This window comes from Nuphar pumila, chromosome 12, assembly GCF_984573655.1.
Source record: "Nuphar pumila chromosome 12, dmNupPumi1.hap1.1, whole genome shotgun sequence".
NCBI classification, from domain to species: Eukaryota; Viridiplantae; Streptophyta; class Magnoliopsida; order Nymphaeales; family Nymphaeaceae; genus Nuphar; species Nuphar pumila.
Genome location: NC_143260.1, coordinates 81,452,259 through 81,524,347, shown reverse-complemented (window position 1 = coordinate 81,524,347; position 72,089 = coordinate 81,452,259). Strand labels below are relative to the sequence as shown.

The following is a 72,089-nucleotide window of genomic DNA, read 5'->3' as shown; positions in this document are numbered from 1 at the left end:
ATAGGAGGGTCCTAAGGGAAATCATTTGGAGGAATCAAAGAATGAGTAAGTGCATGCTCTGAGGAAGAGGTCGCAACAACAAACAAAGTTAAATGTTAATGGATAAATACTTTCTTGCAGCAAATTATCATATATACATATATGTGTGAGGGGGGCATGAAACATGTTTTTAAGATAACTAGTTTGATTCTTTTAGCCGAATGTTTAAAATACTACATATCAATCTGAATTTGAAGTATGTTTGTAAGATAACTATGTTTAGTATTGTAATCCATTGATTAATTTGTTATATATATTTGAAGTATATTTTTAGGATAACTAGTTTATATGTATATATTAATTAAATTGTCATATACATATATGTGTGTGTATGAAACATGTTTTTAGAATAGCTAGATTGATTATTGCAATTGATTGATTAATTTGTCATGTATGTGTGAAGCATGTTTTTAGGATAACTAGAATGATTCTTACAATTCAATCTTTAAAATGTTATATGTGCATGTGTAAGCATATTTATAAAATAAGTTCTTTAAATATTATAATGTAATAATTAATTTGTCATATATGGTTATAATTTAAATTTGTCTTATATTCAATAATTAAACTGTGATATTTGACTGATTCCAACAAAAATAATTATGATTATAGGATCCGCAGTCACAGGATTTAGAAGACCCGACATCCCACATGCATGTTTTACTGGTTCCAAGCACACTCATAGTTACTAACACTAATCACGGAAGTAAAGGACTAGCTGAATCAGATATATTTTTAAAAAAAAATTGAAGTCACACTATAGAATATTAGTCATAGTCTCTTAGAATTTGTTGTGCAGTTCTAGAATTTGGCAACTAATACGTTCCAGTTCGAAGATATTGAGATAACCATTATGTTGGAAGATGTGGCATAAATCACTAGATTTAAGTGTCATGGAGATCCAGTAAGGGTATATCAGTGGAGAGATTTCAAACACGTGTGATTTTTATTTAAGAGCCACTTTGACCCCAGAAGGGCAAGGAGAATGAAAAGGAAGCTACCATGTATTAGAGGAAAGGTTGGTATTATGGTGGATAAGGAGGTGAGAACTTTCTTTCTCTGCTTCTTTGGAACATGTATATTCATTGACATTGGTGGGAAGATGATCCATGGATTGTACATGAAACTATTGCAATACCTAGATCACATTGATGAATATGCATGGAGAACAACCTCACTTGCACACCTATATGCAAGTTTGAGTAACATGTGGATTGAAAGAAAAAACATTACCGGCATGTTGGTTGTGTTGGCGGTATTTATTCCTTCATTATACCTTAATTTTTTACTTAACATTGTTGATGTACTATATTGCGTATTAATGTATATTGATCCTTGAAGGTTTGGATATGGGAGCACATATCCATTGAAAGGTTCCTAGAATGTGATTGTGTCTCTGCATTTTCATGTGTTGCAATGTGGAGTCAGTCGCACAATGAAGAGAAACAAAATAATTGAAAAGCATTAGATCCATAGATGTGAATGGTCATATGCAGTGCAAAGTTACTCGGGATGACCCAAGCACATATAAGTATGCATGAAAAATAATTTTTTATGTTGTTATTAATATATATGACTAACTATGAATGAAACTTTATTTTATAGGTAACTTGATGCTCATACAAAGATGTAGACATGAAGGAGAAGGTGGAAGATGTGGTTGTGTGAGCCACAAATATCGCATGGAGGGAGATTTGGTTGTCCAACATCAATAAAGTTGAGTATCAAATAGCCAACTGAGAGGTCTAACAATTTGGGTTTGTTCAACAACCACCCTATTGCCCTTGCGCAATTAGCAAAATTGTCTCTTTTTGTGTAAATGATCAGACCAAGAATTACCCTGCAATGTTCTCCTCTGAACTTAAAGACTTGTGTAAAGTCAACGATAGCATCGGCTTGTCATCCATAGTACGTGCCAACGAGGATGATGATGTAGCTGCTGACAACCTGCAATTTACAAGCAGACCCTCTGCAAAGAGGGGCATTAAGGAGGAGGAAGAACTTGGGGCGATGAGTTTGAAACACAGGACTGCAAGTGGAGCGGATGTAGAGTTGGCCCTTGTACTAGCTGAAAAACCACATGTTAAAGGATTTGCTTCAAGAAAAAGAGTCCATTATACGAACTCAAGTTTACCTAATCGTTAACAAGGGTCAGATTAATAAAGAGCTAATAGCACACCTAATGAATCCACAACAATGACTTATGAATATATTTGTATTTACATACTTGCAACTTTTATAATTGAATACTTTTATAAATTTGAATAGATATACAGCTTGTGTAAAGTTATAATGTTTGAATTCAAATTTCATTTCTGAATATATATGATTTGTATGAACGTTTGAATTTAAATTTATATACAACTAGTGAATTTATGAATGTATATGATTTGAATATACAAGTGAATATTTGAATTGAATGTATACATAACATGAATTTCTTAGGCTATGAATTTTTCAATGTATATGATTTGAATATACAATAAGTGATTCTTTGAATGTTATATATACAATGACTTCTAGATGACACATACATCATAATATGAAAAATTGAGGACATTCGCACACTGTGATGCAAGCATAGGGAGGTTTGCACATTGTGATGCAAATATACTCTATCATTTGCAAACTGAAGAACATTCTCACATTGTGATACAAAGATAAGAATGCATGCATGATATTTATGCAAATGTACTCCATTATTTGTGAAATTGAGTACATTTGTATGATGTTTTTGCCATTATTTAAGAACTTGAGGACATTCACATGACAATTATGCAAATATAGTTCATTATTTGCCAGTGCATGCCACCTTGTGTTAGGACATTGCAAGTTCAAATTCCAATGGTATCGTTGTATAACTAGTAGGGGTCCACCTAACCCCAGCTTGTCTTTAAAAAAAATAAAAGTGGTCCAAAAATGGTATAAAACATAATATTTCTGTCAACTTTAACACATGAAAATAGCAAATAGAACATGTTAAAAATGAATTAGATGTTGCATTTGGAGCTTAGATCTATGTAAATCAAGTGTGTATGGAGTACATATAAGGTTAAAATTTGGTGCTACTGAATGGCAAAACTACTGAGCTAGAAAACATATGTTCAAGCTTTATCAACTTAATCTAACCACATAAATATATCAAAACACATATCATTCATCTAGTAAAAATAACATGTGACAAAAAGGTCATCCATATATCATTCAATTAATAAAAGACATAAGAATTGTAACCCCTAGAAGATTTTGCTAAGAGTTTTTCATTTTAAATGTTATTATTAAAATGTCTATATTCTTTGAAACACAACAGACAACATTCAATTTTCATAATTAGAAAATTTGTGTACCAAGTGGATTAGGTCCCACAAATCCAAATCCAAAGCAGGTAAATTGTGCACATTTGTAAAATATAGTTTTATTTACAATTTAATAAAAGTCCAGTTATTACCACTAAGGCAATTCATTTACAACAAAATTTAAGAATTTATATGACAGAAATGTTTCGAACATTTACAAACAAAATCCAAAAATTAGACAACAGAAGTGTCTCTGATCAGTCCATGAAGGTCCCCGAGTCTCGCATGTCTACCTACCACTTTGTTCCTAAAAGATAATTAATATAGCAGGGTGAGATGACAGCAGTCTCCGCAGGACTATCCACTCAACATATCCCAAGGGTAGTATGATAGAGTAGTAGGAACAAGCAAACAAGGTTCAAGAAATCTAGAGTCATCACGTGAACTCGTCTACAATAAATAGGGTAACAACCTAACTATACAAGGCCCCAAATACTCAAGTAAAACCCCCACAAGGGTACCAATGAAAATATATACAAACCAAACATATACGACTCTTCTCATTGCATGAATGTCTTATTTCTTTAATTTAGTTAGTGTTGCATTACATGAGACATATACACAAATATTATGTCTGTCACGGGAATAGAATTTTTTGCAAACCCGCGACACGCCAGACTGCCCAGTCTGGACAGCCTAACGACCAAAGGCCGCTCACCAACACTTTTCCATGTGATGAATCATTTCATTGGCCCTGCACACCACCTTGTGCACAACTGCCTAGCGAAAGCTGATCAAGCACATCTTTAAATGTGAATTCCATCTAGTCCATGTCGTCTAATGCATAGCCGTCTTATACCAGCTATCACTTCTGAAAGGGGCACGAACTTACCTTAACCTTGTGTGCCATAAAGTGTATTGCATCTTCATGCGCATGACACAACAAAACCTCACCACTGAAGGAACAAGACCTTGTGGTTTCCAGTCTGAAGACTAGTTGATGATTGAATATCTTAGCGAAGAGTATCACTCAGACTCATTTATCGACGCCTAGGCATTCACTCGCCTAGCCTCGAGTCACCATACTCGATTGGAACCACCTAAGGTGATCCCTGGGAGAATTTTTCCTAACCCACACACACACACATGTATCCAACCGCTACGCTTGGGAATCTCTTGCAAGCCGAGAAGTCCTTAACCAAATCTCCAATGGCAACATCCTCTTATTCGCTGGCATTGCTTAATCAAACAATGCTCCATGTCTGTTCTGCCACACAACGATGCACTAACGTTGATATCATTGCTTATTGCGTGTGGTGCTATCACCGCGCGTCACCAATCAAGCCAACGCATACCGCACTCCTACACTCGATGCGTTTTTCACTCAATAGAGGTCTGCACTGCACATGCCCCATTCCAAAGGCTCGGTCCAAGACAATGTCGATCTTGTCATTTAATCGAAGGTACAACTCTTCAATATCGCTATATGCTCTCCATCTATAAGGGGTTGTATATTCAACCAGATATTTTAAACTCCTAAAAGACATGGAGTCACAACTACCAGTGTCTCTCATCACTACAAATAACACAATTCCCTAATCCATGTGGTAGGGAAAAATGGTTCCTCTTAGACCATATGATGAGTTTTTCTAGCACCTCCATCATCTTGGACCCACATGATTATCTCTTATACTCTCGTTGTGGGAGACATGACCCTTTAGATTATATGGCCGCTTCAAGGGCTTGTCATCATTTTGGATCCATGGGGATAGTGCAAATTTAGTGTGGCATTGTAATTAAATTTTAATTATCAAGAAAACATATTAGCTCACTGGGTATTCAGCATGGTTCAGGGACCATTGCCTACAAAAAGCTCATATAAAGCCACACAATTCATATTTCAATAAATCCAATGACTACATATTGCCAAACTCAATTTCTGAACCATAGTTCATACATTCAAATCTATGTAACCTTGTACCTCAGGCATGCAATTATAATATCTTAATTGCAGCCATAGACAACATAAAGAAAAATTTAGGTATGCATTATGTTACACATTGATAACTAAATGGCCATATTACACAAATCATTTACTTTAATAAGCATGGATTTTAACAACATAAATCCTAATAGAAATTCACACAAACTAGTAGGGATTTAACAACATAAATCTATGCAAAATTTAACATAAAACTTGAATCAACAGAATATATTTTTCAGTGTATAACGTGAATCAACAAAATATATTTCTAAGCATAAAACATGAATAAAAAATTTTCAACAGAAAATTGAATTTACAGCAAGGTTTTTATCATCAACATTTTCAGCATAAGTTAATTTTGATAGCAGGTTTCTCAAGAAAAATTTTAAACATAAAATTTATATTGATAGCCTGAATTTCTCAATCAAAATCTAAATAGCAAATTTTCTCTTAAAAACATAGGTTTCTTAATAAAAATCTAAACAACTCTAAAACTAATCTTGATCTACATGTTATATCAAAATCCACTATTAAACTTGGATTTCTTAGAATAAACTTTTCATGTATGTGTAATAAAGTCAATAGAAATGAGTTGATGCATGCGTGTTTCTAAGATTTCCAACGCTTTCTCACTAAGATACCTACCTAACCAGATTAGCATGGCCATCCTCTTTGAGAAGAATTCTAAATGGATATCAACTACTCAAGCTTTAAATTATTTCAAGAATGGTAATGTTTGTTGTAGGTTCATTAATGCTAAAAGTTCAAGTATTTAAGCCTGAACTTGAAACATATGTGAAGGAACCAACATTGCCCAAAAGGTTAAATTAATTGTTTATGACAACCCATAATTTTAATCTAAAGAGATTTTTATGTCATATACATAAAAAGATGCTTGATAATAGCCATCTAAGTTGTTTCATTGGTCCATTAATGTTGTAGATAATTCATGTATAAGCATAGAACTTATTTCAAGTCTCTATAAACAAAAGTTACTCGTATAGTAACTCAAGAACAATGACTAACATTTTACATTCTACATTTATTGGAATTCATAAAGGAGTCAGACAAACACAACCAGACAACAGAAAAGTAGATATTGGGTGTCTTCAAGCTCATTTAAACAAGGAAAACAACTCAAATCATTTCTAAATTTGTTTCAATCATTAAAGTGGAACATATCCTTTTATATCTGTAGAGAGAAAGCACTTAAATGGTAAACATGCACAACTCATCCCTCCTGGAACTAATTTTCATAAAAAAAAAGAAATCAGACATCTTCCATGATAGTGGTGCCTCTAGCCTTGATGGAGTTCCTGGATTGTTTATCAAACTTATTGGGAGAGCTGGAAATTTTGAAGATGAACCACACAAATTTTTTACCAAAATTTCAATTTTTATGAAGATGAATTGCACAAGATGGTTTTAGGCAGACTGGATGTTCTAACTCAGCTCACAACTTTTAGACAAATAATATATATGGTTTCTGGACATTCTTTCTAGCCATATATGTCTACATACAAACTTGGTGATAATAACGGTGACTGACATTGAGACCGACAGTTCTTTGTAAACTTTATATTTTTTTGTATAAATCAACAACAACAAGGTAATACTAAAACCGAATTTCAACCATATTTGTGATGCCCTGAAATTTCTAACTCGAAAATTTTACCAAAGATTTTGAAATTTTTCTTTTTAACCTTTAAGCAACGAAAAACGATTATTTTAATCTTAGAGTCAAGTAAACTCTGGGCGGTCACAAGTGAGAATCATTCTTAAAAAGTATGATAAGTCAAAGTGTCCAAACAATTATATTTACATCAAAGTTCATTATACAAAAATGCATGGTCAAAACAATATATGAACAAGACGCTCTGAGCTAGCTCGTGATCCTCTCAAAGTTTAGTTCAGAATGTTGTCACTGTCTCGCGTCATCCACTGTCTATGAGTTAATCACCTGAAAATTCTCTTTAAAGGGTCAGACTGGTGAAAGTTTAATATGTCATTATACAAATTTCAAGTAAAATGCATATAAATTCAGCGAAAGCTTAATTTTAGTGAAAGCAAAAGCATGAGTACAATTAAAGCATAAGTACATTTAAAATATTAATATAATGCAAATCAGGAATCATATTTCATTAAGCATGTATTCACAATAATAATTAGTATAAGCATGAAAGTGTTTGTTTCGATATTTAACCTCCTATGGGTACTCACAGGGGCAACTCTAAGTCATGATCGAAAGCTATAGTGGATGGTATAATAACCGAGAGAGATTTCCCTAGGGTGTGCCCTAACCTTCTGCAGAAGTACGAAAACTACCAACCTAGAATTATACTTATGGTAGATCATGTCCCCAACCTTTGATGACCAAGGACATCCAATTATTGTCACTCGAAGAGCATGATTTCATTGACAACAATGTCGATCGAAGTTGTACCACTTATTCGCTCTAAGGTAAGCACAAAGTTGAATAGGTAACAAAGTTTTCTCTTTATAATAGGACTTATCATTACGTATGCCTCTTATAGGCATTCCAGGGCTCAATAGTCTGCATACCCCTTCTAGGTAGCCAGATGTTTATGATATATACCCACTCATTCAATAATTTCTTTGGTATTTACAAGTATTGTGCCTGTGAAGGTGGATCATTTTAAGTGTATGTGTGTGTATGCATGCCTTATTCATCATTCAAAATTTCTCTTAAGTCATTATTCCTTTTTGAGCACTTTGCCTATGAAGGTAGATCTAAGTATCACATATACCACGCATTCAAGTGAACATAAAATTTAGGTCACATGTCTCACAAACATAATATGATATTTAATTTACATTATTGTGGTTCCTTTGAACCTTGGCTTTCTCTTAAGTCGAACATATGTTTTCACATCAGAACTTATCGGCTTGACATATATATATGTATCCATATAGCCTTTAGGGTTTCAGGAACCCTAGTTCCATAGTTGATCTTAATCTTTTATTCAAGCATGAAATGATAAGTGTGAAACTTGTAAATGATTGCATGCAAGCACGAAAGATTACATGGGAATTTATAATTTTATGTAAGCTATTGCATGTGTGCATGAAGTAAAACATGCAAGCCATTATACTTAATTTTCAAAAAAGGGCATGTTGTATAAACATTTCAATCAAATGGATAAAGAGTAATTTGAGTATGAGTCGACTCTTACCAAACATGAGTTGATCCTTGCTAAACAAAGTGATTGCCAAAGTCATGAGTGAACTTGTACGATGTAGGAGTCGACCCTGAAGTCTCAAGGGTCGACCCTGCATAGCATGAATCCATCCTGATCATATACCAACTTAACCAAAGCATGGTTGACTCACCTGGCCAAGAGTCAACTCTTGCTAGGCATTTGCTTGGGTAGGGGTTGACTCATCTCTACAAGAGTTGACCCTTGCATGGGTCAAAAACTAATCAAGGGTTGACTCTTTCTTCAAGGGTCGACACTTGCTGTAATCAAAATAGGCTGGGGATCGACTCTTTAGGTAGGAGTTGACCCTCCAAAATATAGAAAAAATGTAGGGGTCAACTCTTTCCTCAAGGGTCGACCCTTGCTTAAATAAACATAGGTTGGGGGTTGACGCTCCTTACAGGAGTTGACCCTTTAGAATGCAAAATAAAAATAGGAGTCGAGACTTTTTTCAAAGGGTCGACCGTTGCAGCAAATTACACTAGCTGGGTGTCGACTCTTTCTACAAGAGTCGACCCTTCATAATGCAAAGAAATGCAAGAGTCGACCCTTGTGGCAAATGAATATAAGCATGGGTTGACTCCTTTCTTTGAGGGTCGACCCTTGTTGTCAAAACACTGGTTGGGGGTTGACTCTCTCTACAGGAGTCTATCCTCCAAAATGTAAAGACTGTAACGATTGACTCTCTGTAGAGTAAGGGTTGACTCTGCTAGATCAATATATAGGGATGCAGGGGTTGACCCTTGCTGCAATTAGAGAATTGACTCTATGCATGGCATGAGTTGACCCTTGAGCAAGGCAAATTTAGTATTTTTGCAAAAATATACATTTAAAACATAGTTTATGAAGTAATATGCAATTTACAAACATTCGATATAAAAATCTACTTTGTACGAGCATAAACGAAGGTGAATGTTGCAGTTTCCTCCAGTCCCGTGTTCAAACTTGGGTTTGTGCACTAAGTGGCAGCAATGGTGGAGATACAATGCAACAAGGTGGTGTGTGGAGGTGAAGCTAGAGAAACACCAATACAAGAGGAAAATAGGAGAAGAGTAGGTGAGAGAGTGAGAGAGATAGAGAGTGAGAGAGAGGATCTCGTAGAGCTGAATGAGGATGAAAGGCGGGGTTGGGTGATATTTATAGAGGTGAGAGTAAAGGGAGTGAGGTGCCAAGTGTTGCAAGGTATGCATCACTTGGTAAGTCACTTTTACCAAGTGGCTAATGAAAGCCACCACTTGGTAAAAGTGAGATACATGGTATATCTTTGATCATGTGGGTCTTGGGTCTGGGTTGGGTCCTATGTGAACCACTTAAAATCCAAACTATATTTGATTTAGTTAGGTTACTTAGTTACTTTAACTAGATCCTAATCTAGTTAAGGTAACTAAGACTCATCTAATACTTAGGATTTAGTTGATTGCTAACCAAAATAATAATTTACTAACATGTCCTAAAGTCAAATGTAATGAAATGTATGACCCCAAGTTGATCAACCCTGTTTAGGACTGTCATGATCCTCAGGTTGTAAATGACTATGAACTTTTTTGAAATTATCATTTTACCCTTAAAATTTGTTGGGCGTGTAAATCTGTTTCAACTTTGTTTTTAATGAAATAAAATTTGTCTTTCTCGGGTTTTTTCGATATAAATGCAACCACGTGTTTAAAAATTATAAAATATACTTTTGAATTTATGATTTTTCCCTTAACCCTCTCTTATTCATCGTAACTGAACATAGTTTATAGAAAAATCATATCAAACATGTTATATATATAAATAAGAAAGTTTTTTTTTATTTAATTTATCACAAAAAGGGTACAAAATTTATGATTGTTACAATATTGGTGTAAATTTTATAAAATAGATTTTTAAAAGATATTTTTGATAAAAACGATTTTGTGAAAGCCAAATACCAAATAATAAAAATCGGCTCACACTAGGGTGGAGTTCGGGTCAAACTCAGGGAATGGAAGAAAACTTTGCATTCCACAGAAATCTACTCTTTATTGCCTTGAAAAAAAAATAATTAATTAACTAATCAACAGAGAGTATGATCCTCTGCGGAGGGCTTAAACAAATAATAAGTAGTTACATGCCTTTTACAAATTCAATTTAATAAAATAAACAACCCTAATATAAAATAAAAGAAAAATAGGGTCTTCAGTGCTTGAGCTTCTAGTCCCTTAATTTGCTATTGCTTTAGATGAACTCAGAGCTATAAGTGTATGTCAACAACCTGAATTTGTAGGCTCATATACTCCTCCCTCACGTGATAAGGGCTATATTAAGGGGCTCTTTGAAGGCTAAAAGGGCTCTTTTCAGGGGCTTGTTTGAGAGCTCACCGCACGTCTAACTACTTCCATGCAAAACAAGAACACAAAACACAAAAACAAACAAAGAAAACTAGACAAAAAATTAATGTTAGTTTAATGAAAAATCATGAAACAAGATTTTAACAAACTATTCTAACAAACTCTAACAAACTAACTAATCATGTAATAAACTAAAACAACCTAATAACAAACTATCTAATATTTGTAACAAACTAATTACTTGAAACAATCAAATGACAAACTAATTATGAAGTAAAGAAAACGTGAACAACACTACTAAATAAAATATAACTAAACATACAATAAACTAAAACTAATTAACAATCTTATCTCAATAAAGCGTGAACTAACCTAACTGACTATGAAATATTAGACCAACAAATTAACCATAACATGTTCAAAATACATTAACTTTAAAAATTAATACATTGTTAACCTAATGCAAATTTGTTGAATAAACTAATAAACTACAAAAAATGTGAATTAATGTATGACAGATTAATTAGAACGTAAAAGAGAAAAAATCCACTACAAACTGATGAAATAAATAAGCAAATAATGAATCAGCACTTATCTAACGATGCCTAAAAAGAAAACTCTAATTAGATCGTGTCTATGACGATTAACTATACAAGGTTAATGAGATGCTCACGTTATAATGCAACAAGAAAGAAAACTGAGAGACTGTGTAATCAGAGGATCATGCAGGTAATTTTCTTGTTGTCGCTCGATAAAGAACTTATGAACACACGAATGCATGCTTGTTGATGCTATCACGTTGGGCGTGATCTAAAAAAAACCATAAAAACAATGTGACAAAAAATAACTATAATCTATGATCAAACTATTGATGAGAATCAAATTTTTAATGTATGCTAAATAAACCAATCAAACAATAATTGATTTATGATAGAGAACTCACTAAACTAATGTTTACGATGCATAAGCTCTAATCTAATATGTAAAACCAAGAGAATATAAAAATTAGATTGTTCTATGTACAATAATGATGATGAATTAAAGTATGAAACATGCAATGAACCTAAAATATATAAGAGGGGAGGGAGAAGAAGCAAACCTCATGATTCTCCTCCAATGGAGGGGTTGAGAAGAAGAACATGCTCTTACCTCTGAGTTGCACGTGCCTCCGTCGATGGGGGTAAGAAGAATCAGTGTCAGAAAAAGGTTAGAAGCAAGAGAAAAATGGGAAAGAAAGGAAGAGACCAAGGGAGAACCTGTTGAGAACGAAAAGGAGGAATAAGAGAAGAGAAGAGAGAGAAGAGACCTGTGTTTTCTCAAGAGGAAAAGACACCCGCTATGGCTGGAAATTGGGTTTTTATACTAAAAAAATTAGGTCAAAATAGATTTTCTAAAAACCTTAATTAATTTTCAGAAATTCTAAAACACACTAAAAAATGTATTTCATAAAAATGATACTTATACATAAAATATTATTTGAAAACTCCTAAACTAATTAGACTAATAATTAAAAGGTCTTAAACTAATCAAAATACTGAAAAACACAGGAAAAGGTTTAAAAATGCAATTTTACCTTTATTTTTAATTCTGAAGCAGTTTCTCAAAAATACCAATAAGAATGAGTTTTTAATGTAATTTTTTGATGGATCAGGCATTAAAATATATGTATAAGATGCAAAATATATGCATGATCAAATATCAACCATGAATAGAAAGACAAAAGAAAAAAACACCTTAATAAATCACAATACATATACCATTAACCAAAACTAGTCAAACAAAGATAAGTCTCAACTAGCTCACCTCTGAAACCCTAACCTACACGTGATACTACCTAAGGGGATGGAGAGAAAGTGCTTGTATGCAAAATAGTCTCAGCAATATTGAGAGAACAAAGAAGGAATGTTGTAGTTAAAGCAAGGCAGTGTGGTTGTGCTCGGTTCTGCTTCCTCTTCGCCTACCATCTTCTTTCTTCTATTTTTTCTCTTCTCCTTACTCCTTCACACAAAAACAGAAAAGGGGAGAAAGGGAGTTCGAGAAGGATGAGAGAAAATAGAGAGAGAGACGAGAGCGAGAGAAAGAAGCCTATTCGAAAAAGGAAGAAAACAAGAATGAGAGATCAAAAAAATGAGGAGGTTTTTCAGTAGGCTGTACCCAAAACAATAAAGGTGGGGACTGAGTTGGGCATAAAATTGATAGTTGTTCCTACCAAAAGACCAAAAGACCCTTATAATAAATTAAATTGTCCACCCTATCCTTTTCCTTCTTATTTTTCCCTTAATTATTAACATAACTACTAAAATGTCATTCACCATAACACTAAACTCTTTTAACAATACTCCTGCTATCTCCCTAGGTAAAAAAAATTATCCTTTATTAATTTTAAAATACCAATTATACCTTTTTCCTAAAATGTTCTTAACCTACCCAAGATTTATGATTTTGTCCCTAACTCATTTTGGATGCGATCCAAACCCAATTTCAACGTTTTTAAAATCCCACATTCCAGCAAATCTATGATTCCATCATACTAAACATACAATTTCATGAAAAACTTGTATGGTTTTATTAAACTGTAGAACTTATGTGTTACCAAAATACAAGGTGTTACAAGAACAATGACTTTGAAAACCAACTATCTACAACAACCCTAAACCCTATTCAATGCATGTGCATAGTCAACCCCAACCCCCATCAGACTAATTGCATGCTTGTGCGCAATCAACCCTAGCCTCATTATCCCAACACAAAACCACCAAATATTAAATAAATGACAAACAAACATAAATCATCTATAGCAATGACAAATATATATATAAAGCATCAATATAGTAAACCTTAATTGATAAATCTAATGCCAAAGAGAACATTCTCAATAACAACCAAACACACATATTGCAAGGCTATTAAATGTTCATATCTACAAAAAAAGGAAAAAGTTTGGAACAAAACAAAACAATATGCATATATATTGTTTGTGTGAAACTCACATTTTGACCTAACTAGGAAAGTGGATGAGAAGGATACTGCAACCTCATCAAAATGAAGCAAAAAGATTTTACGGGAATTGCAACAAGGAGAGAGAAAAAAGGATTAGGGGTTGTAGAAGGACAAGGGTTAGGGTTCTTTCCAGAAACAATTGAAAAAAAAATATGGCTTTATATATGATTCAACATGCATGCACATGTACGTAAATTCACATGCTAAAAATTTATGCATGTCAACACATATTTTCATATCTCAATAAAGTGAATTTCATCCAAGAAGATTCACACACACTCTTCACAAAGGTCATATATTATTTATGAAAGTATCACCATATTTGTGATATTTGCATACGAGTTTGAAGGTTGAGGTGTGACACCCAATTTTTTATTTTAAAAAATTATTTAAAAATTTTCTTTTTTGAAAGGCAAGGACAGTGAAAGACATTTTCTATTTATAATACCCTTTTTTAAAATATGGGTTCCAAACTAGGACCTCAATTATTTAAATACTTTGAGCATTTTTTTTAAAATTATCATTTTCTTTATGTACCATTACGACACCGACTATAGGCCAATATTATTATGTTCATAGGTACCATATCGACATCGACCTTAAGTCAATCCTAATGTACCATTCCAACATTGGGTGAAAACCTAAACCAATTTTCTCAACATAAACAAATCTTGACACAAATTACTTTCATTCACTTCATAAGTAAACAAGTTATAAATTTCAACCAAAACCATTTTGTCAAAGTTCAAAAACAACAAAACTCCCAGAAAAAGTCCATGCAGATGTCATAGAGTCCACTGCATTGAACCATCCATCAACAAACTAAGCACCTGAAAACTTTGAAGTAAAGAGGTATGAGACTACACGTGTCTTAGTATGGTCCAACCACTCAATAACAATCACTAAGACTAACATAAAAAGCATCTACGATTGAAAATCCTAAATAAGAAGAGTTGACTTTTCAACCATACGTGTCGACCTTCAGGTCTACACCACAAACTGAAACACAAAGGAGTCAACCCTCTCAACACAAAGGTTGACCCACAAGCTACACAACACAAGCTGGCAGTTGACCCTCATACACTAGTGTTGACCCCAAATCCAACCATCTCAAATCCAAAGGATAAACTCTAGGATAATTTCAACATAGACTTGCAAACTCAAGTCATATATAGGCGAGTGCAAATCATCCCAATCCAGGGAAAATCGATCCAATAAAAACTTACTGGTATCTGGTGGCAAAATTCAATTGGCATAAGCTCACAACTATAACATAATATACATTCATGTCTCATATTTTTGTGGTTAAGGCAATCAGAGCAAACACTTTACATATCGTACCATCATGGTGCTAGCATCTTGGCCAAGACACAACTAACACCATGAAAAATAACATACAACCAACAAAATAGTGTACCCTCTAGGTATCGGTACCCTAAGCCAAAGTTCACAACACCCCTCGGGCACTAGCCACAAGAATAATGTTCACATATTCACAAGTATGGACAACAAAACAACACAAAGTATCACCCCGATACTTAGATTTAGGTCAAGACATGGCACAAAACATGACACTCAACAAAAAAAACAACTCAAGATACTTGCATAGTACCATGAATCAACACTAAGCATGGATCAACAAGATCACAAGAGGTGTCGACCCCGTCGTCTTAAGGGCCGACCCTTAATAAACTTCCAAGTTAACCAACAATGCTTCTTTTCATAACACAACGTACCGTCATGGTATCAACATAAAGCCAAACCACTTGGCCAAATAAAGAGGTATTGACTCTGTTGTCCCTGGAGTCAACCCTCGATAGGGTGAACAAAACTTTAACCAATTAAGAAAGAATTGACCCTCAAGCCTTAATACAACACAAAATAAAAGAGAAGTAGACCCTCCTAACTCAGGGGTCAATCCTTGGCCCAACAGAATACCAAATTGAATCAAAGAGGAGTTGACCCACTCAACTCAAGACAAGTCGACCCTCAGGTGCCCTATGTACCAATCCCATGAACTCATGCCATGTCTACCTAGATGCATGAATATTTTATTAAATTTTTTAATTTAATTATTGTTGCAATACATGCTATTCTCTACACACATTTATTGTAACAATCATGATTAACACCATAGGAGCACTACTCCCCTAACAACTATGAGCATCTTCATTATGTTCAAGGGGTGCTCATTCATCAATTTTCTTATATCTTTTAACCATTTGAGGACACCAAGACACTTGCACTAGAGTTTAAGATCCTTCACCAAGGCCATCCCTCTCCCTAGGACCCAGATTCTGGAACACCTTGTCTCTCTCCCTGTGCTCAATGTAGTACACTACTAGGCATACTACAACCATTTCACCTCTACCTTGAGTATTAGAGTCTAGTGTTTTCTAAGCTATTGTTGTGGGGAACTGTTCCCTATGATCCAAAAGATGGGAACATAATCAATTGTCTAACTCCCATGGGGTTGGTGCATGATTGTTCACATTTGACAAGATAGCTTAAGCCACAAACATAAGTGAGCTCATGTCACCTTTCGTGACAAACATTTAGGGTATCTTGTTTTTAATTAATGTTTTTTATGCATCAAATAATCTCATAATGTGCCCTTTTGGTACCCTTGATCAATACCCAAAACATGCTCTTGTAACAAGATACATCTAAGGACATCACCCTAAATTTTTTTATTATACGAATTTATGCATCTTTATTCTCATTGATATTACCATCCTCATTACTAAAATTAGTGGGACTCCATATCCACGTGCAATACACATCATACAATATGAAATATTCATCTATCTATGTATGAACTCAGTCCCTCTTGGATCAACCAAAATCAAGTTAGTGTCTCATGTCACAAAGATCAACAATATAAACCATATAAATCACTCAAGAGTCGACCCTTCTGAGTTTAGGGGTCAACTCACCTAATTCATTTAACATGAATTTCCTTCACAAACCATGAATTATGTGCTTAATGACACAAGTTGGTCCATCAAACCAAGTATAACACAATGCTCCAAATAAAATCTACTGAACAGACAACACAACTAAAAACCCAATTTTCATCACAAAAACCAAGTTTTGTATCTCTAGGAGTCAACCCCTATATCACAGAAGTCAACCCTCACACTAGGGAATCAAGTGGTACTCTGCAGAAGTCGACCCTCAACACAGAGGAATCAACTTTTGATCTTTAGAAGTTGATCCTCAACACAGAGGAATCAACCAATGATTAGCAAGAGTCGACCCTTAGGTTCTCAGAAGTGAACCCAAAAAGTAGAGAGTCGATCCCTGACACTCGACAATTCAATCCTAGGGTCAAAAACTTAGAAAAACCTAGGTCGCATGCACCCAAAACATTAAAAATTCTTTCCTAACATTCTTATGGGTGTCAAAAAATGATCCAACACAATTTTCCCTAGATTTTCATGAATTTGGCATCCCATTTCATCCAATATGCACATAATCCTGTCCCACATAGGAAAAAATCTAAATCAAATCCAAACACACCGAAAAACCAAGCATGCTACCACTAACAATTCTAAGCATGAACACATTCGAAACATGCCATATTCTTAAAGATCAAAACCATCTAAACATAGTTTTAACATGCTAAAATCCCAACTACTACGTAAAAATACACAAATTACTCATAGTCATGCTAGAATAAAAAAAAAAACATGATTTCCTATTCCAAATACACACTTTCCTATGTACATACTACATATCAACAAACAAAACGTGAAGTAGTGACCATACCTCATATAATCGCCCAAAACAACATAATTCTCTACTAACACCATCCCTAAGGCTCCTCAAGCTTAAATCCACTGAAGGTGAAACTTGCTCCTTCTTTTAAAAAACTCAAAGATGTTGAAAAAATTGTCTCCTCTGGTCCAACTCCACCAAAGTTAGAGAGAGCTCGTGGGTGAAGGGTGCTGGGTTGATGAATGGGAAGCGAGAGTACCAGAGGAGGGGTGTGTGAGGTAGGGAGAGGAGAGAGAGAAAGAGAGATAAGGGGAAAGAAGAGGATTAAGGAAAAAAACCATTAAGATCATTATTAGTGGGGATGGGGGGGTTAACGTGGCTAAACCTCAAGGTGGGTAGGGCCACTTGACACCCATCCAAGTATGTTGTTTATGCTAAAATGATCATAATGCCCTTACAATCAAAAGTAATACCTATCACATATTTTCATACCTTTTTATCATTTGCTGTACTCATATTTTCAAAAATGTCATTTCACTAAAATCAAGCCCTTTTTCAACAATACCAAGCATATCCTAAAGCCAAAAATGCCCATGGTCAACATTCTAAAAAAATGATGATTATGTCCTTCAATCCAAAAGAATCTAATCCAAACCCAATTTTGACCATTTTAAGATTCAATTTTCATGATAAACCTAATAATCATCAATATTAAATGCCAATTCCAATGCAAAGACTGGTATTTATTAATAAATTTCATACGGTTAAAAAATTTGAGGCATTATATGTGGACATTCTTAAATACTAATATGCGACAGTGCCAAACATTTGTGAACATCCTGTGAAGATTATTTAGTTAAAAGAGATTTACATACTATGTAGCAAATGTTATCCGATACATGTGAATATTAAATAGTATTTGCGAAGTCACGCATTTCACAAATTTGAACACTTTGTAAGGTCCATGGTTGTGAAGGTAAAAAGGTCCAAATAAAGTAAGGTATTTGGGATTGTAGGCACAGGCGGATTTCTCAAATCGTGAGGCATTTCGATAAACATGTCATTTTTAAGGACAGTACGGACATTTTCTTATAAATTCACTAGACAAGCCCTCTCTCTGTTTCTCTGATATCGCCTTTCATTTCCCACACACGAAGCCTTCCATTCTCTCTCTCTCTCTGGTGGTGGAGTTTTAAGCTCACGCTTGGTAGAAGAGATGCTCCACCGAAACCCTAGGACCACCATCGACACCACCGCCTCCGTCCACCATCGACACCACTAGAGCCGATATCCGGCCACTTCCGCCGGCCACGGAATCCGATTCCTTTCCTGCACCGTCCGTCCAAATCCATCTTTGGTAAGCTCTTCACCTTTATTCCTCCTCTTTTTCTCTTCCCCTTTATCTTGAACCCTAAATTAATGGCCGAAAGCTACGGCTTGCATCTCCCTCTGGGTCCATGAAGATTGACCCCTTATGGTTTTCAGGGATCCCTGTGTTGGGAACGTCTTGGGGAGATTAGGTTTGGGGTTGGGGGTTGTCTTGTTTTTTTTGTGGGAATGATGTTGGTGACTGCGTCCCGTGGTGTGGTTTGAGCAGTTTATTGCACTATATGCTTCCTAGAAGGAGGGTTGGCGGAGACGACGTCGAAACGGAAAGCTTGCTGAAGAAGCCGCGGATCGACTGCTTGATCGCCACGGGGAATAACAACAACAACAACGGTCTGGAGACGATGGCCTGCGACGATGGGAACCCACCAGACATCGACGAGGATCTGCACAGCAGACAGCTCGCTGTCTATGGGAGGGAGACGATGCGGAGGCTCGCCGCATCGAACGTCCTCATCTCTGGGATGCAGGGTCTAGGCGCCGAAGTGGGTGCGTCCTGAATATCTCCTCGGCGATCTTTCTTGCTTAAGTTTGTGTTTCTGTGCCTGATCTTCTTATCGAAGGTTGTCAGAGTTGGTGATACTCTTTTTCATTCTCTTGATGTTAATTGTGAGAAATTGTGTTTCTATGAAAGGTTGAACAGATCTCCCTAAATGAATCCGACCATTTATGGTGCCAATTTTTGGATTTATGGTTGATCAATCTTTTTTATCTTTCCTTGATATATTCTATGATTGAGTGGTTTCTTTAGGGAAATTAATTGATAAGATCCCCCTAAATTGACCCTACTGTTAATCGTGCGTGTATGCGTTACATTTTATCTAGTCCTATCTCAATTTTTGAAATTAAGAGTTGGTTTAGTGCTTATTTTGAGCTGAACATCATTGCGTGGTTGTAGTGACTTTTGCGCACACGTGTATGTGCATGCAAGAGTGCGTGCGTTCGTGCATGTGTTTCTTTGTTCCCCCTTCCCCTATTCATGTTTATTTGATGAAAACAATTTACTAACAATGACATAGAAGGCGCTCACTTCTGGCACCTTTAGGTGTTTTGGCCGAGACTAGAGAAATATGTCCAACATGGCCGATTCACTACTCAAAATATAACAAATCTGGCCACGTGATTTTTTTCTTGATGGTTTTACCTTTTTGTCACCTACAAAGTTAGATGCGTTGATCAAACCACTTGGCTAAGTTGTTGCCTAAAAAATTAGACGCCATGTAAGTGTCACTTGTAAAACTCAGGTGCCATGTAAGTTGTTGTCTGGAAAAATCAGGCCCCATGTAAGTTGTTTGCTAAAAAAATTCAAGCACCATGATTTTGACCAAACTAAAGGGCAAAACTGTCATGAAAACAATAAAATGGCCATGTTTGTTATATTTTTTAGTTTGCAATCAGTTACGGTATTTGTAATCAAAATTAGTGCCATTTATGTCGCTGCCCAAACAATTTTTATTCAGGGGTTCTTATTTGGTTTCTTTGTTGGTGCAGCGAAGAACCTGATACTAGCTGGCGTGAAGTCTGTCACTTTGCATGATGAAGGATCAGTTGAGTTGTGGGACTTATCTAGCAACTTTCTTTTCTCTGAGGAAGATATTGGCAAGAATCGTGCACTGGCCTCTGTGCAGAAGCTTCAGGAGCTGAACAGCTCTATTGTTATATCTACTTTGACTTCAAAGATCTCCAAAGAGCAGCTCTCCCGTTTTCAGGCAAGTTCTCCTTCATCTCTTGGAAAAGCTAAATTATATATATATATATATATATATATATATATATATATATATATATATATATATATATATATATATCATGTTATCCATTCATCGATGTTTTACTTATTCAAAGTTTCTTGTGGCCTGCAGTTGTTTATTTGAATGTTGGTTGTAATGCGATATGACATGAGATTCTCCTGTTGACTTTTTTATGTTTCTGGATATTTAGTTTCTTTAAGAGTTCCTTTGTCGGTTTATGACTTTAATACAGAAACTTGTATGGATACAATATGGTTAATGTTTTGTGGCTTTATAGTGCTTTGTCAACATGTGGATTGTGATTGTGCGGAGAGGCATTGGTATGAAGTTAGAAATCTATTCTTAGCTTGTTGAGAATTAGGTGCTCATTTAGTTGCTCCAATGTGCATGATCTGTGTTTTCATCACTTTAGCCTGATTTTCATGAAGAATTGTAGATAGCACATTGTGAATCATGTCTGATATGTTTGGCTGGTTTTTTGTTATAAAATTGAATGCATTTGGCTTGATATGTCATTCAGGGCCCAAAACATCCCCAATCTACATCAATATTGAACAAATCCAATATTCCCAATATGTATTGGATGTGGTAGTGTTTTTCTTTCTTTTTTTTTCTAATTAGGTTGGTTATCTAGGGATTTTTTTGGTTCGGTACTTTGGAGCTGGCTTCATTCTGTCATTAAGCTTTTAGGGCATGTTTGGAAGTGAGAATTTTTAATAGAAAAACAAAAGTGTCACCATGAATTATAGTAAAGCTGATCCTGGAATAAATCTTTCCACGTTTTTTGACATGGGATGAAGCACAAAAAAATATTGGGTAGGAAAAATTATGTGGTACGTATTAGGCTTTAAGCTTGGTTTGCTTGGGAAAAAACTTCTTCCCTAGGAGAAAACTTGCCAATATGTTTGTGGAAAAACTTATTATCACAAATTTCCAAATAGACCATGGCATTGTTGCTACGTATTCAAAATCTGTTAATAGGTAAGTTATCATGATATATTCAAAATATTAGTGTGTGTATATATATATATATATATATATATATTGCAATGTGATTGTCATATATTCATTGTTTTGTATATTTTATTATTTCTCCATACTTTTAAATGTGATTTTATTAATCCTTATTTTCTAATATTTGAGAATTATTTTATTTTTTAAATTTTTTATAAAAATGTGAAAACCTATTTTTTTCTTTTTGTTTGTACTAACTTTCATATTTTTATTTTTAATGGCTGTATTTTCCCGAGATTTATAGACATCTTATAATATCCTCAGTAATTGCATTGTGGATATATAGTGAAGATTGGTATGCATATAACTATGGAAAAATCATAGCAAATGTGATATGTTTTTGATACTATCAAAATGCAAGTTTTTTCAGATATTTTCCATATACAGATCTCCTTCAGGAATGTTTTGATAGGTGGCAGGTAGGAATATAAACAGGTTGGATTTGATCCAGATGTTGGTTATACCAAACCCAATTAATTAATCATATTTTCTTTATTTGGATTCAAAGTTAGATGCAAAATTACCCCAACCGAATCAGAGTTAACGTAACTCTTAAGATCAAATTTGACTCCTATCTGAGTCTGACTAAAATTTCTTATGAGCTATAGGAACCGATGTGCAAACCCAAATTTATTGCAATGAACACATGGCCAAATCCTATGAATATGGCGTCTTAACTACGTTTATTGCATCTCACAACCCTTTCACACATGGATGCCACTTACCTTCATGGGGACATTGCTGTTTTTTGAAAATATTTACACGTTTTGCAAGTTTCATTGCATCTTTTTGAAGAATGTCACGTTGTACTAAATGCCGCCTAGAACGTTGCTATTTTTACCTTTGTAGGGGTCATTGCTGCTTTTTGATGATGCATCCACATTTGCAAAACTGTACTAAATGCAGCTCATGGTTGTTGCCATTTTTGAAAATATACATGCATACAAGGATCCGATCGGATCATAATGTAATACAGAGCTCGAGTCTGAATCCGGGCGGATTCTAATTTTTGTAACCAAATCTAACCCAATTTCTTGATTATATGTGAAAATGTTTACCAAACCCAACTAAATGGGTTCAGGTTGGTCGGATATCTGACCTGAATCTGTACCATTTGAATCCCTAGTTGCAGGTGAACAATTAGTGACCCAATTTCTTGATTGTCTGTGAAAATGTTTACCAAACCCGACTAAACAGGTTCAGGTTGGTCGGATATCTGACCCGAATATGAACTTTGTGTTCATATTGTTTATGTCCCTTTTTTGGAAAAAATAGAGCCTTTATTACTTCAGGTGACAAGAAGTCACAATTAAAATAACACTACAGAAATCTCCATTTATATCAATGTATTACCTGTTCTATGGTTCCCGTTCCAAGAAAGGACATGGGTCATTTATTGGTGGCACAAGGAAAGATATCAATTTGAATATGGTTGTGTAAAACAAAACAGTTGGTTGATTTCCCATCAAAGAGTCGATCATATCTTTCTAGGCATATGCTCCACCAAGCTCAAAATAGCCATAACTTCAACTTCTATATGAGTTTCCAGCGCAAACTCCTTCAGAGTGCCGTTCACTGAAGGTTTAATCCTCTAGTGGATGTCCTTGGTGAAACTGAAGTTTAAATCTGGTCACACCAGTCTGAATACACTGGAATTGAGGACAGAATCACAAGAGATTTGTCATCGTCATCTTGTTAGACTTGCATAAGCAACATTAGCTCGCTACATCAACCCCTTTCTTTATTAGATTGCCCGATGTGTTGATTTTGTCCAAGGAAGCAATCCAACAAAGACCTTGGCTATTGGCATAGCCTTCTTAGCAAAAGGCTCCATGGAAGGCTCAACCTGTAAAAAGCTGTAGATAATTTTACCTTCTTCCTGAATTGGTCTCCAAGCTGCCAGCATGTTCAATAGATTGCCATTTGAGGAGCTCACTGTCTTTGAAACATTGTCTGAAGTGGATAATCCACCCTTCATTAGGTCTCCAACAGTCGTTCTCTAGCACCCGTTGGCCTTAGCAGTGTCATATAGAGTAGGAAAGGAAGCAGCCATTGAATGCATGCCATACAATTTATCATTCCAGAAACTGAACTTATAGCCGTTACCAAGCTTTAAGTCCACCTTAGAAGTAAAGTCATAGAGGACCCAAAACCAGTCCCTCCAAACAAGAGACCTTACTTCCACCTATTTATTACTGCCCAACTCCGAGGATATTCACTGATTCTACACTTTGCTGTTGGTATCCTTGCCAAAGGTTTTACCAACAACATACAATTCCTACCATCACCTTGTTAGAAATGCTTAATTAAGGAGCAACAAGCTCTCAATTTCTATACTCCACAATTATGATGGGAGAAGAACTTGACTGCAGCTTACGGGTGAGCAAAATTTCTGTGCATTGGTGCATACAAATAAAATCTCATATCAGCTTCAATTCCTTTTCTCTGAAACCTTAGGCATTAAGAAAATTGTTAATAGATATGATGGGACGATTACTTACACATTTAGCAAGCATAATCCTGCTAGCAAGTGAATCCAAGATAGTTTTTGTGAAAATTCTGTCTCCTTTTCCTCCCCCTTCGAGAAGCCTCAGTCCGAGGTACTTTGTAGGCAGCAAATCTTGTGAGCAGCAGAACATGTGTTCTGGTGTGCTCCTTGCTTGGGTTCAACATTAAGGATAAAAATTCATAGTTACTTTTGTTTACCTTCATAGCCAAGCTTGTCAAATTTGAGGAATGGTAGCTGTTCCCATGAGTATAATATAGCCTGCAAACTGTAGGACAATCAATGGGTCTATTCCTAATTGGCAAACCGATATAAGCTCCTCACAGATGTTCTTATCCATCAATGTAATGAGACCTTCACAAGCTATATTGAAGAGGAGCAGGGAAGGGCAACACCCTTTCCTCATATCAAAATGTGCCTCATCTACTCTGTTGATTTATAACTGATATAGATGCAGTGGAAGTGTGCTGTTTGAACGATGCAATCCATTTGGCTTCGAAAACCATATGATTAAGACAGTCTATCCAGAATTCCCATTGGATAGTGTTGAATGCCTTTATCAAATTGACTTTTAACCATTAACATAAAAGCAAGGATCTTCGAAGCACGGATCAAGCTATGTAACCAGGACACACCAAACCAGTCGGCGTACCCGTGTCGACACGGGTGCGGGTACTAGACTCTACATGGGTACATGTTGATCTGGATTAGCCAACCCTAACCCAACCCAATTTTTTTTCTTCGGCGAAAGGCAGGGAGGAAGAAGAAAGAGGAAGAAGAAGAAAAAGTAAGAGGGGGAAGAAGAAGAAAAGAAAGGAAAAGGAAGAAAGAGATAGAGGGCATATCGGTTAGGGTTGGGTCTCTCCTCTTCTTCGTCTTCTCGTTCTTCCAATCTACCCGTGTGTGTGTGTGTGTGTGAGAGAGAGAGAGAGAGAGAGAGAGAGAGAGAGAGAGAGAGAGAGAGAGAGAGAGAGAGAGAGAGAGGTTGATGCCCACCCACCTTTTTATTAAAAAAGGTGGGTCTGGATCAAGTGTGGACCCTAAAATTGATCCACACTTGATCTAGACCCAAAGAGAGAGGGGGAGGGGGAGATTGAAAAAGTTGGTGTGGACTAGATGTGGACCCAAACATAGATCCACATTTGATCTAGATCCAAACACACACTCTCTCTCTCTCTCTCTCTCTCTCTCTCTCTCTCTCTATATATATATATATATATATATATATATATATATATATATATATATATATATATATATATATATATATATATATATATATAGCCTTGTCCCCGTACCCACATTTTTTCAAACTGCCGCGTCATACCTTCACCCGTACCCAGGTGACATAGGTATCAAGTGAATAGCCTTGTTAGGTATAACTGCGCCATTCAAGTATATGGCACCCTTGGGCAAAAACAGATTGTGTGGGTGAGATCAATCATCGACCCATGTCTCAAGGCGAGTATCTTTGCTACAATCTTGTAAAGACTGTTGAGGAGGGAGATAGGCATGAACTGATTATTATCTTCAGCTTCACTTGAAGTTGATTTTGGAATGAGAATTCAATTAAAGGGGATGTGCTGAAAACTCATCCAGAAAAGCCATAAATTCCTCTTTGCAAATCGACCAAAACCAGTTAAAGAATTCCAAAGGGTATCCATCTGGGACCAAGGCTTCCCCTTTGCAAGGCGCCATACTGCGTGTTGGATTTCATCTTCCTTATTAAAAGCTTCTTCTAGTGCATTCTATTGATGCGTGTTAATGCTCTTCATGTTATTGCCATTCAATTGGTCCTCTACACTTGACTTCAACTTGAACATCAAAAGAATGAAGTTCAAGGTTTTTGCCAAAAGATTATCCTCTTTCACCAATTAGTAATTTTTTTTCATCGAAGTAATACGATTGACCTTTTTTCTTTGGGAGGCTGAATGATTGGAAAATTTTAGTATCTTGATTGCATTCACTTAGACAAGGCACTCTTGCGTCTTTACCTCTGATTTCATTTGAGTTATTCTCTTTATCCTCCACTCCTTAATTAATTCGAAAGGCTCCTTTATTACGTTCTCCATTTGATGAGTCTTGGGGGTCTTGGTGCAACCACCTCACCTGCAAAATAGATTATTTATTCTCCTCACTATCTATTTATTTGAATTTGTCACGACCCTCCTTATTCAACCCACCCCCGATATTATGTCTATTGATAAGCTTATGCCAGTGCTGATAGATTGTGTAGATATGCCCACCTTCTGTCTTACATCATTCAACCACTTTATCCCTAATATTGAATTCCTGGGGTCATCATCCACCATTTCTCAAAAAAAATCTTTGTTGGAATCTTGAACCTCACTCCAGCATGGTTGCACCATGGTCTGATATTTTCCTTTGGGCAGATCCAACTCAACAGACCATGGTAAGCCTTTAAGAAGTGTTGAGAAACAATAAATCTATCTAATCCTCTTAAAGTAGGTGACCTTTTGCATGAGCATTTGAAACTTCTCCTGCCGTTAGCAAATCTAGAACCTGAGTTGAGTTAATGAACTACATGAACATCGACATACTTGGGATACTACATGTATGTTTTGTTTTTGTCTTTTGAATATAGTATGTAGTTAAAGTTGGCAACCAGACACCGCAACAAATTAACCTCTGCACCTCCAGTAGAAAGCTCCTCCCAAAAAGCCGTTTTTAGATGTCTTGAACTACAGTTATAATCTATTGTTAAGATAAATCTACCGGCTTGAAGACCACTAGAACAAAAGGAGGTGGAGAAATCTCTATTTTGATGCTTGTCCCTTACCATCTTCTCAACCAAATCTCCATGGTAACCTCTGAATTGCCTCTAGAGGGTTTAAATCATGGTTTTAAAACCCAATGACTCATCACTCGGCTTGTCCTTTAGTGACTCGTGACTCGGCCGGGTCAACTCGGCGGCGGGGTCATGTTAAGTTTATATTTTATATAAAGTATATAAAAATATATACCATGTATATTTTATAGTATGTTATCAATATATTATATATAATATGCATCATATAATATTTTTTATAATATTATTAATGCATGTATGATATTTTTATATGTAATATACATAATATTTATATTATATTTCAGCCAGCATAAAAAACTTAGTCATACCCTATGAATATGAACCAATATGAGAATTTCGTCGGGGCGTTCCCTACTGAGTGACGCGCTGCACTTTATAGGCCCAGAGGCAGTGATAAATGGGCGAGGGTTGCTAGGTCATTGCCCGGAAGCGACGCGTCACACCGGCGCCCGGGTGTGGTGTCAAATAGGCAAGGGTTCCCTCACTTTGTTGGACGGGTGGGGGTAAAGAAGTTAGTCCAAGACCATAAAATTAGGTTAGCCACTTGGAACATAGGGTCTTTAACTGGTAAGTTGGTAGAGTTAGTAGATGTTATGTGTAGGAGAAAGATTGATATTTTATGTCTACAAGAGACTAAATGAGTAGGTGAGAAGGCAAAAGTGATAGAACCTCGGGGATATAAGATTTGGTATACAGGAATAAATAAAAATAGGAATGCAGTGGGGATTGTTATGAGTCGTGAGTTTATAGATAATGTAGTTGAGGTCCGTAGGAAGGGTGATAGGATTTTACTTATTAAATTAGTATTAGGTACGAATATTATTAATATTATTAGTGTTTATGCACCTCAAGTAGGTTTAGATGATTCCATTAAGCGTCAATTTTGGGAAGATTTAGATGGAGTAGTACAAGGGATATCTTATAGTGAAAAACTTTTCATTGGCGGTGACCTTAATGGACATGTAGGCATTAGTAGGGATGTATTTGAGAGTATCCATGGAGGCTATGGTATAGGAGAAAGAATCGAAAGTGGAGAAAGGATTTTAGATCTTGGTTTGTCCTATGATATGATCTTAGCAAACACTTGGTTTAGGAAAAGGGAGTCTCACCTAGTAACATTTAAAAGTGGGGTTAATACGAGTCAGATAGTTTTTTTCCTACTTAGAAAGAGAGATAGGGGTTGTTGTATCGATTGTAAGGTTATACCGAGAGAAAGTGTAGCTACACAACATAGAGTCTTAATTTTAGATCTTAGAATTAGACAATGCTGCAAAATGGATAGACATAGGATAGATCCTAGAATTAAGTGGTGGGCACTGAAAGGAGCTAAACAAGGAATGTTTGTAGAGCAGGTAGTTAAGGAAGTTGATTGGTGTCTCGAGGAGGATTCAGAATCAATGTGGAATAAGATAGCGGGTGGTATGAGAAAAGTAGCTAAGGAGGTATTGGGTGAGTCTAAAGGCGGTGCACCACTAGGTAAGGATACATCATGGTGGAACGAGGATGTCAAATTAGCTATTAAGGTTAAAAGAGAGTGTTATAGAAATTTAAGTAAGAGTCGTGATAACGAGAATTTGGAGAAGTATATGATAGCAAAGAAGGAAACTAAAAACGTAGTTCGAAACGCGGGGGATAAGGTATATAAGGAGGTTTATGACAAGTTGGATACCAAAAAGGGCGAGAAGGATATTTATAGGCTTGCAAAGATGAAAGATAGGAAATCGAGGGATCCAGGTATGATTAGATGTATCAAAGATGAAACACAAAGGGTTTTAGTCAAAGATGAGATTAAGGAGAGATGAAAAAAATATTTTGATAAGCTATTTAATGGAAGTCATGCCCAAGATCTTGGAGACTTGTCCATTCCTTTTCATGAGATGAATCGTGACTTCATGCGCAAGATTCAAAAAAAAGAAATTGCAGAGGCTTTGAAGAAAATGAAATCAAGAAAGACAGTTGGCCCAGATGGTATACCTATCGTGGCTTGGAAATGCTTGAGAGAGAAAGGTTTAGAATGATTGACAAATCTTTTTAACAAGATTTGGAGGACAAATAAGATGCCTAATGAGTGGAGGAATAGTACTTTGGTGCCTCTATATAAGAATAAGGGTGATACACAAGATTGCACAAACTATCGTGGTATAAAACTCATGAGTCATACTATGAAACTTTGGGAGAGGGTGATTGAGTCTAGGTTGAGGAAGGTTGTCATGATATCGGAGAATCAATTTGGTTTTATGCCTGAAAGATCAATTATGGAAGCTATACATCTTCTTAGACAACTTATTGAGAGAAATAGAGAGAGGAACAAAGATTTGCATATGGTTTTTATTGATTTGGAGAAGGCATATGATAGAGTACCTAGGGACGTTCTCTGGCGGACAATGATGAAGAAAGGTGTTTCTCTCAAGTACATTAGTATAATTAAGGATATGTATGAAGGAGTAGTAACCAATGTCCGCACTTATGGAGGGGTGACAACCAATTTTCTTATAACGGTTGGTAAGGATCTGCTTTAAGCCCTTTCCTATTTGCTATAGTGATGGATGAGCTTACGAGATCAATTCAAGAAAATGTGCCGTGGTGTATATTGTTTGCTGATGATATTGTTTTGATTGATGAGTCTAGAGCTGGGGTTAATGCTAAGTTAGAATTATGGAGATAGACATTGGAAGCAAGTTGTTTTAAGTTGAGTAAGAGTAAGACAGAATATATGGAATGTCGGTTTAGTAAGCAACGAAGTAGTGATGGGAGTGTAGTGAAGCTTGGTGAGCAAGAAATATCGGTGGATGATTGTTTCAAATATTTGGGATCTATCATTCAAAAGTATGAAGAAATTGATGGAGATGTAAATCATAGGATAAAGATTGGGTGGATGAAATGGAAAAGTGCAACTGGAGTGTTGTGCGATTGTAGAATGCCATTGCGGTTGAAGGAACAATTTTATAGGACGACTATTAGGCTCGCTTTACTATATGGTACGGAATGTTGGGCTGCCAAGAGACATCATATTCAAAAAATGAGTGTAGCTGAGATGCGTATGCTTAGATAGATGTGTGGAAATACAATAAAAGATAAGATTCAGAACGAGGAGATACGTAAGAAGGTAGGCGTTGCACCCATTGAAAATAAGATGAGAGAGAATCGTTTACTGTGGTTTGACATATTCGGCGAAGGCCTAATGATGCTCCAGTTAGAAGGATGGAGAAATGGGAAAATATATTAGTTAAAAGAGGTCGGGGTAGGCCTAGGAAGACTTGGATTGAGATGATAGGAAAGGATATGAATGCTTTGAACCTCACCGAGGACATGGCATTGGATAGAAATGATTGGATGAGAAGGATTCATGTGGAAGACCCAGAATGATTTTCTTTGTTGGTTCATATCGCCGACCCCAATTGTTTTGGGATGAAGGTGTAGTTGTTGTTGTTGTTCATATAATATATGTAATTATATATATAATATATCAAATATGTATATATATATATGCATGACTCGACTGAGTCATGGCAAACTCGGTCGAGTCATGCTAAAACTTGGCTAACTCAACTGAGTTTTGTACATGGGCGAGTTGTATTGATTTTTGACCCAATACTTGAATGATCCGAGCCGAGTCAACTGAGTCACGGGGTTGACCCGACGAGTTTTCAAACTACGGTTTAAATAGAAAATGGCATTCACTCTAGATACTATTGACAAATTGAACATCTACATGTTTAATTTTAGGTCCCACTATGCTAGTATGTCAAAGTGTTTTCCTTAATCTAGTTACCTAGGAAAACCTGAAGATCTAGGCTCCTTCCCTAATCTTCATTGTTGTTGTTGTGATTTGGCGTGCTCCCTCCCCTAAAAGACTTGAAGGCCCTTTCCACCATGACTTTTCCAATCACTAGAGCAAAGATCTCCTTCAACAACTTTGATTTCTCTTATAACATTTTGTGGGAGTGTATCATAAATAATTCCTCCCCCCTCCCTTCATTTCAACGATTTTCTTTGTCTATTGCATCGTTTAGTGGCTTGAGATGAAGATGGCGAGTCATCTTCATCTTTTGAATTAGGGACCACTTCTGGCAATTTTTGTCCCACAAATGCTGCATGTACTTGTGCTTTTCTCTCATCATCTTCTCTAAGACTAGTAAGAAGCTCAACACGAATATTCGAAGGAATGCTGTGTATATAATTTTATAGTGGAGTTGATATGCTTCACAACATGACATTTAAATCTATATAATCCTCCATGCATTATAAAATTATAAAAGTTACACTTCACTATTCCTTTGAGAGGCATCTTCCAAGACCTCTACTCTCCATCGACCTCCTAAAACACTAATTAATAAATCTAATCACTACAAAGATGTAAAACAATGTAATTGATAACTATGTTAAAAAATGAAACAAAGAACAATTGAATAAACAAACCATGCAATTGATAACCTATACAAAAAATTAAAACATAACCAATTAATTACTAAATAAAAATATAGACATACAAATATTTAACAAATCTAGACACATATAACATAACTAACTTAAGTATATTCAAGTTTAAAATAGTTAAAGAACCCCAACAGGTTTATAATAAGTTTACAATAACAACTTAAATTTAATTCTCAGATGATGAACTTGAAAGTCCACCATCATCATCTGAATCATCTTGAACGATATATTGCTCTTCTTCTTCAGTTTCATCTGCAGAGCTAACTTCTTCCTCTTCTTCTTTCACGCTCACCATTTTCTTTCTTTTGTCAGACCTTTTTTTAGGTCTTTTATCACGCGTTCTTGCCCCTGCCCTATGCCTTGACGATCCAGATGCCTTATCAACAAGATCGCATGTAAGTGACATGTCATCTTCGAAGACTGCCTCATCTTCACTTGGCCACAAATTGTTATCATCGACTTTTCTTAAGACGATGGGGTCGAGATCTCGTTTGTTCATTCACTCATCATATCTTCGCTTCAATCTCCGATTATATTTTATTAAAATCAAATCATTCAACTTTGTGTGCAAAAGTCAGTTTCTTCTGCAAAAAAAAAGGTTCAAATATATACAAACTAAAAAATGCTATTTAGTAATTACTAATTAGTAATAAATAATATTTTACGACTTCAAAAGGACTCCAGTTACGTTCACAACTAGATGCACTACATGTAAGGCCTAAGACTCAAACAACAAAGGTCTTGAGCTGGAGACAACCAATGGCAAAAGAAATCCACCAATCCACTAAAAAAATCAAATTAGATGTAATAAAATATATAAATTATAAAAAAATATAAAACGAGGTACATAAAATTTAATCATCTTACTTAGCGTTTGCACTTTTCTCTTCTTCTTTGCTAAGTCCATCCCGAAAGACCCACTAGCAATTCTATATCTTATCAGTTGGTCTACTAGTGTATCTCGATCCACTTCACTTCGAACAAGATGGTTGATACCATCATATAAGCCATTCTTTATCTCCTCATTGGACTTGATATTTTCATACTCATAATATATGGTTGGATTCAAATATAAACCTGCAACATGCAAATGTTTGTCCAATTGATTGCTCCATCTTTTTATTAATTATCTCTCAAATAGGGCCATATCTTTCTCCATCATTGGGCAAATTTGCCTATTAAGTAAAATAATTAAAAATAATCATTATAAAAACTAAGTTAAAATTTTAAAAACAAAATTTACAATTAGTAGAATACAAAAAAATTAACTTATACCTTGATTTGTTCTTTTGCATTGTCCATTTTCTCGTAGATGTAACCCATAGCAGACTTTTCATCGTTATCAACCAATCGAAGCACGTCAATCAAATGGGCCATTGTTTTTAGAGCACGACTCACTCCCTTCCAAAAATTTGAACTCAAAATCATGCTTTGACATCTTTTTCCAACTAATGTTTTTGATATTCTATTTTTTGCCTAATCATCTCCAACAAACATGGACCTTAGGCCTTTTTTGCAGTTATATATGCTTTCTAAACTAAAAAATCTATTTGCAAATCTCGCCACTGCAGGCTTATGTAAGTTCCTTTGTGTGTGTGCTCTCATCATGCTTAACTTTGTATATGAATACTACCGATTGCCTTGTTTTTTTAAAAATGTTCTTCAACTCTTTCAATTATTCTATATCTTCCAACATCAAATCTATACAATGTGCAACACATGGAGTCCAAAATAAATGTCTTTTCTTATCTATCAACAACTTACCCGCTTTGACATTGTTGGAGGCATTATCGGTAACTTGAACTACATTTTTCTCCCCAACTTCTTCAATAATATCATTCAATAATGTAAAAAGCAAATTTGCATCTTTTACTTCATTTGATGCATCAACCGATTTCAAAAACATTATTCCCAAAGGACAATTATCTAAAAAAATTGATAAGTGTACTCCCTTTTGTATCGGTCCAGCCATATGAAATTATGTTGCATCCATATTTGGACCAACACACTTTGTATTGGTCTAAAAACTCTATTTTTTTAATTTCTTTATGCAAAAGTGGTTCTCACAGTTCGTGATATGATGAAAGCTTTATCCATGGTCCAAATTGGCCTATAGCTTCAATCATACCGGAAAATGAAAGCAATTTTGTTGTATTAAAAGGTATTCTACCGTCATAAAACCACTTACTAATGTACTCATATACTGTTTCCCGTTCTTTCTTGAAGCGATTCTCTAATGTGGTTTGTTTGTTTGCTTACCTTTCTTTCTCTGTTACATTACTTCAGAAGTACGAATCTATAGGCCCTTTTGCCTGTGATGGTCTCAAGCCGAATGTACTACTCGACTGCCCCTCCATATGTGAAACTGCAGCATGTCTTTCGTCAGAATCAGAAGCTGAGAACAAACTTTCACTTCTTTCATAGATATTAACTAGCTCTTTCTATTTTTTTTCATCTCTCTTCTTCTTCGAAGTACTTGCTTGATTTCTGTAATTGTTTTATCACAAGCCTTCACGATTCCTCTAATCCCAAGTATATGCTCTTTTATTCTATATATGCCTCATTTATAAGTTATTCCACATCTAAGGCATGTCACAAAATTCTGATCGTGTTTATCCTTAATATAGGCCCACTCCCATGCTGGATCACTTGATCTTCGCTTGATGTTTTACATATCTTTCAAATTTGGAAATGTCGAGCTTGGAGTGGACCCGCTAGCACTTGTAGAAGAAGCCCTTCTATCGTTATAAAAAAATGATAAGAATCAAATAATGTGTTTGATCAGTGATAAGGAAAAGTGTTTCATCAGTGATAAGGAAAACAATTGAATAAGTAAAGCAAACAACCATCAACAAATGCCAAATAGTTTAAAAATAATCTAAAATTTTAAAACAAGGTTCTAAAACTAACAACAAATATGTATCCAACATAAAATTAATCAACACTATAAACCCGACAAGCCTGGTGCTAGATCTAAGTGAGAGTAACGCAACAGCTGCATCAGTGGAAGATAGTTGTTGGTTTTATGTCACTATTAGTTGTGCTTAAAATCTGGCAAAACGAAGGTGAGCAGCCCTACCAACCTAGAGAAATCAAGGGCGAGTATAGGTCTTAGTGACAAGTAAAAATAGGCTGTACTAACAAAACCATTTCACAATTATGCATACTTAAATTGAGAGAGTAACACAAACTGCACGAGCTAGGGGCAGATAAATCAAACAAATAATAACCTACCAACCAAACTTCAAACATAATACGTTAATTTCACTAGGACAAGCAAACTTCAAACTTAACTTCACCACAACAAAGGCCAAAAGAAGGAGAAATCAGCATCAGGACGACACGGTATGTGTTTTTCATGCTTTTTTGAAATCTCTTCTATGTAGAGGATATGTTGTTCGTGTAACAATTCAGACTAATGGTAAATACCATCCCCAACTTCACCTGTTCCATATTTTACTCTTTAAAAGTTTAGTTTGGGCTCTTGATGTGGGGTTCTTACTTTTTCATGGGGGGACAAAGATAACAAAAATCTTAGGGAGGCCAAATAAACAACATATACATCTAGAACAAAGGTTGTTAACTACATGCTTTCAAAACAAACAGATGACCATGCATAATGTGATAGTTCATAAATTGGCCAACTATATCCAACATGGGTTTTTAAGATCTCATCAGTCTACATCATCTGCACTAAGGGATCAAGGCTTACATGATACATATACATAAATTTTGCTGAAGTAAAAGGAGCTATGCTGCTACTAGGATCAAAGGAAGCACCAGGAAATTACTTGATGAAGCTTTGTAGATTTTGGGGCCCAACTTTACCTGATTCAAGCATAGTGTAGTAAGATTAGATGCATCATTTAGTAACACATAAATGACGAACTCTAGAAATTGTTCTTGAAATAATATCTTTAGAAATGATTGTTCTCAAAGCAATGCGAAAATTGCATTATTTCAAAAGAAAGTTGCCAATGTTTTCAAACCATCCTATTAACATTTCAAAAGAGAGAGAGGCGAGTGACATAGAGAGACCGAGCCAGAGAGGCGAGTAACAGAGAGAGAGGCGAGTGAGAGAGAGAGAGACCGAACGAGTGACAGAGAGAGAGATCGAGCAAGAGAGAGAGGTGAGTGACTCAGAGAGAGAGATCGAGCGAGTGACAGAGAGAGCGTACCTTTTTTTTTTGAAATTCTTCTTCGTGCCCTAGGAGGAGAGAGTCAAATGCAAGAGCAAATGAAAAGAAAAGGGAAAATGGCCCCCCTTTTATAGTCGTTGACACTTGGTCAACAACTATAAACCACCTAGGCGGAAAATTAGGGCCCCACCGCCCAAACTGCATCGCCCAGGCGGTGGGGCTACGTCCAGGTCGCCTTTGACAACCAAGAATGAAACAAGGAGTCTTCACACACCTTACTCGAGAGGCACAAATCACACCCATAAATGGTCCAAAGCACAAAAACCACTAAAGGCTTATGAAGAACGCAATCACAAAGTGCACATGCACAAGTCCACTATGGGGCAATCTAAAAAGCACTAAGGCTTACACAAGCACAAGAGTCCATACAATATCAAAAGAGATACAACACTTAAAAATAATGAATTTATTTATCAAGGTCCAGCTTCAAAGAAACTGATACAATGGGCCTTAAGCCCTTATTTATAGACAAGAAGAGGCCAACAGTCCCAACAGTCATATTTGTGACCGTTGGGAGTACTTCCAACGACTAGGTGAAGGCATATTGCTATAATGCCCTTACACAAAGAAATAAAATATACAAAAACTAAAAAGAAGAATAAAGAAAACCTATTTTCTAACTTGTATAAAATATCCAAAATGCTCCTAGTGGGCAACCTAAATTACATTATTCATTATAGTTACATATATCTTGAATATATATAACTATATATGAAGTTATACATATAACTTAACTCCCCCCCCTCAAACTTACGGTGATGTAACCGTAAGCTTGCAAATACACAAGAACTTATGTCTTTAAAAGTCTTCATCATGTTTTTCTTTCATTGAAGGGTGTATAAAATCTTCAATATTTCTGTTAATCATTTGCTCTAATAGACTCTTCAATACTTAGAAACCGGTAAATACAGCAAGCCAAATATCCCGACTATACAAAAGAACTTATATATCAGAAAAACAAAGAATCATAAAATGCATTGATATTATGGAAGAAGTCATGCTTACAAATCATTAATTACTTTAAACATTCATGAAAACATCTATGAAAGTATGCACAATACCCCAATACTTTAAAAATGAGAAAGTAAAACCTACTAGGCAAACTTCACAATTATGCATAAGATGTGAAAAACTCAAGAAACAACCAACAAATAAAAGAAAGTTAACTTTATGATAATCAATGCATATATTTATCAAGAAAAAACACATTAATGCATGCAAGACATGAAATAGGATTTGTCGAGTAACATTAATACAAAAGGTGTTTAAATCATAAAATCCCACAAAGAAGAGTATTTGACTCATAAATAGATTTCCTTTTGAGAACAAGTCATTTTTACGCAGCGGAAGATACAAGAAATAATTCAAACCATTCAATAAAGGTTAAGATAAGATAAATATGACAAACATGGATCAATCAAACATTATGTTTTAGAAGCAATATTAACCATACAACTAATGCATGTATGAATGAATCATGCAATAGTTTAGAGCCAATGAACGAGTCAATTATAGACCAATTACAATAAAAACTTTTCCAAGAGAAAATAACTTATAAGAGATTTAAAATTTCACAAAAATCATAAAATAATGTTTGATTGATCCACATTATATATATATAACACAGGGCAGCCAATCATGAAACAAATTTAAGGTGTCCTTAATCATGCAATTAAAGCATATTCAATGCAAAATGCATGAAAATATTTTAATAATCATTTTTCATATAAGGATAAATGAGTAGTAAAAATTCAAAAATTTTGTGGAGAGATTTAAAAATCTCATATAACATAATGAATAATGTTTGCAAATCTCCACAATAGTTTGACCATCACATGCAATCACCTTACTTGACCTTCAAACCTTAAAATGTAATTGTATCAGAACAGGAGCATAATTGCAAATGTCAACAAGAAAAATGTGACCATGCACATGCAATACAGGGTTCCCTGACAATACAAATTAAGAGATCAATCACAAATGTCAGCAAGAGTCATCTTTGTGACCATGCATAGGCAATAGAGGGCTCCCTTACAAATCAACTACAATCCACAAGAGGTGCACATAACTCACTTTACAAATGATTGTAAAAATGTAAACAACATCAATTTCAATGGGTGCACATAACTCACCACACTGATAATCCAAAATCTCTTATAAACGACATCAGTTTCAGCGAGTGCACATATCTCACCACACTGATAAACAATGCCTCTTGTCTAGATAAAATGACACTTAAATAAAAGGCATAATAGGAGAGAACACACGAGGTAAGAGAGCTCGTAATGAAAACAAACTAATGTCACTAAGAAGAATAAGGATATCAATTTTAACAATTTTTTGAAGTGCCATAGTTTCAAAAATAGATAGCCATCACAAATAAATATCATTATAAGCATCAAACATAATAACAGTGACCAAATAAACAAATGAGTGATACAACACATTCATAGAACCAGAGATCAAACAATCGTCAGTTAGAGCCGAACTATAAGCCAACAATCTAAACTGACAAAGATGAGGTGCACACAACTCATCTGGTCACCCCAACAAACATCTCTAGTTCAAACAAAGCCAACATGGAACCAAGGGCCAATCAACTATCAATTAGATTTAAGACATGTGTCAACATGACACTTATACACTTTCATAATTACAAATTGATAAGATGATTTGAGGTGCACACATAACTCACCTCAATGGCTAATTTTTTCAGCAATAACAAGGCCAAAAGAAGTGATGCATCATATAAAAATTTGTGATGGACAACCAAATGCCATAAGAAGACAATAAACACTCACGGAAATCAAATTCCAAATAAGTGAGTTCATGTAGAAGAACCAATTTGAAAAGCAAAGTTTCAAATCAAAACCATTAATGATAAATGAGATATAGTGCAGTCATATGCAAACAAAATATTAATTGATAATTTTTTCATAAACCTTATAAGCAAAGACTATCAAAGTTATATCAATAACAATGAAGAATGAGTATGGCTAATATAAACAAGCTATATAGAGAGAGCTAAATCTAGATTATAAGTCTATTATGAGACAACAATGGTATACAACATAAAAGAGGCCAAAACTTACAAAGGTTCTCAATGAACCATACCACTATCAATCATGGATACTCTCAAAGAGATTAAAATTCATGCATATCCAATAATCTAATAACTTTAAGGCTACATAAAATCCACAATAATATTTAACATTTTATAAATAACAGGAACTGTTAATCAAGAAAATTAGTGTCCATTAAAGATCCAAGTGGTCAAGAATAACAAGTATTCATTAGGGGCACACCAACAAAGCCCACAAAAGAGCATCAAGATGAAAATTTCATTTGTTCAACAAAAAAGAAGAGGCATAGAAAAGCTATATTCATAGTAATTAGAGTCCTTAAGAAACCACATACTTAGAACATAATTTTTAATATATTATAGAAATATGCATAAATAATCATAAAGACATTAATATACCCAAAATATATTTTGAATTAACATGCAAGGAAATGAATGTCTCCAACGATGTTCACCAATGAAAGGAAACAAGGTCCTCCAAAAGATATTTACCAAAACAACAAATTGGGCACTCAAAGAGTTCTACCGAAGTACCAAAAAAACATTCACAAGCTACAAAATGGGCTCACACACAAACATCCACTTAAGGGGCAAACACATGGAATAAAAATAATATTTTATCGATCAAGACTATGCAAGAAGCATTAACTCATTAAAAAAAATCTACATTAGATTTCAAAGAACATGCCTTGATATATGCATGAAATTACCAATAATCATAAAAGTGTTCAAAAGTTTTCAAATAAATATGTATACTTTGAATGAATACGTACACAAATTTACTAATGGATATACACTACAGCATGGAAAATATATATTTTTGTAGAAAAGTAAAAATGAAGGATTTATCATAAATAGATCAACAATATGCTACTTATAAGTTAATATCATAACACAAACTCTAGTTCTAATTTAATTTTTAAAGAAAACATAGTTTACATGATTAAGAAATAACCATAATATTCCAAACAAAATTTTCAAAAATATATAAATACATTTTTAAAGATAGAGAACTAAAAAATAATCACCATATATATAAGGATTTTAGAATACATAGCGAATCCCACATCATATAGCTGTATTTAACTTGAAAGATTATAAAAGAGAAAGAGAAAGAGAAAGATGTAGACAACACAACCTCTTGGACCCCACAATCACCACGATCACGTGATGATCACACTTCAAAGATCCAAGAACACCCTCGCTTTGATACCATATAATGAAATAAAGAGTCTTCGCAGACCTCACTCAAAAGGCACAAATCACACCCTCGAATGGTCTTAAGCACAAAAACCACTAAAGGCTTATGAAGAACGCAATCACAAAGTGCACATGCACAAGTCCACTATGGGGCAATCTAAAAAGCACTAAGGCTTACACAAGCACAAGAGTGCAATCAATATCAACAGAGACAACACTTAAAAATAATGAATTTATTCATCAAGGAGCTTAAAAGAAACTTACGAATACAAAAGGCCTTAAGCCCTTATTTATAGACAAGAAGAGGCCAAGAGGGAGCCTCCAAAATAGACATTGGGAGGCTCCAAACGGTCATATTTGTGACCGTTGGGAGTACTCCCAGTGACTATGTGGAGGCATATTACTATAATGCCCTTACACAAAGAAATAAAAAATACAAAAATTAAAAAGAAGAATAAAGAAAACCTATTTTCTAACTTGTATAAAATAACCAAAATACCCCTGGTGGGCAACATAAATTACATTATTCATTATAACTACATATATCTTGAATATATATAACTATATATGAAATACATATAACTTAACAAGCTGTCTATGGGATCAAAAACATATTTACCAGTGGATCCCTTTGAACATGATTGTTCCCACTAATGCTGAGAAAACAATTTGTTGTAGCATGTGAGTTCTCTATCACTGCAAACTCGCTATTTGCTATTTGTAGATGAACCCCATACACAGTTCATACACTCTCTTGTATCCCAACATCAAACACCACCATTTATGCCACCCTTTCATGAATCATCACCACTCAATGATCACTGCTGCAATCACTAAAGTGCCTTCCTCATAGCCAGAGCCACAAGAATTATGAATTTCCGTCATTGATGACTCTAGAAGCCACCTCTTGGAAGTTGACTGAGGGGCAAATAAGACTTAAATCAGAGTCCACAATATTTCCCTTAATTCTTTTCTCTCCTTAACCCTTGCAAGGGATTAGGGCACCCGATCCATTCAGATTATGCCTCAACTTGACAAAGAGAAGGGTAGTTAATCCATATTGAGATCCCATGAGGGACCTAGCTCGAAATCTTGATCCAAAGACCCGGATACCCAAGAAAAGTTAAAATTAAAAATATCCCATAAAATTGTGCTTAGACCCATTTGGGATGATGATACTCCTACCCCAAATTTCTCCATGTAACCCAAGAGATGGTGAAGGCCTCCTAGACAACGAGCCAACCATGCACATCCCTTTGGCTTTCCTGGCATTGCCACACCTGACTATAAAACTTCTGGCAAGTGCGGATTAGGTAGCCATCCAATGAGCGCCAACTACTTGATGTTCTCTGAAGATTCCATGCTGGTCTATTTAGATGAATACTTTTTGGGAGGGAACTAAGTTGCCCTCACGACTAGGTTCAGATTGTCTAGGTGCTGCAAAACTGCAATAGATATGCTTCTTCCTGTATCGAAAATTAAATCACTTCTTGCACAAACAATCCCCTCTTTCCATCGGCAATTCACTCATGTGACCAAGAATTATTGTGATGTATTTATCTTTATTGGACTGAACCGCAGACCAGCCCTCATATTTCGTCAATCCAAACAACTCAGGCTGGTCCCTATCGAAGAATGGAGGGTGAAATGATAGATTCAAACCAAGAATGATCAGAACCTCCCTCCGAATATTCCTCAAGAACCTTATATCTCCGATAGATAGGGACCTTTGAAGCATTTTTCCAGAGTATTAAAAAGATTTACGAAAGAAATCTGCATTAAAGGCATTTGTTTCACTTTCCTCCTTCTAAGACTGTTAACATGATTTAGATGTATTGTTATTCACATAAGTCTTTCGAAAATAATGGTTAGTCTTCTAGATTGCATCCAGTGGATGCCCCATGCTCTCGAATTTGACTTCACATAATGTTTTGGGATGTAGAAGAATGACTCTTCAGAACTAGCTCTTCTAGTTGTTGAATTTGCCTCCACAAGATGTTTTTGGGGTGTAGAATGCATGACAACCTTTAGAACTAGCTCTTCTATTTGTAAAAAAATATGTTTGCTGTCCTTCCATATGCTCTTCATGAAGTCTCTTGGAGCTTCTGGTATGGTGTTGAAGCCTTGGCCTGTCTGTAAGATGTTCCTAGAGATACCTCACACCCTCACTTCCACCTGTACTTTCCCACCCACCTTTTCAGCTTATAGTATTCAGTTGCTGTTTATTCAATTTTTTGCTTGCTATCAGTGATTCTGCCTCAGTTTAATAATGGGAGCATGTTTCTGTTGCTATTTTAGTAAAGGATATATGCTTTTTGATGCTAAGGTGGCTATACAAGATCTACAGTTCTGCAAGTTAGTTATTAATCATGAAGTAGCAAAGTTTGTGAAGGCATATAAGTAAAACCTTTTCTTATTGCTTTGATGTGAGCTTGTCAAGTGTTGCTGGATATCTGTTTCTCCAAAATCTATAGGTTTTATGCATGAGAACTTCTGTTTCATGGCCAGGCACCTCCTTTGATTCGGTTAGTTTTTGCAGGATTGACCCTGCTTTGGCCAGACATGCACTGGAATTGTTGTCTTTTTCTTCTTATTTCTCTCTTTGTTAAACCTGGTATTTACTGCACTGTTGTATACAGGAGACACCCTGCTTCAACCAAATTTGCACTGGAATTTTTGGCCTTTTTTGTGCTTTTTGCTCTTTTTGCTTACCTGCTCTAGGTTGGAGTATCTTCATTTGACCTAATATGTGCTGGACTATTTTTTTCTTATTTTTTATATGCATTTGTGCATGTACACATGCATGCACATGTGTATACGTGTACAAGCATGCATGTATTAAGGACATTGTCTTTAACATGCCAATAATCAGAAAAGAAAAAACTCTATTATGTGTTCCTACTTTCTCCTTTGGTGGAAGAAGTAGATCTGTTATGTGTTTTGTCTTTAAAGTTAGCTTTATGCTTTCAATAAGCTTATTTTGCTGGTCCCACTTTAGAGAGCTGCACAAATACTTTGATTCTCTATAGAGTGTATATTTTGTTTGTTTGGACTGTTGTGTTTGTCACCTATTTTCTAGTTGCTTCTACCTTCTCCCCCAAAGACCTCCGTGTTCTACATATTTCAAGGTTCTTTTGCCTCTTAATTTTGTAGACTAAACAACCTATTGGACTTTGATGGCTTAGGAGAATCTATTTGTTGCATTAAACTTACTTGGGTATGTTTTACTCCTTTGAACAAGATGTAAACTTGAAAGAGATCCACATCAGAATTTCACATGGTAGGTTGGTGATTGCAAAATAGTGGTCTGAAAGTAATGTTGGACTGGAACTTCAATGCCTTCTCACTAGGTGCCCAATTGTAGTATCTGCACCATAAGTGGGCAGTCTTCTGTGAACAGTGTCTGCTTCATTAGGAATTCCCTTTGAATTGAGCATTCTGATTTTGTAATGCTCCCAAAATCCTGCACTTGCAACTTTTTAGGAAAATTTTAAAAGCCTTGTAATCCTTCTTTTGTCAGAGTTTTAAATAGTAATTCAGCGGAAAATGATATTTTTGAAATAACAACGGACCTTGGGTTTATTACTTGTGAAACTTTTCCTTTACACCGGATTTGAAACTCTTATGCGAAATTACAGAAATGTCTTCAAGAACGAAACATCAGGGAAAGAGTCTCATCTTGATGCCATCACGTCATCGTGCCATCGCTTGTCGTACGGACCTAATTATCACCTGTACCCATAAGACATGTTAGTTTTATAAAAAACTGGTAGGTGTAAAAGTAAAACAATTTATAACAAAACTAACACATGTTTTGTTTCATACATGATATGCAATTTAACACGAGTAAAAATAAGTATGTTAATCTTGTTTCTGTATCGTTCCAATATTATCATATGTCTCCGGAGCAGTGTTATAAAAAATGCGTCTTGAGGCGCAAAAGGCGCGCCTCGCCTTGGGGCGCGGCCATCTGTGCCTCAAGGCGAAATTTTATTTTTTATTTTTTTTTACAACAAGATTTCTGAGACATGATCAACACGATTTTTATAGGTTAATCTCATATATTTTCCAGTTATTTCAGTTATGTAATCAGTTTCTTAGTATACAACAACAACAACAACAACTACGCCTTCATCCCAAAACAATTGGGGTCAGCGATATGAACCAAAAAAGAAATTCATTTTGGGTCTTCCACATGAATCCTTTTCCTCCAATCATTTCTATCCAACGCCATGTCCTCGGTGAGGTTCAAAGCATTCATATCCTTTCCTATCATCTCCATCCAAGTCTTCCTAGGCCTACCCCGACCTCTTTTAACTAATATATTTTTCCATTTCTCCAACCTTCTAACTGGAGCATCATTAGGCCTTCGCCGAATATGTCCAAACCACCGTAAACGATTCTCTCGCATCTTATTTTCAATGGGTGCAACACCTACCTTCTTACGTATCTCTTCGTTCCGAATCTTATCTTTTATTGTATTTCCACACATCCATCTAAGCATCCGCATCTCAGCTACACTCATTTTTTGAATATGATGTCTCTTGGCAGCCCAACATTCCGTACCATATAGTAAAGCGGGTCTAATAGTCGTCCTATAAAACTTTCCCTTCAACCGCAATGGCATTCTACGATCGCACAGCACTCCAGTAGCACTTTTCCATTTCATCCACCCAACCTTTATCCTATGATTTACATCTCCATCAATTTCTCCATACTTTTGAATGATGGATCCCAAATATTTGAAATAATCATTCACCGGTATATCTTGCTCACCAAGCTTCACTACACTCCCATCATTACTTCGTTGCTTACTAAACCGACATTCCATATATTCAGTCTTACTCTTACTCAACTTAAAACCTCTAGCTTCCAATGTCTGTCTCCATAATTCTAACTTAGCATTAACCCCAGCTCTAGACTCATCAATCAAAACAATATCATCAGCAAACAACATACACCACGGTACATTTTCTTGAATTGATCTCGTAAGCTCATCCATCACTATCGCAAATAGGAAAGGGCTTAAAGCAGATCCTTGATGTAACCCAACCGTTATCGGGAAATTGGTTGTCACCCCTCCACAAGTGCGGACATTGGTTACTACTCCTTCATACATATCTTTAATTATACTAATGTACTTGAGAGAAACACCTTTCTTCATCATTGTCCACCAGAGAACGTCCCTAGGTACTCTATCGTATGCCTTCTCTAAATCAATAAAAACCATATGCAAATCTTTGTTCCTCTCTCTATATCTTTCAATAAGTTGTCTAAGAAGATGTATAGCTTCCATAGTTGATCTTCCAGGCATAAAACCAAATTGATTCTCCGATATCATGACAACCTTCCTCAACCTAGACTCAATCACCCTCTCCCAAAGTTTCATAGTATGACTCATGAGTTTTATACCACGATAGTTTGTGCAATCTTGTATATCACCCTTATTCTTATATAAAGGCACCAAAGTACTCTTCCTCCACTCATTAGGCATCTTATTTGTTCGCCAAATCAAGTTAAAAAGATTTGTCAACCATTCTAAAGCTTTCTCTCCCAAGCATTTCCAAGCCTCGATAGGTATACCATCTGGGCCAACTGCCCTTCTTGATTTCATTTTCTTCAAAGCCTCTGCAATTTCTTTCTTTTGAATCTTGCGCATGAAGTCACGATTTATCTCATGAAAAGGAATGGAGAAGTCTCCAAGATCTTGAGCATGACTATCATTAAATAGCTTATCAAAATAATCTTTCCATCTCTCCTTAATCTCCTCATCTTTGACTAAAACCCTTTGCGTTTCATCTTTGATACATCTAACCATACCCAAATCCTTCGATTTCCTATCTCTCATCTTTGCAAGCCTATAAATATCCTTCTCGCCTTCTTTGGTATCCAACTTGTCATAAACCTCCTTATATACCTTAGCCCTCGCGTTTCGAACAACTTTTTTAGCTTCCTTCTTTGCTATCATATACTTCTCCAAATTCTCATTATCACGACTCTTACTTAGATTTCTATAACACTCTCTTTTAACCTTAATAGCTAATTTGACATCCTCGTTCCACCATGATGTATCCTTACCTAGTGGTGCACCGCCTTTAGACTCACCCAATACCTCCTTAGCTACTTTTCTCATACCACCCGCTATCTTATTCCACATTGATTCTGAATCCTCCTCGAGACACCAATCAACTTCCTTAACTACCTGCTCTACAAACATTCCTTGTTTAGCTCCTTTCAGTGCCCACCACTTAATTCTAGGATCTATCCTATGTCTATCCCTTTTGCGGCATTGTCTAATTCTAAGATCTAAAATTAAGACTCTATGTTGTGTAGCTACACTTTCTCCTGGTATAACCTTACAATCGATGCAACAACCCCTATCTCTCTTTCTAAGTAGGAAAAAATCTATCTGACTCGTATTAACCCCACTTTTAAATGTTACTAGGTGAGACTCCCTCTTCCTAAACCAAGTGTTTGCTAAGATCATATCATAGGACAAACAAAAATCTAAAATCCTTTCTCCACTTTCATTTCTTTCTCCTATACCATAGCCTCCATGGATATTCTCAAATCCATCCCTACTAATGCCTACATGTCCATTAAGGTCACCGCCGATGAAAAGCTTTTCTCCGTAAGATGTCTCTTGTACTACTCCATCTAAATCTTCCCAAAATTGATGCTTAATGGAATCATCTAAACCTACTTGAGGTGCATAAACACTAATAATATTAATAATATCCGTACCTAATACTAATTTAATAAGTAAAATTCTATCACCCTTCCTACGGACTTCAACTACATTATCTATAAACTGACGACTCATAACAATCCCTACTCCATTCCTATTCCTATTTATTCCTGTATACCAAATCTTATATCCCCAAGGTTCTATCACTTTAGCTTTCTCACCTACCCATTTGGTCTCTTGAAGACATAAAATATCAATCTTTCTCCTACACATAACATCTACTAACTCTACCAACTTACCAGTTAAAGACCCTATGTTCCAAGTGGCTAACCTAATTTTATGGTCTTGGACTAACTTCTTTACCCCCACCCGTCCAACAAAGTGAGGGAACCCTTGCCTATTTGACACCACACCCGGGCGCCGGTGTGACGCGTCGCTTCTGGGCGACGACCTAGCAACCCTTGCACATTTATCACTGCCTCCGGGCCTAGAGAGTACAGCGCGTCGCTCAGTAGGGAACGCCCCAACGAAATTCTCATATTGGTTCATTTTCATAGGATATGACAAAGTTTTTATGCTGGCTGTCACAGGCCTACCGCAACCCTCCTCCTTTATCCGGGCTTGGGACCGGCAGTGTATAACTACACAGGCGGAGTTAATCAGTTTCTTAGTATATTACTATATTTTAACTTTTGTTTGTTAATCTTGTATATTTTTCAGTTATTTTAGTTATGTAATTAGTTTCTTAATATATTTTAACTTTTGCTGGTTAATCTCATATATTTTCCAGTTATGTAATCAGTTTTTTTAATTACTTTTATATGTTAATCTCATATTTTTTGAATAATCTCATATATTTTAACTTTTGTAGGTTAATCTCATATATTTTCTAGTTATTTCAGTTATGTAATCAGTTTCTTAGTATATTTTAACTTTTGTTGGTTAATCTCATATATTTTCCAGTTATGTAATCAGTTTTTAGTTACTTTTATATGTTAATCTCATATTTTTTAGAATAATCTCATATATTTTAACTTTTGTAGGTTAATCTCATATATTTTTCAGTTATTTCAGTTATGTAATCAGTTTCTTAGTATATTTTAACTTTTGTTGGTTAATCTCATATATTTTCCAGTTATGTAATCAGTTTTTTAGTTACTTTTATGTGTTAATCTCATATTTTTTAGAATAATCTCATATATTTTAACTTTTGTTGGTTAATCTCATATATTTTCCAGTTATGTAATCGTTTTCTTAGTATATTTTATCTTTTGTTGGTTAATCTCATATATTTTCCAGTTATGTAATCATTTTTTAGTTACTTTTATCTGTTAATCTCATATTTTTTAGAATAATCTCATATATTTTAACTTTTGTAGGTTAATCTCATATATTTTCTAGTTATTTCAGTTATGTAATCAGTTTCTTAGTATAATTTAACTTTTTTTTGTTAATCTCAAGTATTTTCCAGTTATGTAATCAGTTTTTAGTTACTTTTATATGTTAATCTCATATTTTTAGTACTTATTTGAGATTTTCTATTTCTTATTGGTTATTATTTCATCAATAAATCATTTCTTTATTTATTTGTATTTTTAGATATTTTTTTTAAAGTTTTCAAAAAAAATATTTGAGGCTTACGCTTTACGTCTCGAGGCTTATACCTTGCCTCGGTTTTTGGTGGAGCGCCTCGCTATGCCTCAATGCTTTTCACAACACTGCTCCGTAGAGTGAGCAAAATGAGCATGTTAACAAAATTTAGAACCAAATCTTATATATATATATTTCTTTTGCTGTGTACAAGTCAAAATAAGTAAAATAAACATGATAACTTTGTTTCAATATTAGCTGTCCCCAGGGTACGCGTAAGAGCGAAACGTAGAAACAACTGAGACTGTTTGGGGGTTTGTTATGCTATGTATTTTTGATACCTCAAACAGCTAGCTGAGTCTGTTTCTAAGGGGACGATCTGTGTCCGAGAGAGAATTTTCAGAGGCATTCGTAGCAAGGGATGCATCCAACTTCTGCATAAGTTAGTAGGATCTACCACTTAGGATAATTTTTGGTAGTCTCGTCCCCTAATTCCGATGATTGGGGACATTGAGTCATTTGCCCGAGGGGTGGTTGTTAACAACTTGTCCATCCCATCCTCTCCCTTTGCGAAAACAAATATATAAATGAGTATGTCAGGTTTTATTTTAATTGGCAACCCATTCTACATGCTCTAGTCTTTCAAACCAAATCGAACATCTTACCTATGAAGGCGATGATCACCATTTATGTGATTTTAACAATGTGCATTTTTCATGTTTTGAGGTTACCATAAACCTCTCATCCAATCATCGTAATACTATAACATGCCGTGCATGCCTGATAGGACCGCTACGATGAGTGGGGTATAGGTTTCTCAGAAAGAAACCCCAACTCTATTATGTGGTGAAAGAAATGATATAACCATTATAGTTTAATTTGACATGCTCTGATATTTCAAACTACTTTTATATCATTGTGCAATTTGCATGTTACGAGATCACCATGAATCTCTTATCCAATTACTGTATTATCGACATGCTGTCCATGTCTCGTGATACTGCATACGAAAAAAGGGGTATAGGTTTCTCAGAAGAAACCCTTCCAATCACATTTCTATGCTCCCAATCTAGGATATTCGAGACATACTTCTTTGTATTGTGCCGATTTCGGAGAAACTTGGTTGCAAGTAGGCAACTCTCAAGTGTTCGAATTTGCTTTTCAAAACTATGCATATTTGAATGCATGATTCACGCAAGAAATTCCTTTTCTTTCAAGTTTTAGCGCACACACGCAAATTCATGTTATTTTTGTAAAGAGCAAGCATGATACATGATAGGGAAGAGTACGTGACTGCATACCTTATGAAGTTGTATATATGTACGTATAATACATATATTACATAACCCTGGCCCGTGTATATTACAATGCGACGACAATATATCAAGACTCGATGTGCGAAACCGCAGATCGAGCTAAATAAATGTGCAAGTACATGAGGTACAAAATTGTACCCTGGCTAAATAAATGCGTAAGCTGTGCACGAGGTACGAAACCATACTTCAACCAAATAAATGCATAATCAGTGCACGGGGTACAAAATCGTATCTCGGCCAAATAAATGCATAAGCAGTGCATGAGGTACGAAACCGTACAGTGGCTAAATAAGTGCGTAAACAGTGCATGATGTACGAAACCGTACCTTGGCTAAATAAATGCGTAAGCAGTAGCCTGTACACATGATAGCGCATCAACAAAGTAAATGACATAAAACAAGGTTCGATGTGTGAAACCATACATCGAGCTAAATAAATGCATAAGCAGAAGCCTGTGCACATAAAAACGCAACGGCAAAGTAAATGACATAAAGTAAAAATGACAAAGTTCGCAAAACTGCGTTCATGAGTTAAAAGCGCGTGTGTGTATATATATATAATTATGTTCATTTACAAGTTTTAGCATTGTCCTTTCTTTGTTCTTCGTGCAACTTTTTCTTACCTCGGAGATGGTCGAACTTGCATACGATTCTGAGCGTACGTCTTTAAAGGCTTATGCCTTGCTGCGCGTGCCACGTTCGTTGCGCCGATGGGGTGCACTAAGAGATATTTTATTGCGTTGCGTAAAAGAACGATGCAACAACTCAAAATAATAAAATTAGCAACGCTTGCATCGCAGAGGTCGAACCCGACCCTTGGTTAGAGTCGATTGACAAAGCCGGGTCAATAATCGGGGCGAGCCGCGCTGGGACTCGGGGTTGGCCGGGCTCAACTGAGCCCGACTGGCAGCAAGCGGGGAGGGGCCGAGTTGGGCTCGGTAAGGACCAAGCTCAACTCAATTGAGTGGGCTGGTTAGGCTCCAATAGAGCCGGACTCGATTGGACCCCAAACCAAACCGGGGTCGGGGTCAGTTTCGACCAACACAGGAAACAAGGGGGGGGGGGGGTCGACTGCCAGGCTGAGCCCGACCCCATCCTTGGACAGGGGTCGAGCTTGGGCTCGGTCCCCTCGAAACAATGGATCGGGCTGAGCTCGGTCTGGTTGTCAAGCCTGACCCAATCAATGAAAGGGACCAAGCCTAGGCTCGGTCCTGCTTTAACTGGCACGAACTGGGCTCTGTTCAGACCGAGCCCAGCCTCAGGAGGGCATGGTAGGGGCATCGCCCCTGCCAGAAGACTGAAAAAGAAGGGGGGAAAAAGGTAGGGGGCAGTGTCCCTGCCTTCTCGCCAAAAAACAGAAGAGGCAGGGGGCGTCACCCCCATGCTTGTTAGTCGTAAAAAAGGGGGAAGGCAAGGGGCAGCGCCTCTGCCTTCCGACCGAAAGACAGAAGAGCCAGGGGGCGTTGCCCCCCTGCCTGTTGGCTGAAAAAGGGTGAAAGGCAGGGGGCGACGCCTCTGCCTTCCGGCTGAAAGACAAAAGAGGTAGGGGGTGCCCCCCTGCCTGTTGGCCCAAAAAAAAGGGGAGGCAGGAGAGAGAGAAGAGGAGAGGGGTATCTGGGAGAGGTGAGCTCCAACGACATTTAGAGTTCGAGAGAGGGTGAGCTCAAGAGGGAGGAGAGGGTATTGGGGAGAGAGGAGTCGGGCAAGGGCGGTCTCAGGGAGAGAGGAAGAGTGCAAGGTGTAGGGGTTTTCCTCTTTTCGTAAAGAGGATGCTCCCCCCCCCCCCCCCAGGTTGGATCCAAACACTTTTTTTTTTTTGAAATAACTCTGGTCTTAAAAAATGAGTCAATGATTACTGATGCACTTGTATTTAAGTTAATCAAAAGATACTAAGATCTATACTTTGCTAAGCTTCATGTTGATATTTAGCCTTTAAACTGAGATTGATTTGTGAGGCCCTGACATTATCTTATTTTATTAGTTACTTGTTTGGACATTTAACCATATCTTGGCATGATTTTGTATGTGTTCTTAAGTTTGTAGCTTGTCTTTCTTTGATTTTGAGAGAGCTCATCTTGGGTACCATACTGGGTAGCACCTTTGAATTTGTAATGTTTACATTGAATTTTTTGTGGATCTAACCATACATATGTGATCTCTATAGCCTTTATAATTGAAGCATGCACTGACCTAATGTTTCCAAACCCTGGACAGTATCCTTTTAAAAGATGTTTGCAATTGCATGTATCTGCCAAAAGCATGATAGGAGTTGCAGGGAAAATCCCCAATCTATCACATTTTCAATGTAATGAGCCCCCTTTGAAATTTTTAGGGGCTTAAAAATCTAGTAAATGCAACCAGTCATCAACCTCCTGCCTCTTGAAATCCCTTTTGAATTCAAGGAACCAACCAGCACGCTCATTCCAACAGTCATTGATTTACTTTTGTCTTGGAGAATGAGGAATAACGCCAGGTAATGGTTAGCAAGAAGGTAGTTCTGCACACCAAATATCAGACTAGAACCTCAAATTGCTGCGAACCGCTAGCATGGAATTCCTGCAAGAAGCTTAGAATGCCCAACTTTGAACAACTCAAGGGTAAAGCTATCAGGCCTTGGAGCCTTCCCTCTTGTCAGTTTCCAACCTGCAGTTTCGCCTCCTTCGATAAAAAGGGTGTTATGAAAGGCATTAGAAAAAAGAGAAAACATGAGAGAGAGAGAAACAGATCCAGATCTGAATGGACCCAAATAAGACTTGGGTCCATTCAGACTTTATCATAACACCTGGTTTGCGCCAGGTGTTATGAGAGAGAGAGAGAGCTACCCTAACCCACCGGGTACCTTGCCGCTGGTGAAGGAGGAGGAGCCCTCCAGCGCTAAAAGAAGAAGAGGAAGAGAGGAAGGTCACACACACCATCCTCTCTCTCTCTCTCCACCACTTTCTTCTCTCACGTCCTTCTTCTTCCCTCTCTCTTAGGTTTCATTTTACCCTCTCTCCTCTCTCAATTCCCCCTCTTGTCTTTCCCCTATCCTTGTTTCCCTCTCTCTCTGATTTTCTCACTCGCCCAGAGAAAGGGGGAAGAGGGGAACCACGAGAGAGAGAAATCTAGAGGGAAGAAGACGAGAGAGACTGGGAGAGAGAAGGGGGAAGACGAGGGTTTGGGGAGCGAGACCAAGAAGAGAGAATCGAGAGTTTCGGGGGGGGGTGGCATTTTTTTGTTTTTGAGTTTTGGTTCTGAATTAGACCTGACCCGACCCGACCTGGCATAGTGCTGGACCCGACCTGCATCCGGTACCCACACCCATACCCGTGTCGGCACGTGTACAGCCGCCCAAATGGCGTGTCGTAGTTGCATAGCATGGGTATGGCCCTTTAATAAATGGGATGAAGGAGCCTAATGAATCTCATGCTTTATGGGTTTTGGAATTTGGTAACTTTTAAAAATATCTGTAATCTCAATAATTTGAATATTCTTTAAATAATTAATACTCTCTTTCTCTCTCTTGTGGTTATCTATATTTAACTTTACATAACTGTTAATGTATTTCATAATTAACTTTGGTAATTTTGATAGGATTTACCTACTGTCTCTTTCTTTCTCTCTTGTAACATACTCATTGGACTCTCACTCTCTTAACATCCCCACGTAGATAGGCCTTCCTAATATCCCTCTCCCTCTATAATTTTCTTCATGTTCCATAATTTTATTTTGGTAATTCTTTTAGGATTTTCCTAATCTTTCTCTCTCTCTCTCGTGCATGTGCATGACGGGGGCATTAGAAAATGTAACAATGACACTGAAACCCAACATCTATATAATTTTAAAAAGTTTCTTAAACAAAATATTTTGGCTCATCAATGCCCTTCTTCCATCTTTAAGAAGTCGTAAGAATTTCTAATGACTTGAGTAATTAAATACGTATATTCATTTCCCTTGTCCTACTTTTCATTAAACTGCCATTTCGTCCGTCGTCTGTCCCTATCGTACTTGCTTTATAATATAGGGAACACATGGTTAAACTTCAGTTCAACTTGGAAAAGAATTGGTTTCAATTAAGACTTGAAAAAAATAGATAGATATAACTCTAGAACTGAACTGAAACATGGACAGAGAGTTCATGCTAATTCAAAAGAAAACAAGCTTGATGGTGATAGGTGTCCCTTCATTCTAAGTTATGTTACATGGGTATGGGTTCAGGTACGGGTACAGGTACAGAGGGTATGATACAACAATTCCAAAAAGTGTGGGTACAAGGACACAATTATACACACACACACGCACACACACACACAAAATCAAAATCCATTTTCCAACAAGTCAGCAACATAAATTAATTTAACAATTAACATTTAACTACCGACTAAACTAAATGTATTAAAATATAAACTAAAAAACCCCTAAAAAACTGAAAACACCCTATATCAGTCACCAAGATATGCTCCTACCTCTTCGTCGTCTGCCGGAGGTTGCTGGAGTGTCGGAGGTCCGCTAGAGGTCGCTGGAGAGAGAGGTCGCTGGAGAGAGAGAGAGAGAGAGAGAGAGAGAGAGAGAGAGAGAGAGAGAGAGAGAGAGAGAGAGAGAGAGAGCTGAGGGGAGGGAGGGGGTGGTTTTATTGGGTGGGGTGGGACCAAAATGGCCCACCCCTTTGACCTTGGTCAAACCAAGGTTTTGATGCATACTCAACCTGTCATAGTGTGGGACCCGACCCGCGGCGTACCTGCACTGCTCCTGGTACCTGCCCCCGTGTCGACACGGCTACGACGACCTCCCAAGCGGACATAGAATCTAAGAAAGCAGAGAAACGAGAAATATCTCCAAAAACAGAAACCAACTCTCGAGTGGACTGGGTGTGTGATCCCTTCATCCAAGTCATCACTCTTGTCACTGGGGTTGAACCTATAAAACTACCAAATTATCCTTAAGCAATTATGTGTTGAGCCGATTGGCTTTCACCTTAAGTAATACACTGTAGCAGATATGAACCCTGTAAACATGAATTCAACTTAAACTGAAGCTGCTCAAGTATTGTTGAGATGACTGAGCCATATCAAGAATCCCAAAACGACAAGAAAAAACTCCTTTTCCATGTTCCAACAGCTAAACCATAACCTATAATCTTCTGGACAAAAGTAGTTACTTTCTATTTTTAATTTCAAAGGCAATTGATTGATCAGGACTGACCTGTGTTGGAAGATATTAAGACATTACCTGTTATGCACAGGATATGAGGCACATTTCCAGTGTCTTTAAATCAAATTGCTTATCCAGAAAAGTAGGTTAAGTTTGTATGTTGCATTGTGGTAGAATAGGGTTTCCCAAGTTTCCCACTTCTCTGGGTATCACCCCTCTTTTTTTACCTTTATTCTAAATGGTTCCCTTTCTGATTTCAGCTATCGATGCTAACTATGGACTGTTGATCACATCAAGGGTTCTGACACAAAGAATTGTCCAATAAATTTATAAGGACATCTTAATGAATTGATGAATTTTTTTAGTTGTCATGTAGATCAGGAAACACACAACGAATGAGGTACTTGCTTTGATACTACACAGACAATTGAGTTCTTGTGAAAAGGAACTCTGTGACTATGAATTAGCATAGATCATCCTTTTAACATTAATGACGGCGCAAAGGTGTGGTTGCCATATGAAACTGTAAAATAGTGAAGGAGCAAAAGATGTGGGGAAAATGTCATGCATTGCTGCACACATGCAGGCACAAAGAGAACAACTACTGAACTTTGTGGCTTTCCATGATTGCATCTTAATTAAGCAAGGTTACAACCCAGAAAGTGCCTTGCTTGATGCAGTATTGTTTACATGACACGTTTTTAAAATTTGCTCAGATAAAACTCTTTTTCAGCTACTAATATAAAATTGTAAGAAAGGCAATAATCCATATATTCATGTTGTGGAAAATTAATTAGGTGGAAAGTTTCTGTTTAAGCCTCAATTTTGTAATTGAGATTGTAAAGTGAAAGGGAAATTGTCTATAAAATGGTTCCTGATCACATTGTAATGCTATGGGATACTGGAATGTATATGAGATTAACTGCAATTTTCTTGTGGACAATCTATGACATTGCAACTTCTTCTGTTTTCATGACTGAATGCCTAGCGTGGATTTTGCACAAGTCTTGCTCCTGAAAGTTTGGTTGCCCATTCTCCTAAAAGTTTTAATATCCATTCTATGTTTTTTCTGAAAAATGTCTATACAGTTTGCATCTTGGTAGCAGTTCATCATCTACGTGCCGATACATCCTATTCTTGGTCCTTGTGTTCTTTATCTGGATGTTATTGAAAAATCACATTGTAATGCTATGGGATACTGGAATGTATATGAGATTAACTGCAATTTTCTTGTGGACAATCTATAACATTGCAACTTCTTCTGTTTTCATGAATGAATGCCTAGCGTGGATTTTGCACAAGTCTTGCTCCTGAAAGTTTGGTTGCCCATTCTCCTGAAAGTTTTAATACCCATTCTATGTTTTTTCTAAAAAATGTCTATACAGTTTGCATCTTGGTAGCAGTTCATCATCTACGTGCCGATACATCCTATTCTTGGTCCTTGTGTTCTTTATCTGGACATTATTGAAAAATCTTTTAAATATGCTTATATGTTTTCATGGTAGGTGGTTGAATTTTGTGCCATTGTTTGATTCTTGCTCATTTTCTATCTTACAACCTTCATAAAAGGGATGCTCTTCAGATTTCTTTCTTTCATGTACTTTGATTCTATGGCCGGTTTCTTTTTTATTTGAGAGGTTTTATATGTTATATTACTGTTTATATTGAATATATAGTTTCCTTAAGCACAAATCCAGGATCATGCGCTGCAACACTCACTCTGTTTTCTTTCTTCACTGCAGGCTGTAGTTTTTACTAATATCAGCCTGGATAAAGCAATTGAATTTGATGATTATTGTCATAATCATCAGCCTTCAATTGCTTTCATTAAATCTGATGTCCGAGGTTTGTTTGGAAGCATATTTTGTGATTTTGGACCTGAATTCACAGTTTTAGATGTTGATGGCAAGGAACCACACACAGGCATCATCGCTTCCATCAGCAATGATAATCCTGCACTTGTTTCATTTGTTGATGATGAGCGGCTTGAGTTTCAAGATGGAGATCTGGTTATTTTTTCTGAAGTTCAGGGCATGATTGAGCTGAATGATGGAAAACCTAGAAAGATTAAAAACACAAGACCATTTTCGTTTCTCCTGGAAGAAGACACCACAAAGTTTGGTGAATATGAGAAAGGTGGCATAGTAACCCAAGTTAAGCAATCTAAGAACTTAAATTTCAAACCTCTAAAGGTTGCACTCAAAGACCCCGGCTATTTTCTTCTTAGTGACTTTGCAAAGTCCTTCAGACCACCTCTGCTGCACTTGGCATTTCAAGCTCTTGACAAATTTGCCTCTAAGTTGAGGCGATTCCCTTCTGCTGGATCAAGTGAGGATGCTCAGAGGCTGATAGCCATGGTTACTGCAATGAATGAGGAGTTAGTGGGTGATGCTAAATTGGGAGAGATTGATGAGAATGTTCTTCAACATTTTTCTAATGGATCAAGGGCAGTTCTGAGTCCTATGGCTGCTATGTTTGGTGGTATTGTTGGACAAGAAGTTGTAAAAGCTTGCTCTGGAAAGTTTCATCCCCTTTTCCAGGTAGGTTCCATAACAAAGTTATTCAAGGAAATGATTCTACATGTTTTTGAATGTTTTGTAGAGCTCAAATATGCTGTGTGTGTGTGTGTGTTGCGGAAGAAAGCAAATATGCTATACTTGAATATCAACAAAAGGCTATTATGTTCTCAAGCCAGAGTCCCATGTCTGTCTTTGGACTATTGACCCAGTTTCTCATGTTGTGATCCTTGAGTCTCTCCACCTAGTGTCAGTTGTTATTGGTCAATTATCTTTAAATATCTTTGCTTATCCTTGTCAGTTATTTGTTAGACAACTTTTTTTATCGATAGGCTATTTATTAGATAACTTCTATCTAATGCGTTTGGTGGACTTCTCTCAGTTCTTTTACTTTGACTCGCTTGAGTCACTCCCTGCTGAACCGCTGGAGCCTGGTGATTTGATGCCATTGAATAGCCGTTATGATCCACAAATATCGGTCTTTGGTTCCAAGCTGCAGAAAAAACTCGAGGAAGCCAAAGTGTTTTTGGTTGGAGCTGGTGCACTGGGATGTGAATTTTTGAAAAATTTAGGCCTGATGGGGGTCTCCTGTGGCACTCAAGGCAAGCTTGTCGTTACAGATGATGACGTTATTGAAAAGAGTAACCTCAGCAGGCAGTTTCTCTTCAGGGACTGGAACATTGGCCAAGCAAAATCAACTGTTGCTGCAGCAGCTGCTGTGTTGATTAACACTTCTCTTCGGGTAGAGGCTCTGCAGAACCGTGCTAGTCCTGATACTGAAAATGTGTTTGATGATGCGTTTTGGGAGAGTTTGGTTGTTGTCATCAATGCACTGGATAATGTGAGTGCTAGGCTTTACATTGATTCTAGGTGCTTATATTATCAGAAGCCACTTTTGGAGTCAGGAACTCTGGGAACCAAGTGTAATACACAGATGGTGATCCCTCACCTTACAGAAAACTATGGGGCTTCCAGGGATCCTCCTGAGAAACAAGCACCTATGTGCACTGTGCACTCCTTCCCGCACAACATTGATCACTGCCTAACCTGGGCTCGATCCGAGTTTGAAGGGTTGCTTGAGAAAACACCAACTGAAGTAAACTCCTTCCTCTCCAACCCAACTGAATACAAAGCTGCTATGAGGTCAGCAGGAGATGCTCAGGCTAGGGAACTTTTGGAGCGTGTTATTGAATGTCTCAGCACGGAACGTTGTCAAACTTTCCAAGACTGTGTTGCATGGACGCGACTGAAGTAATCTTTTTACATTTCTTTTCTTTTTCTTCCCGTTTGTAGTGGTTGTGTGCTTTCCTTTATCTTACTGGTAGGAGTTTGCCAGGTTTGAGGATTACTTTTCAAACCGTGTAAAGCAGCTGACTTTCACCTTCCCAGAAGATGCTGCCACTAGTACTGGGGCTCCATTCTGGTCTGCCCCTAAGCGCTTCCCTAAGCCACTGGAATTTTCGGTTGAGGACCGTGACCACCGTCACTTCATCATGGCTGCCTCCATCTTGCGAGCTGAAACATTTGGGATAAATGTACCGGCTTGGGCGAAAAGCCCTGATAGCAGTGAATTGGCTGCTGCAATCAACAGTGTGATAGTCCCAGAATTTCATCCCAATAAAGATGTGAAGATTGTGACTGATGAAAAGGCCACCACTCTCACCACAGCCTCCATTGATGATGCTGCTGTAATCGATGGTCTAATACTGAAACTGGAAGAGCATGCTTCTGTGCTATCACCCGGGTTCAGAATGAGCCCGATACTGTTTGAAAAGGTTTTGAACTGTTCAACTTGAGAAAAATATTTTGTTTAGTTTTTTGTCCTGCTCTTAGTTTTGTCATATACATATTTGCAGGATGATGATACCAATTACCACATCGACTTGATTTCCGGGCTTGCTAACATGCGTGCAAGAAACTATGGCATCCCTGAAGTTGACAAGCTGAAGGCCAAGTTCATAGCAGGAAGAATCATTCCGGCAATCGCTACAACTACTGCGATGGCTACTGGGTTGGTGTGCTTGGAGTTGTACAAGGTATTGGGTGGAGGTCATAAGCTAGACGATTACAGGAACACATTTGCCAACTTGGCACTGCCTCTGTTTGTCATGGCGGAGCCTGTTCCGCCAAAGGTGATTAAGCATCAGGATCTGAGCTGGACTGTGTGGGACCGCTGGGTGGTAAGGGAGAACCTGACCTTGAGGGAGTTACTGCAATGGTTCCGAGCCAAAGGGTTGACTGCTTACAGCATTTCATGCGGGCAGAGCCTGCTTTACAACAGCATATTTCCCAGGCACAGGGAGCGGATGGACCGGAAGGTTGTGGACTTGGCTAGGGAGATTGCCAAGTTGGAGGTGTCACCCAACCGTCGCCATTTTGACATCGTGGTGGCCTGTGAAGACGAGGAAGAAAATGACGTTGACATCCCATTGGTGTCTATATACTTCAGGTAAAACTTAGAATTAGGTGCAAGTAGTCCACCGTGTGGAAAGAGCGAAACACTTGGTTTCCTTCTTGATTCAATTTCTACTGTTATCACTTTTTTAATGACGATCAAAGAGTTATTAATGAGATGTTTTTAGTATTTTCTTCATCACTGGGACGTCCAAGTCTTGGTTTCTCTGGGCTTACTGTTAGTATTTTCTTCTTCATTGGGACAAAGTCTTTGTTTCTCTGCTCTTAGGGATGGCAGTGGACAAGGTCTCTACCCTCGCACTTTTCAAAATTCTGCCCTCCATCCCTGCTTTCATCCTCGCACAGGTTTTGATCTTAACCTCCATCCCCGGTCCAAACGGGGCGAGGCGGGGTTTTGTTTCTCCGCAGTCCACTGCCATTCCTAAAGGTATTTTAGTTATTTTACTAACGGGATCGGGGCCGGGGTAGGGGAAAGCGTAAGTCTATTCCTGGCTTTATTCTTGCACGGCTTTTGACTTTAACCTTCATCCCCGCCTTCGACTCTGTTTCATGTCCTCCATCTCCGATCCAAACAGGGCGAGGCGGGGTGGGACCCGAATTTTGCTCGGTCTACTGTTATCCCTATCTGCCCTCTATCTTTCCCAACCATGCTCTCTCACATACTTACACTACACACTGTAAGGAAATAGGGGTAGGTGCTGCCAACTCTTGGGGATCGACTTGGGTTATCCAAACCATCATAAATCACAAATAGCTTCTGATGTAAATGATGCTGTTTGATTATGGAGCAAGCCCAGTTTGAATCGGCTCTACAAATTAAACTCAAGCTGAACCGTTTAGTTTAAGTCCAGCTAGATTTGGGTACAACAGAACTTGTGGATCTGTATGGGCTAATGGATTTAGGTATATGCTGCTAAAGTATAAACAAGTTGGTTCTTAAGGGGACCTCATGTTTGATTACAATAAAAAAACATGATTAGAAAAAAACAAAATGAGCTTTTTTAGATTTTAAATGAGAAGATAATGCAAACCCAAATATGGAAGAAGGTGTGTGTGTGTGTGTGTTGTATAGATGCTTGATTCCACTGAAACTATATGGAAGAACAAAACAACATTGCAAGATTAATACATACTCTTCGACCATTCAATCTAAAGATGCGATAGCCTCTCTTGGAAGCCTAATTTGAGAGAGTTTTGATAAAAAGTTTGTGTTTTCACCTTAGGCATTAGTTGTAAGAAAAAATGTTGGGTCTTTTATGGAGACAATTTAGGAGTGTGAGAAGAAAAAGGAATGGTTTCCTTAAATTTCATAGAACAAATTTGAAGAAAATTTTGCATTGGGTTTTCTTGAAAATTAATTTGAGAGGAATCAATGATCATGCATAATATTCACATTTTATTAATCATTATTTATGCATGATCTATGTTAAAATAACTGTAAAAACCTATTTTTATTGTTATTTTCAAGAAACCACATTAATTTGAATTTTATCAGAAAATCAGGTTTTTCAAAGCTTTCCCTGCATTTTTAGTGTTTTTATTAGATTTAAAATTTCTTAATTGTAGTTTAGTTAGCTTAGGCTTGTATTAGTTAATTTTTAATTAGTTTAGTAAGTTTCGATTTTTAGAAAAAACATGTTTTCATAAGAGACCGTGTTTTGGAAATTATCAAAAATATTTGGACTCTTTTGAAAACTTTGTTTTAACCTAATTAGGCTTATAAATAGTAGTTTAGAGAGCTGAAAAAAACGTCTTTCCAGCAACCTTCTTGCCTCCCTCCCTTCTCTCTCTCCCTTGCTTACCCTCTTTCTTTTGCCATTTTTTTCTCTTACACTCCTCTTCTTCTTCTTTAAGCTTTGAACCCCTTCGTCATCGGCAACTTCTTCTTCTTCGTCGGGGCAGCGTGGATGCAGTTGGATTGACCATCTTCTCTTCTCAACCCATCCATTGGAGGCGATCCATGACATGTCACTTCTTCTCCCTGTTTCTTCATAGTTTAGGACCATTCAATATATGCATCATAATTTCTTTTAGCATCACATACATTATAGTTGATTCTTTGCATTTGCATAGCATATGAAAGAGTTTGATTCTGCGTTTTATTTTCTGCATCTAGGTTAGAAATAAATCCCAGACATAACTTAGGACATGCTATTTTATTCAATCAACGTTTTTAGGTTTTCTTATACTACAAGAAAAATGCTAATTAGCCACGAACATTTGCGACAGACAAAATCCTTCACAAATTGGCGACATAGTAATGAGAGAAAGATATTTGTCGCTAAAATATCATTTATTTATAATTTTAGCGACGGAAAATATTCTGTCGATAATCCGTCGCTACGTTGAGACGGATCAACGTTGGATTTTATTCCGTCACCATATTCGTTGCAACTTAGCGACGGATCAGTGGTAGAACTATTGAGATGCCATATGCCAAGTAGCGATGACTTAGCGACGGAATTTGGCCGTCGCGGATCCGTCGCTAATTTTCCCTTAAATCCAACCCCCCCCCTTCTTTCTCTTTTCTGTTTCATCTCTGCCGCGTTTCCCCGGCCCACCTCCCGTCTACCCCCGGCCCGCCTCTCGTCTACCCCCGGCTCGCCTCCCGTCGCCCCCCTGACCGCCTCCCATTGCCCCCCGACCTGCCTCCTGTGCCCCCCCGGTTCGCGGCTCGTCGCCCCTTGGCCGTCACTCGACGCTCCCCCTTCGCCGATCTCCCCCCCTCTTTCTGCCGACCTCCCCCTTCACCGACGCCCGACGCTCAGGTAACCCCCGACTCCCTTGTCTCTTTCCTCCAACCTCCCCCTTCGCCGACGCTCGATGTTCAGGCCAACAATTAAATTTTTCGCCGGGGAGGGGCTGAGCCCCCTCCCTGTGTTACGGGAGTCACGGGAGGGGCTTGACCCCCTCCCTATATTTTTTTTGTCAGGGAGGGGCCGAGCCCCCTCCCTGTGTTATAGGAGTCGCGGGAGGGGCTCCCCCCCCTCCCCCCTATGTTTTTTTCGTCAAGGAGGGGCCGAGCCCTCTCCTTGTGTTATGGGAGTCATGAGAGGGGCTCAACCCCCTCCCTATGTTTTTTTCGTCAGGGAGGGGCCGAGCCCCCTTCTTGTGTTATGGGAATCATGAGAGGGGCTCGGCCCCCTCCCTATGTTTTTTTCGTCAGGGAGGGGCCGAGCCGAGCCCCCTCTCTGTGTTACGGGAGTCGCGAGAGGGGCTCGGCCCCCTCCCTGTGTTATGGGAGTCGCGAGAGGGGCTCGGCCCCCTCCCTATGTTTTTTTCGTCAAGGAGGGGCTGAGCCCCCTCGCAGTGTTACGGGAGTCGCGGGAGGGGCTCAGCCCTCTCCCTATGCTGAAGAGGATGAATACTATCAATCAGATGATATGTACGACTTTTCTTATGGTCACGATGTTGCATATGGCATGCATGTCATATCTTCATTGGCTGATGGCACATGCATGGAATAATGTGATCCAAATGATATACGAAGTGGATGTGCGCTAAATAAAGAAGAAGAAGATGATGATGAAGAGGAGGAGGAGGAAAAAGACTATGAAAGTCAGACAAGTGATCATGAGTCATTCACGAGCTAGTTAGATGCAACTTGTAATATAATTTGATCTGAATGATCTAAATGATTAAAATGATTTGAATGTATTGAAATGTATTGTTTTGATTTGAATATATTGAAATGTATTGTTTTGATTTGAATATATTGAAATGTGTTGCAATGTTTGAATGTCTTGCATGAAGTTTTTTTCAATTTGATCTGAATGATTTGAATGTATTGAAATGTGTTGCAATGTTTGAATGTCTTGAATGAAGTTTTTTTCAATTTGATTTGAATGATCTAAATGATTAGAATGATTTGAATGTATTGTATTGATTTGAATATATTGAAATGTGTTGCAATGTTTGAATGTCTTGCATGAAGTTTTTTTCAATTTGATATGAATGATTAAAATGATTTAAATATATTGAAATGTATTGCAATGTTTGAATGTCTTGCATGAAGGTTTTTTTAATTTGATTTGAATGATTAGAATGATTTGAATGTATTGAAATGTATTGTATTGATTTGAATATATTGAAATGTGTTGTAATGTTTGAATGTCTTGCATGAAGTTTTTTTCAATTTGATATGAATGATCTGAATGATTAGAATGATTTGAATGTATTAAAATGTATTGTATTGATTTAAATATATTAAAATGTGTTGCAATGTTTGAATGTCTTGCATGATGTTTTTTTCAATTTGATCTGAATGATTTGAATGTATTGAAATGTATTGTATTGATTTGAATATATTGAAATGTGTTGCAATGTTTGAATGTCTTGCGTGAAGTTTTTTTCAATTTGATATGAATGATCTGAATGATTAGAATGATTTGAATGTATTGAAATGTATTGTATTGATTTAAATATATTGAAATGTGTTGCAATGTTTGAATGTCTTGCATGATGTTTTTTTCAATTTGATCTGAATGATTTGAATGTATTGAAATGTATTGTATTGATTTGAATATATTGAAATGTGTTGCAATGTTTGAATGTCTTGCATGGAGGGTTTTTCAATTTGATCTGAATGATTTGAATATATTGAAATGTAATGCAATGTTTGAATATATTGTCAGTACATTTTAATTTGTTAGAATATGGTTTGTGGAGGACACGGTCATCGAGCACCCAGTGGTAGCCAGTATGAGTCTTCATTTTTATGGGCTCCTTCGATAGGTATATCATTTAAATAATTGTATATTTGAAATTTACATTATATGAATTTCTAACTCATTGTTTTGTAGGTGTTGTTTCGCCTACACATGACCCACATACGCCGAATACAAGGTCTTCTCCGTGTGACCCACAACAAGTAATTCAAATAGTGTATATCGATGGTCGATCGTAAGTATTTCATTGTCACTTGTTCAATATTTAACTTATAAAAAATGTATATTGACGGTCGATTGTTAATGTGTATCTTTTCATGTGTAGTGCGATATTTGAGCAACAAGAAGTAATACAAGGAATTACGAAGTCATTACTGCATCATCTTCCAGGACCGATAGCGCAATGGAAAGAGTACCCGAAAGAGGTGTTGGACAACTTAATTTCCTCATTCATGGTATGCAATCATTTATCATAACAAACAATGTTTTATTGAAATGTGTGCCAACGTTCTGAAAGTATTTATAGGCCTCCCATTGCTTCGTGAGTGCAAACGAGAAGAAGGATGCGAGGGTAATATGACAGAAGGTGGCTGTCAATCGATTTGCCGTCAAGCTGTACAATATGAAGATTGCAGCAAAAAAAGCAACTGGTGGGATAAATGATCCACGGTAGTGGAAGAGCCATAGGCCAACTACTGTTCGGAGAGATTATTGGGGAGGGCATGTGCGACAATTGGGCAAGCAATGATTTTCAAAACCGCTCAGTAAAGGCTGCACAAAACTGAGCAATGATACCCGATGCACATCTACACACAGGTGAATGTAGGACTTTTGGGAGCCACTAGAAGAAAATGGTAAGTCATCAATATATATATATATATAACAATGATGTGTTTGTTGAAACACATAAACGTAAGAGCATGAGAGATTTTATATCAGAGAAGGTGAGGGCGACAACGATATGTATTTATTGTATTAATAAACATTGTAATATACAAGTTATTTTGAATTATGTTATCATAAACATTATAATTCTTAATTATTAATTCATATTCTAATTATTACTTTGTAGGAGTCATACGAGCAACAAATGATACAACGATATGACGATGACTCTACTCAGCATTCGTCTTTTGATCATGCAGCAGGGGTGACTGCTACAGGTGAACCCAAAAAGGGTCATGTGTTCGGGTTTGGGAGTAACATGAACACCACACCAGTCGTTGCCTCCTGCAGCCTGGGCTCACAGAGTTCTCCCACCAGCATCAACTCCCAACGTCCTATTGACCCTGCTATGTCTTGCGATGGTCTTTATCAGCGCCTTGAGGACAAAATGCAACACTTTTTAAATAAAGCCATTCCCAACCTTGTCCGTAATGAGTTGTGCAATCTTTTCAGGACAGGAGAACTTCATCTGCATTCAACATGAGCTCAGGTATCCGTCAGGTATGCATGATTGAATTGCTATAAATTTTTCCTTATAATTTTGTTAATGTCCTTCAGTTTATTACTAGTCTATTTGTCATTCATCCATTTACTTTGTTGCATTAGATTAGTTGCATATAATTTATTTCATTATGTTTTGTTTATAAATACTAACATTTTGGTTCTCTTTTGTAGGATAATGGAGATGATTAGCGTAGAGGAACTGATGAAGGCATGAAGGAAGAAGCAGATCGAGAAAATGAAGAGGATGATGCCCACAATCTTGGCGATGATTAGATTTTTTTGTTTAATTTGTTTGACAAACTTGTAACTAATTATAACTTCACAAGGACTGTACTTGGTAGTTAAACTTTGCTTAACTTAGCATTTCTGTTTAATTTGTATGCATTTTTTATTTGTACTATTTTTTTATAAGCAGAATATATGAATTGTACGAGATTTTTTTTTTGATTTTCAAAATATTTCATTTTTTTTTAAAATTTTTTATTACAAATTAGCGATGGGTATTATCCGCCGCTACTCCGTCACCAATTTAAGGTAGTCATCGGTTTGCGACGGAATTTAAGCCATCGCTAATGTCCGTCGCCAATTAGCGACGAATATTCATCTGTCGATGAATGGTAGCGACAGAAATAACGACAAATTAAATTTTGTCCCTTAACCAAATCGGTCATCGTTTAACAGTGAATTTGCGACGTACATGATCCGTCGCAAAGCCATCGCAACATAGCGACAGATTGGCAGTAGATAAATTCTGTCGCAATTTAGCGACTAGAGTTATGTGACGGATGATATTCGTCGCTAGTCCGGATGATATCCGTCGCTAGTCCGTCGCAAAATCCACCGTAAACATGTACAACGATGGATTAGCGACGTATAGCATCCGTCACCATTACACATTTTTCTTGTAGTGTTATCAGTCAGTTTTCAAGCAACATTTATAGTTTTTTTTATTAGTCTACATACAACGTTCTATTTTTGTTATTTATTTAGATCATCATTTTTGTTAGTTTCTTTTGTTTCAACGTCTTTTGTTATTCAGGTCAACATTTTTGTTAGTTTTTATACAACATCGTTTTCTTTAGCATCATGGCAACATCTTCGTTAGAAATGTTTTTAGTTTTTATTAGATTCTTTGTTCATCACGTAGTCTAAGGCATCCTTAGTTTACATACCATCAAAATAATGGGTTTGGTTGTCTTCTTGGTAGTAGACGTTATGCTGTGAAGATGCATTAGCATGTTCTCTTGATATTTTTTGTTAAGTGCGTATGACATGCTGAGTTGATAGTGATATACAACACCTCATTAATTATTTCACCAATTGTTAAGTTCACGTGTTTCTTGGCTTTATCAAGGTTGCATTAGCTACTAGATTAATATGGTACCTGAAAGTGCACTAGGATCGAGGCAACGAGCACTAGAGGGGGGGTGAATAGTGCTTTTATAACTTTCTGCGGAATATTGAAGGATTTTGCAAATCTCAAAGCAAACACACAAAGAACACAAGATTTTATCCTGGTTCGGTCAAACTCGACCTACATCCAGTCCCCAAGCAAAACCCGCTTGAGATTTTCCACTATCAACCTTGTAAACTACAAGATCACACAGACCATAACCGGTCCCACTTTCAGTAACAATCCCACTGAAAGCAAACAACTCCTTTACACCAAGGAGTCCTTCTTTTTACACAAAAGAATTAACAACTTACAATACAACCTATGAGCCTTCATTTTGAATGCAAATGAAATGCAATTGGCTTTTGAGGTTGTTGAAATACTCTACTCACGAATTCACTATCTTTCAAAGTGATTTGAGTGAAAAACTGAAGTGAAAGTATCACGCGAGTGAGAAAACAAATACTTGAATGGATAGGAGTGAAAAGCAAGAAGTAATTCAATATAATTCTATTGAATTTTTCATGTTTTTGAGTGTAGAATGCACTCATATTTATAGTTAAAAGATTCCATACGTTGAGAGTATGAAAGGGTGTCAAAACTGTCCATTTTGAATGATCAAAACGTTTGAAAAATGAAAAGACACGCCTTTTTGAAGTTTCAGGAAAACGACAAAATTAGTCGACTGAAACATCAGTTAGTCGACTAATAGTTAGTTATTAGTAGACTGACAGTTATCGTCGGTCGACTGATCTGTTAATCGAGCCGTTTGAAAATCTGAACTTTTGAAACTTAGTCGACTGGAGAAAATTTAGTCAACTGGTAATATCATCAGTAGACTGAAAAACCTTTTAGTCGACTGCTGCTAAAAACTTCTGAAAAACAAACATTCTGTTCGGTCGACTGATAAAAAGCATTAGTCGACTGCTGCTAAATTTTACAGAAAACACATGTTCTGTTCAGTCGACTGAAAAATCATTAGTCGACTGCTGCTAATATTCCAGAAAACATACATTCTGTCCAGTCGACTGATAAAACCTTCGGTCGACTAATTTGACAAAAATGACTTTTTAGAAAATATGGCGCGAAAGGATTAGTCGACTGATAAGTCTATTGGTCGACTAATAAACATGAAAATTTAAGAAAAGAGTTTTCTAAAAAAGATTTTCAAAAGAGTTTCTTTTAGAAAAGTTTTTCTAAAGACTTTTAAGGTGAAATGCAACCTAAATATGCACTCTAAGTAAGGCTCTTACAAGAATCTAAGACTTTTAATGAATTAAACATTTGCACACTAGTCTTCAAGGATTCTTCACCGAATTCTTCAATTTCTTCATAGCCTTAGCTGAAATGCAGTTGATTCTACTTGCTCATCATCAAAACCTTGTACTTGAAGTATCATGTATGGCTTCATTGTCGTAACAATCTCCCCCTTTTTGATGATGACAAACTTAATTAAAGATGAAGCATTTAGATGCATAGATAGAGATTTTACTCCCCCTATCAATATGCTGCAAAACATTAAAAGTTAGCACATTTAAAGCACATATATCACATATTGATTGGTTTGCATTTCCATTCATCATTTCTTCATGTATTTAGAAATACATTCATTCAAAGCTTTCTTTTTCTCTTAATTTTGCATTTCTCATGCAAGATCTCCTGTAATGTAATTGCTATCATCTTTTTCTCAACATCTCCTGCAATTTCAATTTAATGCTATCTTTATCTTTTTCTCCCCCTTTGTCAGAATAAAAAAGAGTAAGGGCAAAAATAGCATAAGCAAAATAGAGATACAAGTTTAAAATTATTACAACCCATAAAGTAAGTTTTTCAAAGATCAAAGATCAGAAAAGAGAGTTTAGCAAATCCTTAATGGCAGTTACATCCTTCTGAATTGAAGCAAGTTGTTGAGTCACATCTTCACGAAAGGTGTGTTGATGCAACTCCAACGCTTCCAGTCTCTGCATAACTTCATCATGGTCTTGATTTGTCGAAAATTTCTTTCTTTTTGCATGAGATGAAGGTGTCGCAGAAGGTGAAGGTTCAGAAATAGATGGTTCATTAGGATCAGATGGTTCAGTTTGATCAACATTTAAGGGAGGCAGATATTTAATTTTCATTCTTTTAAAAATTGTTTGATCAAAGAACTCTTTTTGCTCAATGTATTTTTCATTTGTTAAAGGAACTTTGAAATGTCTAAAAATACGGGTTAACAGACAACCATAAGGAAAAAATGGTTTTTGTTTCCATAAGTTTGTAAAATATGCATTGGCCCAGTTGACAGAAATATTTCCAAATAAAACATAAAGAGCCGTAGATAGATCTGTGGAATAATAATCAAAAGAACCAGTTTTGGGTAGAACATTGTGGGCAAGGATTCGTCCAGCAATGCGTGCACGAGTTTGAAGATTAGTATTTTTGAAAGGAGGGCAGTGAGGTGCTTCTGGAAGAAGAATTTGTTCAAAAACTCTTTCATCATTCAATTCAATAGTGTTGAAAAGAGTGTCTGGAGGTGGAATTTCAAGAATTTCTCCAAGTAATTTCGAATCAAACTCGATTTCAACATCACGAACAAGAGAAGACAAAACTCCAGTTTCATGATTCATTTATAAATTCGTGTAAAACAAGTGAATAAGAAAAGGATAGTGAAGGGTGTCTGCACAAGCATCAAAAAGATGTGAAATACCAGGAAATAATTCTCTTATTTTGTAATGAGAAAACAAGTGAAATAGAACATTTCGGCCTGGTAAAATAGGTAGTGCAGAAATTGATCCAAAAGTGTCATAGAGAAGATGATTGCGAAGTAATCTTAGTGAAAAACCATGTCTTGAAGTAGGTGTAGGAGGAGGAGAACCTAAACCTTTTGCAGATGCAGACTTCGTACGAGGCATGGTTACCAAAATGTCGGCTTCCAAATGACGTCCGGCAAAGGGAAAAGCTTTTCGGCGATAAAAAACGAAGGACGATGCGGTGGCTGACGGCGAGGAGAGGTCGGCCACAAGAGGATTCTGGTAATACACTGTCACGGCAAGAGAGTTCCAACGTGTTTTTGAAGATGCGCCAGTCACTACAAGAGGATTCCGGCGTTTGAAGATCACGGCCACAAGATTCTGGCGTCTCCCTGTTATAGTAAGAAAATCTCGGCGATGATGGAGTCGAACGACACTCTGAGGGTTTTTCGGAAGAGAGAGAGGCAAAAGAGAAAGAGGGGTTTTTGGTTTAAGGGTTTCGTTTTTTTTTTTAAAAAAAATGAAAAGGTACGAAGTGAAACGATGCCTCTTTAAAAACGGGTTTTAAAAAACAAATCCAAGGGGTGTCGGGTCCCTTCACTTAAATTTTTAAAAAAAATTTAGTCGACTAAAACTTTATCGGTCGACTAAAAAAGTGCGACATATTCTAAAAATATCATCAGTCGACTAGAAATATATCGGTCGACTAATATGGTGCGATACATTCCAAAATATAAAACACCAATCGACTAGAATTTTATCGGTCGACTAATATAGTGCGATTTTGAGATTTTGTTCAAAAATCAGCATTTTTATAAATCCAAAAATGAGCAAATACCTAGTTCTCTCCTAATTCTCATAAAATCTTCATTTTTAAGAGGTTTAGTGAAGATACCGGCATGTTGTTCTTTAGTGGAAATAAAATTTAACGAAATATCTCCTTTTAACACATGATCTCTTAAAAAATGATGTCTGACTTCAATATGCTTAGTTCTTGAGTGCTGAATAGGATTTTTCGAAAGATTTATAGCACTAGTGTTATCACAATAAATAGTTGTTGTGGAGTAATTCAAACCAAAATCTTTTAAGGTCTGTTTCATCCAAAGTACTTGTGAACATGCTAAACTAGCCGCTATATATTCAGCTTCAGTTGTTGAGAGTGATACTGAATTTTGCTTTTTACTAAACCAAGAGACTAAGGAATTTCCCAAGAAATGACAAGTTCCACTAGTACTCTTGCGATCAGATTTACTTCCTGCAAAATCTGCATCACTATATGAAACTAAATCAAAGGAAGATGATTTTGGGTAAAACAAACCGAAATCTGAAGTATCTTTCAAATAACGAAGAATTTGTTTTACTGCAGTTAAATGAGATTCCTTTGGATTAGCTTGAAATCTTGCACACATACAAACACTAAACATAATATCAGGTCGACTAGCAGTTAAGTATAATAGAGATCCGATCATACCTCTGTAGAGCTTAGTATCTACACTTTTACCATTTTCATCTTTATCAAGAGAAGTAGTTGTACTCATAGGATTCCTTCTTGATTTCGATGAGTCCATCCCAAATCTCTTGAGAAGTTCTTTTGTATACTTACCCTGATTGATGAAGATTCCTTCTTCAGTTTGCTTTATTTGAAGTCCAAGGAAGTAGTTTAATTCGCCCATCAAGCTCATTTCAAACTCTTCCTGCATAGCCTTAGCAAATTCTTTACAAAGAGAATCATTAGTAGAACCAGATATTATGTCATCAACATAAATTTGCACAATAAGAATATCTGAATTAAGATTTTTAATAAATAAAGTGGAGTCTACCCGACCAATGGAAAAACCAGATTGTTCTAGAAAATTTCGTAGTCTTTCATACCACACTCTTGGTGCTTGTTTGAGTCCATACAGAGCTCTTTTCAATTTGTAGACCTTTTCTGGATATTTCTCATTTTCAAAGCCTGGGGGTTGCTCTACATAAACTTCTTCATTGATGTGTCCATTTAAAAATGCACTCTTAACATCAATTTGATATAACTTGAAGTTCATGTAACTAGCAAAAGCAAGCATCATACGAATTGACTCTAATCGAGCCACTGGTGCATAGGTTTCATCAAAATCTATGCCTTCTTCTTGATTATAGCCTTGTGCCACTAGCCTTGCTTTGTTACGAATGACTTCACCATTTTCATCCAGCTTATTTCGGAAGACCCATCTTGTTCCAATTACT

At 36.7% G+C, this 72,089-nt stretch overlaps 1 protein-coding gene across 1 annotated transcript; it reads left to right on the top strand.

The window, feature by feature from the left end:
* Nucleotides 1-18,688: 18,688 nt before the first annotated feature.
* On the top strand, nucleotides 18,689-59,803 carry LOC149821071 (ubiquitin-activating enzyme E1 1-like). The gene is made up of 7 exons (XM_089982888.1): nucleotides 18,689-18,926; nucleotides 19,167-19,444; nucleotides 20,447-20,664; nucleotides 56,440-57,237; nucleotides 57,596-58,464; nucleotides 58,550-58,988; nucleotides 59,070-59,803. Exons 2-7 carry the CDS (start codon nucleotides 19,180-19,182, stop codon nucleotides 59,664-59,666), a joined length of 3,186 nt encoding a protein of 1,061 aa, XP_089839014.1. The 5' UTR covers nucleotides 18,689-18,926; nucleotides 19,167-19,179; the 3' UTR covers nucleotides 59,667-59,803.
* Nucleotides 59,804-72,089: the final 12,286 nt, after the last annotated feature.

What these genes read in the sequence shown, in the direction of transcription:
- LOC149821071 (XM_089982888.1), top strand. Translation starts at nt 19,180, where the DNA reads ATGCTTCCTAGAAGGAGGGTTGGCGGAGACGACGTCGAAACGGAAAGC. An exon ending in GGGTCTAGGCGCCGAAGTGG is followed by an intron (nt 19,445 to 20,446) that starts GTGCGTCCTGAA and finishes TTGTTGGTGCAG; the next exon opens with CGAAGAACCTGATACTAGCT. An exon ending in AGCAGCTCTCCCGTTTTCAG is followed by an intron (nt 20,665 to 56,439) that starts GCAAGTTCTCCT and finishes TCTTCACTGCAG; the next exon opens with GCTGTAGTTTTTACTAATAT.